Raw genomic sequence first — 70,137 nt, forward strand, 5'->3', positions numbered from 1 at the left:
ATCAAACTCAACAATGGCATGACTGAATTACGTATTACATGATCCAAGTCAACAAGCAGCAGGCTGGAGTCCCAGTGCTCAGGATCAGGAATTGCTTAACCGATCAAGCAATGAGGCTCACTGAAGCTTTTATGTAGACACTCTCTTTTTATCCAGAGTCATGTAGTGCAGTCACCAGCAGCACTTTCGAGTAGTTGATTTTAGCTGGATTCTGACGCAACATAAATCGTCTTCTTCTGCATACTGTTACCCAACACCGTGCCGTCATACGTAAACGTTGTACTTCCCAACAACAAAACAATATAAATCAAAACAGGTCTAACATATTCCTGATCAGGCTTTTATTGGACAACCTCAAAACCGTTTATCTTTTATAACTGCAATATATTATCAAATACGGAAGGGTTTTGGGTCTTCCTCACCACAATTGAATGCCACTTAGATTAGCTGATGAAAAGTTTCATCAGCACTTTGACAAACGATTCACCAATGTAGAGTCTCACAATGTGTACATGAATTGGATGCCAGATCCCTTCATTTTGTCATTCCAAATGCGATCAAATTTCTCGTTCTCTGCAACCGTGAACCAGTTCTTCCAGTCCCCAACCTCACCTGAAATAGTATGCAAAATTCAACAAAACCTTGAACATTAGTTTATTACCCTTTTTATGTCGGAACAGTATCGTAAGTTTCTAATGGGGAGGATTGCATTGACTTTACCGGTTGACTTTGTCTTTAGCGTTTTTTTCAAATCTGCAAAGAATATTATATGTGATACACAAAATATATTTCTGTTCTCCATATGTTATGCTCGAGATATCACAATTCAGTATGCTCGTGATCGTCGGTTTCACATTCACCAGAGTGTTAAATATCTAATGCCGAGTAAAACGAGAGTTGGGCAACACGGAAACCTTTTTGAGACTTGAGACAACTGTTTGACCCAAGCATATAACATCAGGCTTTCTCCACTTCATGTCGGGCTTTCCTCCCACATAATGGTGATGCATCACTACGTCACCGAAATACTGTTTAATGCAGCAGTGAACTCAACCCACTTAATATCCCCATATTCGACGCACAGTTGTACTCGCACAGTCAATTCAAGTATTACCTTTCCTGTAAAAGGACCCCCCAGATCCTTCCTTCCAGAGTGACAAATGCATGTGCTTTTCCTCTTTGTCAAACTGCTTCATTTTATCAAAGCTGCACGCCTCGGCTATACCTTCACAGAATGTATCTGTTACAGTAATATTCAGGAATGTGGCAATGTCTTTTATACACCTGACAGGATTCTGCAAGGTAGAAATAATAAGTAGGGAGTGATATGTGTATCCTGGGGACCAACCATTTTACACTTTGGGCAGGTTAGTGTGTTTAAGAGTGTGTGTTTGGGGGTGTATGCGTATGTGCATGTGTATGTATGTATGTAAAATGTGTGTATGATTGACATTTAATGATAACAACAGATTAGTAACAAATTCAAAAAAAATTTTTTTCTAAAAGTCCCCAGCCAATCCGAAGCTTGGATCTTTTTTATTTCCAAACACATTCTTTCTCACACGTCAAACACCATACATACTATCACAACTTGCACAACGCTACCAACGAGACTCGTATGGAAACTGATACAAACAAAGTGTATCTTAAAAAAAGGAAGGAATTCAAACTGGAGGGTTTGAGTTGAGTTGTTTTTGTGTTAATGTTCTGCCCAAACGTGGAAAGAGAGTTTTTCGTCTAGTGAGGAGTAGTGTATGATCCAGCAGATTATCCAAGTATTCTCACCACCTTCATGACCTCATAGTGCAGGGTGAGTACAGGTAGGTTCGGTTCTCTGGCTACTTCTTTCTGCCATGTCAGCAGGTAGTTGTGGTAGGATCCAAACGGCACTGAAAACAGACCGGTTAATGGGAAGTGACAGGAGGTGAGACATTTTATTTTAAATAATCTTTGGCATCCATTCTGATCGCAACTTACATTTCCCCAACAAAAACGCCTCTGTGAACTCCACGAAGTCCCCCTCGTAGCCAATGGAAGGTAATATGTTCTTCTTGTGGTTGTAAAAAGACACACATACATCTTTAGGATTGCGCATGATCTGGATACACTTGACCTTCTTCTCCACGACCTGTATAGGGAGCATGCGCACAGGAAGATGTGTGTTCAGTATTCTTGGCTTTTGTAGACTGTCGATTCCCTCTTTTTGTATAAACTCTATCATTCGGGTCTCTTTCGTCTGCTTCTTATACTGAATGGTTCCACTTTTGAGCATCTCGCTAACCTCCCACAACCAGTGGGTTCCTGTCAAAAGAGGAAAAAAGAAAAAGTGGAATGAAAAGGCTGGTTTAGAAGGAAGATGATGCTGAGGATGGCACTTTTCTGTTGTTAGTTCACATTATGAAAAGGTTAACTTTAATACTTTGAAAAAAGCCAACACAATGTTCGGTTTCTCATGACGGGAACGACAGGTACTACTATGCTGCCCTACATGAAAAGTTTGTAGTTGTTGCCACTGACAAGGCGTCAAATAACATAACAATTATATGTAAGCATCGTTACATTAATTGTTTGATCAAAGAACTTGGTATAAATGACGTAGAAATGACATGTCAAATAATGCCACATATACTGAACAGATAAAGAAACGTCGTGTTTTTGGATTATTAGGACATAATTGTGCATGTTCAAAATTGTAATTTTTCTTCATGAATATGTTTTTTAGACTTTAAAAAAAGCCAGTTTATGACATTCAACTGATAATACCGGTTGCGTTCGGTGTAACAGTTGTGAACCTTGGGAACTGTGAGATGCCCGTGGGAGCAAGTTGCAAGTGATGCACAGGAAAATTGAAATGCACGTGAAACATGTGCCAGGGTTCTGTATAAGAACCACCTGACACCTACTGAGAATTCAGTTGCTTTGTGACTATCCTCCCAACAACGTGAACAAGCCATCGGACGATTAAATGCCAGACAACGTACCCAAGTCATTGCCAATGCTTTTAACTGCAGTGTACGAACCATTGAAAGACTTCGGATTCGTTACAACACCACCAACAGCACTTATGACCGTCCACGCAGTGGTCGTCGCCGAGTCACAACACCAAGACAAGATCGCTTCATCCTGCGCAACATCTGCAGGACAGACAGCTCGTCAGACCATTGGCAACCATTAGCGACCCATCAGTGCTGACACTGTTCGAAATCAGCTCGCCTCCCAGAACCTGTCTTGTCGCCGTCCACACAGGGGTCCAGTGCTCACTCCTCATCATCGTCAGCAACGTCTTGCGTGGGCCACCCAACGACAACATTGGCGGCATCAGCAGTGGAGGACCCACGTGTTCTCAGATGAGAGTCGGTACTGCATTTCCACCGCAGATGGCAGAGTACGAGTGTGGCGAAGGAGAGGTGAACGTTTTACAGAACAGTGTGTGGTTGAAAGAGACCCGTGGGGAGGACCAAGCATTATGGTATGGGGTGCAATCGGCATCAATCAGAAACTTGGACCTGTTGTCTTCCGGAATATCGGCCCAGGCCATGGAGTCACAGCCGCCCGTTACATCGACAAAGAAATGCAGCAGAACTCAGTGCAGCTTTCCTCAGGGTCTGGGCGCAGATTCCAATGGCGTCTGTAAACCGTTTGTGCCACTCCATGTACAGAAGATGCCGGGCCGTTATCAACGCACAAGGTGGACACACCAGGTAATGACTTTCAGCCTCCATCTGTGAGGATCACGTGATCAGACCCTCGATATGACATTGCAATAACATGACTCACGCTCAAACAATCCTTTGTGCCAAAAGTGGTTGTTTTCTGACGATTATTTTTTGCATTATTGACGTTTGAATAAACAGTTCACAATTTTCTGTATTCTTGCAACGTGTCTTAATCTGTTCAGTATATAAGGCCAGTATGTTAACTGAGGAAGAAATCTTCCAAAACCAGTATTGTCAACGTTTGACAATCTCCTTAAAAATCCTTACAAATATATTGCTGGGTCGAGCAAATGTACCACCAAATCCCTATCTCAAAGACTAACCATAATCCTTAATGCAATCAAGAAAGGACTTTCTGTATATTCACAGAAAGTATTTGAGACAAGTGGAATTAATACCATGTGGATTCCCCAAAACATGAGCTTTTGCAATCTCAGAAAGGAATTAAGTTCCATTCTGTCAAAACATTTGATTTTTCAACTTTGTACACCACTATCCAAGATGACAAAATCAAGGAAAAACTCCATTCCTTGATCAATGTTATTAAACGTGGTGATCACAGATACAGTTACGTATCTATATTCAGAGGCTCAGGACAATTTGTTAAAAATGAAAGCAAATGCCATCTGAAGTTTACTGAGAAAACAATATGTGAAATGCTGGACTTCCTGATAGGGGGTAAGACATTAAGGCAAGCAGTAGGCATCCCCATGGGCACCAATTGTGCTCCACTTCTTGCAGATCTGTTTCTGTATGCATATGAATCTGAATTTCTGTTTGGATTGTCAAAAGTCAAAACTAGGCAATGTGGCCATGAAGTTCAACTTATGGTTCAGGTATATCAATGATCTGATAGCGTTCAATGACAATCAAATAGCCAATTCCCTTCAGTACCAACCTGAACTAGAAATAAAGGACACCAGTGAGACCGTCTCATCTGTTTCATATTTAGATCTATGCATAAAGATTCAGAAATCCAAAACACTCTCCACAAGACTGTATGAAAAGAGGGGGGACTTCAAATTTCCAATAGCCAACTATTCATTCATGTCGAGCAAAATTCCAGCAGCTCAATTCTTTGGTGTTTACATTCACAACTTTTGAGATACAGTCGAGCAAGTTGGTTCTGCCAAGATTTCAAAGAGCGCCAAACAACTCTTGCTCAGAAGTTGTTTGATCAAGGTTACAACATTCAAGGACTCAGTAAAGCTTTCAAAAAGTTTAATGGTAGACATGTTAAGGACATTTCCGAATGTGACGCATGAGTGACAAAAATGATGTCCGATGCAATTCCCTGTTTTGACTAGTAACATATGTTACCGTGTTTTTTCAGGGGAACAATTGACTTTCCCTTGCATGTGTTTGTGACTTGTGCCAGCAGTGGGGCAGGATACGCTCGACTTTTCGCGAACACCTGGTATCCTTACTGTTTGGTTGTGATTCATAAACACATGCTCATAATATAGTCGGAATCGTACTATCCACTCTGCTTTATGCAGAGATTTCTATTGGAAAGGGTTTTGTCACTTTATGTATTGTTACTTTTTCACATGTTGTCGGTGTTAATAATGACACATTATTGTCACACATGTCATGGCGTCATAAAGGGAATGGTCCGGCCTACAGTTTCATATTCCAGTGGGGAGTGTAAATACTGGAAAACTAATTTTGATTCAGGTTTTGTAAACTTTAACAAATGTTCGCTTACAGGCCGCATGTCCGGAAAAATATTGTTCCTCTCCTACACTCTAAATATTTTTTTTAATTTATTTGAAACAGTGACCGAGAAACTCGGACAAACTTACAAAACAATAAGACGTGCACCTCTGGTTATGCTATACATATATTTAATGTTGATATATATTAGTATTCGTACAGTGTTATGATAAAATTAGAAAGCTAGATGTCACAATACCACATTTGGCATATGCACATATGATGATGTCATCCTCTTCCATTGTGCATTCTTTTAGACGTTTGAATTCTTCGACTGGATTTTTCCCCTTGGATATTTGACGAGGCCACAAACTCCAATATATACCCTCGTACTGATAACACTTAAAGCCATGGCCCTTAGAGTTGTTGAGATCCACCAAAGCAATCTCGGGAGCAAACACACTTTCTGGCCCTTGGTCGGATCTGTGAACAAAGCACAAGTCTTGTTTATTTCTTTGTGTTCAATGACACTATCAATAAGTCACTGAGGTTATCCCGTATAGTCAGAAATCCATGATCGTTGGTTCGAATCTGAGAATGGCACTGGTTATATCTCCAGGTTTAACACCACCACACCCATGACCATGACTTTCACCAAAGTAGTTAACCTCTACGACCTGCATCACTTCCGGATGTCCTCCCACGCTGTGACTAAACTACTTTTCAAAGCAAAGTTTAACCAAACTCTTATGTAGACCTGTCTTATCTATACAGATCTTCTCTGTCTCATCTGTAGCAAGTCATCCCCAAAGGAATCATGGGAAGAATGGCATTCATGTACATGAGTATACATTATCCGGAGAAGTGGTTGGAATACGATGTGAAACTATGCTATATCATTTTACTGTGTCTAAAAGTAAGTGTTCCATTATTCATTTCCATTAGCATATATCTATAAAATATTCTTCTGCCTACTCTGCGGCACATTGAATACTAACCATGTTATACAGGGATGTGGGAAGTGACTGGATCATTGTTGGTGGGTGATACATTCATCTACATAAATCAAAGTCACAGCTGTGACGGTATCAGGATCAAAATCCTAACGATTGGAACAAATGTCATCTTAAGAAGAAAGATGCAACCATATACTGCATTCTGACAATTTCTACTCCGGATACACAGACATCTGACAACGGAAATAATATTCCCTTTTCCCGCACGCCTCATGTCACACGCGATTGATACAACAGACTGAGTGAGAACAGACACGTGGACATATATATATGTGAGTGAGTGAGTGAGTATGGTTTTACGCCGCTTTTAGCAATATTCCAGCAATATCACGGCGGGGAACACCAGAAATGGGCTTCACACATTGTACCCATGTCGGGAATCGAACCCGGGTCTTCGGCGTGACGAGCGAACGCTTTAACCACTAGGCTACCCGACCGCCCCTACATATATATGTGACGTAACATACAAGTTATAGAAGAAGAAGAAGAAGAAAATTATTTTATTTACGTGTCACACACTGTATAACAATGACAATAAAAATACACAAATAGTGTGTACAGTGTCCGGCCATTATGGCCTACGAGACACACAGGACGTCACATACATATGAGTAAAAATGAGAAATATCACAGTACATACATATACATTAAAATGAGTTATCACCAGTTATCACCAGTTATATGAACATTCTGATACTAAGAAATAAAATACATTGAACTAAGTTGGTAGAGACGAAAGACACAGTGATGAAGAAGCGCGGCTAGGGGTCGAACCACCCTATTGTTCCGCTTAAAGAGTGAATGAGTTAGTGAGTATGGTTTTACGCCGCTTTTAGGAATATTCCAGCAATATCACGGCGGGGGCCATCAGAAATGGGCTTCACACCTTGTACCCATGTCAGGAATCGAACCCAGGTCTTCGGCGTGGCGAGCGAATCCGCATAAAGAACACGGTCTGATCGGCAGCGGACATCTGTATAAAGTTTGGAGTTAATTGAGAAGCTAAATTCCATAAATCATAGCGTAAATCTGTATAGAGAGAACATTCAGCAAAAAGATATAGTCACAATTACAAACACATGTTCTGTCTTTAGCCTACCTTGGACTCTCTTTCTGCAAGGCCATAGTGTCGTCTCCTAAAGTCAGCTGCAAACACAAACTAATTTTTACTTTCAGAATCAGGCGTCTGTGGTGTGCATCGAACTGAATCTACCGTGACACATATACATATATCATATAACAATGTGACAGACTGTGTTGTTTTCCGCTTGTATCGCAACTGAATCTAGCGTGACACATACATATTTAACATTGTGACAGTCTGTGTTGTGGTCGTATCGTGTGTATCGTAATTGAATCTTTTCTTTTAAAATGACTGCCTGTATTTCATATGATGCTATAGTTTGGATACATGATCGTGTGGTTAATGAGTCTTAATGAATGCGATGACACATCAATTGTACAATACAAGCAGTGTAGGATGTAGAACGTCTATTCAACACATGACCTGACCTGGTTTCTACCGCTTGGTATACACTCACATGCTGTACTGCGGTGCCCTGTGACTTGTGGTGATCGGGTGTGCATGCATTCAACCTTACAAAGGGAAATAGTACTGTCAGCTCTGACTGACTGGCCGTGTTGGATGCGCAATGGTAACTCTCCCGTTTCACAAACACCTGCTCTCGCTACTGTACCTTTTCCATGAGAATATATGAGTCATATCGTCTTGGCTTGTTTCTATCAAGTTTCACTGCTTTTTAGTGTTGGAAACACAGTTAGTAATAGCATTTTGTGTTTTATGCTGCAGCCAGCAATATTACAGCTATATTACCACCGGCTGTAAAATATCAATCAGGACTAGCTAAACCTGGTGGGACGAGGGCGAGGGCTTTGGTAGGAGTGGGGTTGGGGGTTGGATAACCACCATTTGCGTTGATACAGACGAGGCCCTGGATAAATACTCAAAAGAAGGACATTGTGTTTCCATGAAAATGTCTGGCAACTTCGTTTTGCTCCATTCCTGTTTGCAGTCTACCCATGGCAGATAGACGGTGATCTTCAGCCAGTCATGAGCTACACTATCATTGTGTGCTGTTCACATTAAAAATCATGCTCCCGACAAACACGTAAAGATCCAAATTGTGCTCCGTGTATAAACACGCAGGTGCAAATTGTGACTCATGAACTTAAAGTCGAGCAGATTTCATTCATGAATACACTCTCTCAAAAAAGAAACGCAACCCCTATATTTTCAAGATGTTTATCTCAATATTCAAGTTATTAGAACACATTTATTATTGAAGACAACAATATGAAATTTGGCATGGTCGCAGTACAGTTATGCAAGTTTAAGTCAAGACTTCGACAGTTCTCTCACTAAGATTGACTGGACGCAAGGGGGCGTATTTCTCAGTACCTCGTATGAGCGCCACGAGCTGCGATCACAGCATTACACCTCCTAAAGTAGTCACGGAAATGACGGAAATTTTTTCGACCTCAGATCTTAAATGAATGAAGTTAATATACAAAATATAAAAATATTCAAACAACTAAATTAGTACTAATTGGGCCGTGGCACAAATACAACGTATCAAATGTGTTTATGCCTTTTTACACGTAAAAGTGTGTAAAAATGTGAATAAAACAGACTATTGTGAAACAGGGCATAACCAGGTGTAATTAGATTAAGGTGACCTATGACACCTTGACGACAGGTGAGAACAGGTGCATAATGCCTATAGTCTGTTTCTGCTATGTCAAAGGTGATCGATTGGGTTGATGTCTGGTGATCGGGAGGGCCATAGTAACACGTTGACATTAGAATTCTGGAGAAAATTCACTGTTGCATGAGCAGTGTGCGGCCGGGCGTTGTCGTGTTGATAGAGCTCCCTCTGTTGGTCGATAATCGGCAGAAGATGAGGCTGTAGGACATCATTGATATAGCGCTGGGCTGTCAAATTGCCACGAATGATCACTAAGTCTGATCTTTGGTTGTAAGACATGGCTCCCCACACCATGACGCTCCCTCCTCCAATTCTGTCGACCCGCCGAACACAGTTCGGGGCTAAACGGCGTTGTAAGAGAAAACGTGATTCGTCACTAAACCAGTCGCGCCTCCAGTTTCTGAGGGTCCATACCCGAACGTTGGTGCAGCACCTGAGTCGTTGGCGTCGATGTTCGTGGCGTAAAACAGGTCCAATAAATGGTTTTCTTGCACGTAGACCGGCCTCTCGTAGACGGTTCCTAATTGTTTGTGCGGACACTTTTCTCAAATCTGGCACCTGTGTTGCAGTGACGGTAGGTGTGGCTAGCCGATTACATAGGTGGGTGACCCGGATGAATCGATCCTGAGGTGGTGTGGTAACCCTTGGCCTACCACTTCTGGGGCGATCTTCAGTTGCATGAAACTTGGTGCATCGGCTCCAAAGTCGTGAAATCGTTGTTTTATGAACATTGAGGTGCCGGGCAACGTTTCCAAAGCTTTGTCCGGCCTCAATACGACCAATGGCGATATTTCTATCTGCAGCACTCAACCGTGGCATATTCGACCTTGTCTTACGGTGAAAAAGATAGAGTGAATCGCTAATTAACACGTGCTTTTATAAACCCATACTTCTACTGCTCTTTCCATGAATTGCACGTGCATGAGGCTTTTGGCATGGGCCACGTGAAAATTTTGCTCACTATGATAAAAGTAACAATAAAATGCCCTTGTGCACGAAAATTGGTGTGTTTGGGCGCTTACGTTAAAAAACAGTGTACATGGTATAAGTATATATCAGAAAAATTGTATTTACAATCAATATTTTTCTTCTTGGGGTTTTCTCACATTTTCAGACTGGGGTTGCGTTTCTTTTTGGAGAGAGTGTATGTAATAAAAGATGCATTATTTGTTTTCAGAATAATTGTTTTATGGGACGAAACCCATAAAATTACTAGAATTTGTACTTAACCATGAAAGTGTTATCCCAAATTTAACATTTGTTACATTTGACCACTGGCTTAGTGGCAGTGTGTATTCATGTAAATATTAATCGTCAATGCAAGATAATAACCAGCGAAACAGATTCCACTTAGCAAATAGCTGTGGAATTCGAAGTTATAAGAATGGACCACTGGAAATCAGTGATGACACCAGGTGTTCGCGAAAAGGGTAAGCATGTCCTGCCCTACCGGTAGCACCCACCATTCATACAATTTGCATAAACAAAGTTAGTATTTATTGCCTGACGCAGCACAGCAGTACTCCTGCCATGCGACGTCAGCCTGTAAACAAACCGCCTGTCTTTAGATGCTCGCTTGGGTCTCGCGCGCGTTTCGAGGGTTGCCAATTAATGTGACGAAGTGTTTACCTGTGTCCTGTCGATGTGTGACAAGTGTTTTTTTCCTCCTAACCTAACTGGCGCAGTGATTCGTGTTGAATCTTCTGCTGCTCAAGGGCTGCGGGTAGTTCTTTATTCGGCTGCACGAGTGCTGTGGGTAGTCCTTTATTCTGCTGCTCAAGGGCTGCAGGTAATCCTTTATTCGGCTGCACGAGTGCTGTGGCAAGTCCTTTATTCTGCTGCACAAGGTCTTTGTGTGATCCGTTATTCTGCTGCATGAGGGCTCTGGGTAGTCCGTTATTCTGCTTCATGAGGGCAGGAGATAGCCCTCTGTTGTACTGTTTCATGGCGACAAGTAGTTCTCTATTCTACTGTAGAGCTACATGTAGTCAGACAAACATGCACAATAAAAGTATCATTTCCGGGTGCATGCAAATTATAATGTTCTATTTGATCTCTTTATTGAAGATTACTCAGGACTCATTTAGTGCAACAAAACACTGAAACTGGAATTGTTAACCAGTCAAGCGAAGGGCATTTACAATGTTAGTGCATCGGGCAAAGCTTACCTCCAGACTGGTGTCCCTAAGGTGTCTGTTTTGGGAATGTGCTTTTCATTATTTTCACTTCTTCTCACAATGCGTCCTTCCCAGACGGGATAGCCTTGTGTTTAAGGCATTCTCTTGCTACGCCGAAGACCCAGGTTTGAATACCCACATGGCTTCCATGTGTAAAGCCCATTTCTGGTGTCCTTCACCGTGATATTGCTGGAATATTGCTAAAAGTGGCGTAAAACATACTCACTCATTTACTCCTTCGCAGACGACGCACTGTTATATCTGTCGTTTTAGCCTGTGAATGGTCTATTGACAAATTCAACTGTCTAATGCTGTATGGGCAACATCCAGAACTTAAAGAATCTGAACTTCATCAAACTTAACAATGGCATGACTGAATTACGTATTACATGATCCAAGTCAACAAGCAGCAGGCTGGAGTCCTAGTGCTCAGGATCAGGAATTGCTTAACCGATCAAGCAATGAGGCTCACTGAAGCTTTTATGTAGACACTCTCTTTTTATCCAGAGTCCTGTAGTGCAGTCACCAGCAGCACTTTCGAGTAGTTAATTTTGGCTGGATTCTGACGCTAAATAAATCTTCTTCTTCTGCATACTGTTACCCAACACCATGCCGTCATACGTGAACATTGTACTTCCCAACAACAAAACAATATAAATCAAAACAGGTCTAACATATTCCTGATCAGGCTTTTATTGGACAACCTCAAAACCGTTTATCTTTTATAACTGCAATATATTATCAAATACGGAAGGGTTTGGGGTCTTCCTCACCACAATGGAATGCCACTTAGATTAGCTGATGAAAAGTTTCATCAGCACTTTGACAAACGATTCACCAATGTACATTCTCACAATGTGTACATGAATTGGATGCCAGATCCCTTCATTTTGTCATTCCAAATGCGATCAAATTTCTCGTTCTCTGCAACCGTGAACCAGTTCTTCCAGTCCCCAACCTCACCTGAAATAGTATGCAAAATTCAACAAAACCTTGAACATTAGTTTATTACCCTTTTTATGTCGGAACAGTATCGTAAGTTTCTAATGGGGAGGATTGCATTGACTTTACCGGTTGACTTTGTCTTTAGCGTTTTTTTCAAAATCTGCAAAGAATATTATATGTGATACACAAAATATATTTCTGTTCTCCATATGTTATGCTCGAGATATCACAATTCAGTATGCCTGTGATCGTCGGTTTCACATTCACCAGAGTGTTAAATATCTAATGCCGAGTAAAACGAGAGTTGGGCAACACGGAAACCTTTTTGAGACTTGAGACAACTGTTTGACCCAAGCATATAACATCAGGCTTTCTCCACTTCATGTCGGGCTTTCCTCCCACATAATGCTGATGCATCACTACGTCACCGAAATACTGTTCAATGCAGCAGTGAACTCAACCCACTTAATATCCCCATATTCGACGCACAGTTGTACTCGCACAGTCAATTCAAGTATTACCTTTTCTGTAAAAGGACCCCCCAGATCCTTCCTTCCAGAGTGACAAATGCATGTGCTTTTCCTCTTTGTCAAACTGCTTCATTTTATCAAAGCTGCACGCCTCGGCTATGCCTTCACAGAATGTATCTGTTACAGTAATATTCAGGAAAGTGGCAATGTCTTTTATACACCTGACAGGATCCTGCAAGATAGAAATAATAAGTAGGGAGTGATATGTTTATACTGGGGACCAACCATTTTACACTTTGGGCAGGTTAGTGTGTTTAAGAGTGTGTGTTTGGGGGTGTATGCGTATGTGCGCGTGTATGTATGTGTGTAAAATGTGTGTATGATTGACATTTAATGATAACAACAGATAAGTAACAAATTCAAAAAAAATAAATTTCTAAAAGTCCCAAGCCAATCCGAAGCTTGGATCTTTTTTATTTCCAAACACATTCTTTCTCACACGTCACACACCATACATACTATCACAACTTGCACAACGCTACCAACGAGACTGATACAAACAAAGTGTATCTTAAAAAAAGGAAGGAATTCAAACTGGAGGGTTTGAGTTGTGTTGTTTTTGTGTTAATGTTCTGCCCAAACGTGGAAAGAGAGTTTTTCGTCTAGTGAGGAGTAGTGTATGATCCAGCAGATTATCCAAGTATTCTCACCACCTTCATGACCTCATAGTGCAGGGTGAGTACAGGTAGGTTCGGTTCTCTGGCTACTTCTTTCTGCCATGTCAGCAGGTAGTTGTGGTAGGATCCAAACGGCACTGAAAACATTACGGTTAATGGGAAGTGACAGGAGGTGAGACATTTTATTTTAAATAATCTTTGGCATCCATTCTGATCGCAACTTACATTTCCCCAACAAAAACGCCTCTGTGAACTCCACGAAGTCCCCCTCGTAGCCAATGGAAGGTAATATGTTCTTCTTGTGGTTGTAAAAAGACACACATACATCTTTAGGATTGCGCATGATCTGGATACACTTGACCTTCTTCTCCACGACCTGTGTAGGGAGCATGCGCACAGGAAGATGTGTGTTCAGTATTCTAGGCTTTTGTAGACTGTCGATTCCCTCTTTTTGTATAAACTCTATCATTCGGGTCTCTTTCGTCTGCTTCTTATACTGAATGGTTCCACTTTTGAGCATCTCGCTAACCTCCCACAGCCAGTGGGTTCCTGTCAAAAGAGGAAAAAAGAAAAAAGTGGAATGAAAAGGCTGGTTTAGAAGGAAGATGATGCTGAGGATGGCACTTTTCTGTTGTTAGTTCACATTATGAAAAGGTTCACTTTAATACTTTGAAAGATGCCAACATAATGTTCGGTTTCTCATGACGGGAACGACAGGTAATACTATGCTGCCCTACATGAAAAGTTTGTAGTTGTTCCCACTGACAAGGCATCAAATAACATAACAATTATATGTAAGCATCGTCACATTAATTGTTTGATCAAAGAACTTGGTATAAATGACGTAGAAATGACATGTCAAATAATGCCACATATACTGAACAGATAAAGAAACGTCGTGTTTTTGGATTATTAGGACATAATTGTGCATGTTCAAAATTGTAATTTTTCTTCATGAATATGTTTTTTAGACTTAAAATAAAAGCCAGTTTATGACATTCAACTGATAATACCGGTTGCGTTCGGTGTAACAGTTGTGAACCTTGGGAACTGTGAGATGCCCGTGGGAGCAAGTTGCAAGTGATGCACAGGAAAATTGAAATGCACGTGAAACATGTGCCAGGGTTCTGTATAAGAACCACCTGACACCTACTGAGAATTCAGTTGCTTTGTGACTATCCTCCCAACAACGTGCATAAGCCATCGGATGATTAAATGCCAGACAACGTACCCAAGTCATTGCCAATGCTTTTAACTGCAGTGTACGAACCATTGAAAGACTTCGGATTCGTTACAACACCACCAACAGCACTAATGACCGTCCATGCATATGAATCTGAATTTCTGTTTGGATTGTCAAAAGTCAAAACTAGGTAATGTGGCCATGAAGTTAAACTTATGGTTCAGGTATATCAATGATCTGATAGCGTTCCATGACAATCAAATAGCCAATTCCCTTCAGTACCAACCTGAACTAGAAATAAAGGACACCAGTGAGACCGTCTCATCTGTTTCATATTTAGATCTATGCATAAAGATTCAGAAATCCAAAACACTCTCCAAAAGACTGTATGAAAAGAGGGGGGACTTCAAATTTCCAATAGCCAACTTTCCATTCATGTCGAGCAATAGTCCAGCAGCTCAATTCTTTGGTGTTTACATTCACAACTTTTGAGATACAGTCGAGCATGTTGGTTCTGCCAAGATTTCAAAGAGCGTCATACAACTCTTGCTCAGAAGTTGTTTGATCAAGGTTACAACATTCAAGGACTCAGTAAAGCTTTCAAAAGGTTTAATGGTAGACATGTGGAGGACATTTCCAAATGTGACGCATGAGTGACAAAAATGATGTCCGATGCAATTCCCTGTTTTGACTAGTACCATATGTTACCGTGTTTTTTCAGGGGAACAATTGACTTTCCCTTGCATGTGTTTGTGACTTGTGCCAGCGGTGGGGCAGGATACGCTCACCTTTTCGCGAACACCTGGTATCCTTACTGTTTGGTTGTGATTCATAAACACATGCTCATGATATAGTTGGAATCGTACAATCCACTCTGCTTTATGCAGAGATTTCTATTGGAAAGGGTTTTGTCACATTATATATTGTTACTTTTTCACATGTTGTCGGTGTTGACAATGACACATTATTGTCAAACATGCCATGGCGTCATAAAGGGAATGGTCCGGCCTACAGTTTCACATGCCAGTGGGGAGTGTAAATACTGGAAAACTAATTTTGATTCAGATTTTGTAAACTTTAACAAATGTTCGCTTGATTGGCCGCATGTTTGGAAAAATATTGTTCCCCTCCTTCACTCTAAATAAAAAAATGTATGTATTTGAAACAGTGACCGAGAAACTCGGACAAACTTACAAAACAATAAGACGTGCACCTCGGGTTATGTTATACATATCTTTAATTTTGATATATATTATAGGTGACTCACTCCATAAACTATATTCATGTGTGCGTGGTAGTTTACGTAAGCTACATGGTATTGACGTTAGTTATGTCATAATCGTACAGTGTTATGATATAATTAGATAGCTAGATGTCACAATACCACATTTGGCATATGCACATATGATGATGTCATCCTCTTCCATTGTGCATTCTTTTAGACGTTTGAATTCTTCAACTGGACTTTTCCCCTTGGATATTTGACGAGGCCACAAACTCCAATATATACCCTCGTACTGATAACACTTAAAGCCATGGCCCTTAGAGTTGTTGAGATCCACCAAAGCAATCTCAGGCGCAAACACACTTCCTGGCCCTTGGTCGGATCTGTGAACAAAGCAAAGTCTTTGTGTTCAATGACACTATCAATAAGTCATTGAGGTTATCCCGTATAGTCAGTAATCCATGATCGTTGGTTCGAATCTGAGAATGGCACTGGTAATACCTCCAGGTTTAACACCACCACACCCATGACCATGACTTTCACCAAAGTAGTTAACCTCTAAGACCTGCATCACTTCCGGATGTCCTCCCACGCTGTGACTAAACTACTTTTCAAAGCAAAGTTTAACCAAACTTTTATGTAGACCTGTCTTATCTATACATATTTTCTCTGTCTCATCTGTAGCAGGTCATCCCCAAAGGAATCATGGGAAGAATGGCATTCATGTACATGAGTATACATTATCCGGAGAAGTGGTTGGAATACGATGTGAAACTATGCTATATCATTTTACTGTGTCTAAAAGTAAGTGTTCCATTATTCATTTCCATTAGCATATATCTATAAATTATTCTTCGGCCTTCTCTCCGGCGCATTGTTGGTGGTGGAATGGGGTTTAACGTCGCGTCCAAGATTATTGCACTTATATAGCGACGTGCATGTACGTGTGTGTGTTTGCGTGGCTGTTGTACTAGTCCGGACCGATGCCGATTTATAGTGCTAGCCAACTGAGATACCATGCCGCAGTTTAACATGAATACCCAACTCAGACACGGTATACTGACTCCGAGCCGACCAGTCCTTGTTTTAGCCCCTTAATGCCGAGCGCCAGACAGGGTAACAACAAGTATCATATTTTAACGTCTTTTTGGTATGACGCGGCCGGGAATCGAACCCCGGACCTTCCGCTCTATTTTATTTACGTGTCACACACTGTACAACGATGACAATAAAAATACATTATGGCCTCCGAGACACGCAGGACGTCACATACATATGAGTAAAAATGAGAAATATCACAGTACATACATATACATAAAAATAAGTTATCACCAGTTATCACCAGTTATAAGAACATTCTGATACTAAGAAATAAAATACATTGAACTAAGTTGGTAGAGACGAAAGACACAGTTGTCTTCGCTGATACACGTGATGAAGAAGCGCGGCTAGGGGTAGAACCACCCTATTGTTCCGCATAAAGAACACGGTCTGATCGGCAGCGGACATCTGTATGAAGTTTGGAGTTGATTGAGAAGCTAAATTCCATAAATCATAGCCTAAATCTGTATAGAGAGAACATTCAGCAAAAAGTTATAGTCACAATTACAAACACATGTTCTGTCTTCAGCCTACCTTGGACTCTCTTTCTGCAAGGCCATACTGTCGTCTCCTAAAGTCAGCTGCAAACACAAACTAATTTTTACATTCAGAATCGGGCGTCTGTGGTTAGTACTCGATGAATATCCCAAAACGATTGCCTTGAAACGTTCATACATACATACATACACACACACACACACACACACACACACACACACACACACACACACACACACACACACACACACACACACACACACACACACACACACACACACATACATACATAATGTACAGCATGGGTTGGGTAACCACCATTTGTGTTGATACAGACGAGGCAGCTGATGGGCGTGCCTTACGTGGAAGCAAAATTTGGCGTATCGCTGGACGTCGGGGCCGTATGTTGTTCTCCTTTAGCCGGTTGCGTACGGTTCTGCCACTAATTGGTCTCAACCCTGGAATTGTCCGAGCTGTTAATGTGGCAGTTTGGTTTTTAATTATGTAGATGCACCATTCAAAAATGGTTATCCAGTTGGCATGACGCCACACGTTGATGACCGGTCCATGGCAAGTCGTGAGTGTTGCCCTGCTCTGGATAAAGTCTCAAATGAGGTGGCATTGTGTCACCATGAACATGTCTGGCAGCTACGTTTTGCGCTATTCGCAATTGCGCAGATTGACGGTGATCTTCAGCCAGTCGTGAGCTACACAATCACTGTGCTGATCACGTTAAAAATCATGCTGCCCACAAACACGCAAAGAACCAAATTGTGCTCCGTGTATAAACATGCAAGTGCAAATTGTGAATCATGAATTTAAAGTCGAGCAGATGTCTTCATGAATATGTAATAAAAGATGCATTATTTGTTTTCAGAATAATTCTTTTATGGAACTCAACCCATTAAAGTACGAGAATATGTACTTTACCAAGAAAGTGTTATCCCAAATTTATCATCCAAAACTGGCTCCCACAGGAGATATCGCTTGGATTAGACCAAGCGATATCTAAACTGTAGATATCGCTGCAATAAATTACATCACAATGCTTTGCAGACCATTGTGACGTCACTGGTTACCATGGCATCACAATCAAATGACATCACTAATGGCTCTGCTATTGAAGCTGTTAGCAGTACTGTACACTGAAGTCACTGCTAATTACTGTCTACAAATTGAAAAAGTTGGAAGAATGATGTTGGATGATAAATAAAACCCCACCCTCGTGTCTTTTGATATGAAATATATAAACACTCGTTGATAAAAGTGGCAAAAATTCTCGGTAAGCCTCGGAATCTTTCCACTTTTATCAACTCATGTTGATATATTTGATATCAAAACACACTCGGGTGAGATTCTCTATATAACATTTGTTACATTTGACCACTGGTTTAGTGGCAGAGTGTATTCATGTAAATATTAATTGTCAATGCAAGATAATAACCAGCGAAACAGATTCCACTTGGCAAATAGCTGTGGAATTCGAAGTTATATGAATGGACCACTGAAAATCAGTGATGACACCAGGTGTTCGCGAAAAGGGTAGCCCTACCGGTAGCACCCACCATTCATACAATTTGCATACATAAGTAGGAATTTATTGCCTGGCGCGGCACAGCAGTACTCCTGCTATGCGACGTCAGCCTGTAAACAAACCGGACAGTGATCAACGAAACAGAAAATCCAGTGACACGTGAAACCATTACAGGTATTGCTGAAACTTATAACAAGGGTATGCTACTTTTGAAATACGTCTGATGTACAAGTGCAGAGATTTTGCTGCTTATAAGGAAAGCAAAACGTTAAGAAATATGTTCTTTTTGCAACACAGTGGGGTGCAGTTTAAGAGTCTCGTAGATCCAAAACACAAACTTTAACACGTTCCTTGTTCCATAGTTTTGACATGTTTAGGTCTTAACATAGTTTAGGGTTGTGTTAAATAGCAAAACATGTGTAAATGTGTATACCCCTTGAAATTCTGCCGATCGTAGTAATCAGATATACTTTCATTGAAAGCAACTGTATGAGAGAATACGGCAACAATACATTTATGAAAACATAGATTTTGTAAACCTCGGAGGTATACGAACCTGTAACTACTTGTTTTGTAGTCCTTCCCGCTACGATCTGTGTTACGGAGACTGTTGGCGTCACAAGTGTCAATTTACCTTATCACGAATTTGGTAGTTGTACATGATTATGTTAATATTGTACCAAGTGTACAAAGGAAACGTACAAAGCGAAAGCGATTAGATACAGTGACACACGTGTGTACTTGGGGAAGGGCTGTTCGCGAATGACGGCCTAACAAAGGGCGGGATGATGCTTGCGCGGGATTATTCCCCGGGCACGGTGCCGAGTGGTGACCCCGGGGTGATTGAGTTACGAGGGGTGATTGGGTTACAGACGTAATAAGCCCATGGTTTGGATACGCGCGATAAAGTCATTTAGTAGTTAGTACTAAATGTAAATATATTTAATGTTGATATATATTATAGGTGACTCACTCCGTAAACTATATTCATGTGTGCGTGTAAGTTTACGTAAGCTGCATGGTATTGACGTTAGTTATGTCATATTCGTACAGTGTTATGATATAATTAGATAGCTAGATGTCACAATACCACATTTGGCATATGCACATATGATGATGTCATCCTCTTCCATTGTGCATTCTTTTAGACGTTTGAATTCTTCAACTGGATTTTTCCCCTTGGATATTTGATGAGGCCACAAACTCCAATATATACCCTCGTACTGATAACACTTAAAGCCATGGCCCTTAGAGTTGTTGAGATCCACCAAAGCAATCTCAGGCGCAAACACACTTTCTGGCCCTTGGTCGGATCTGTGAACAAAGCAAAGTCTTTGTGTTCAATGACACTATCAATAAGTCACTGAGGTTATCCCGTATAGTCAGAAATCCATGATCGTTGGTTCGAATCTGAGAATGGCACTGGTAATACCTCCAGGTTTAACACCACCACACCCATGGCCATCACTTTTATCAAAGTAGTAAACCTCTAAGACCTGCATCACTTCCGGATGTCCTCCCACGCTGTGACTAAACTACTTTTCAAAGCAAAGTTTAACCAAACTTTTATGTAGACCTGTCTTATCTATACATATTTTCTCTGTCTCATCTGTAGCAAGTCATCCCCAAAGGAATCATGGGAAGAATGGGTCTCATGTACATGAGTATACATTATCCGGAGAAGTGGTTGGAATACGATGTGAAACTATGCTATATCATTTTACTGTGTCTAAAAGTAAGTGTTCCATTCTTCATTTCCATTAGCATATATCTATAAATTATTCTTCGGCCTTCTCTCCGGCACATTGTTGGTGGTGGAATGGGGTTTAACGTCGCGTCCAAGATTATTGTATTTATATAGCGACGTGCATGTACGTGTGTGTGTTTGCGTGGCTGCTTGTACTAGTCCGGACCGATGCCGATTTAAAGTGCTAGCCAACTGAGATACCATGCCGCAGTTTAACATGAATACCCAACTCAGACACGGTATACTGACTCCGAGCCGACCAGTCCTTGTTTTAGCCCCTTAATGCCGAGCGCCAGACAGGGTAACAACAAGTATCATATTTTAACGTCATTTGGTATGACGCGGCCGGGGATCGAACCCCGGACCTTCCGCTCTATTTTATTTACGTGTCACACACTGTACAACGATGACAATAAAAATACATTATGGCCTCCGAGACACGCAGGACGTCACATACATAAGAGTAAAAATGAGAAATATCACAGTACATACATATACATAAAAATAAGTTATCACCAGTTATCACCAGTTATCAGAACATTCTGATACTAAGAAATAAAATACATTGAACTAAGTTGGTAGAGACGAAAGACGCAGTTGTCTTCGCTGATACACGTGATGAAGAAGCGCGGCTAGGGGTCTAACCACCCTATTGTTCCGCATAAAGAACACGTTCTGATCGGCAGCGGACATCTGTATAAAGTTTGGAGTTGATTGAGAAGCTAAATTCCATAAATCATAGCCTAAATCTGTATAGAGAGAACATTCAGCAAAAAGTTATAGTCACAATTACAAACACATGTTCTGTCTTCAGCCTACCTTGGACTCTCTTTCTGCAAGGCCATACTGTCGTCTCCTAAAGTCAGCTGCAAACTCAAACTAATTTTTACTTTCAGAATCAGGCGTCTGTGGTGTGCATCGAACTGAATCTACCGTGACACATATACATATTATATAACAATGTGACAGACTGTGTTGTTTTCCGCTTGTATCGCAACTGAATCTAGCGTGACACATACATATTTAACATTGTGACAGTCTGTGTTGTGGTCGTATCGTGTGTATCGTAATTGAATCTTTTCTTTTAAAATGACTGCCTGTATTTCATATGATGCTATAGTTTGGATACATGATCGCGTTGTTAATGAGTCTTAATGAATACGATGACACATAAATTGTGCAATACAAGCAGTGTGGGATACGTGAATGTAGCACGTCTATTCAACACATGACCTGATCTGGTTTCTACCGCTTGGTATACACTCACATGCTGTACTGCGGTGCCCTGTGACTTGTGGTGATCAGGTGTGCATGCAGTCAACCTTACAAAGGGAAATTGTACTGTCAGCTCTGACTGACTGGCCGTGTTGGATGCGCAATGGTAACTCTCCCGTTTCACAAACACCTGCTCTCGCTACTGTACCTTTTCCATGAGAATATATGAGTCATATCGTCTTGGCTTGTTTCTATCAAGTTTAACTGCTTTTTAGTGTTGGAAACACAGTTAGTAATAGCATTTTGTGTTTTATGCTGCAGCCAGCAATATTACAGCTATATTACCACCGGCTGTAAAATAGCAATCAGGACTAGCTAAACCTGGTGGAACGAGGGCGAGGGCTTTGGTAGGAGTGGGGTTGGGGGGTTGGATAACCACCATTTGCGTTGATACAGACGAGGCCCTGGATGAATACTCAAAAGAAGGACATTGTGTTTCCATGAAAATGTCTGGCAACTTCGTTTTGCGCCATTCCTGTTTGCAGTCTACCAATGGCAGATAGACGGTGATCTTCAGCCAGTCATGAGCTACACTATCATTGTGTGCTGTTGACATTAAAAATCATGCTCCCGACAAACACGTAAAGATCCAAATTGTGCTCCGTGTATAAACACGCAGGTGCAAATTGTGACTCATGAACTAAAAGTCGAGCAGATTTCATTCATGAATACACTCTCTCAAAAAAGAAACGCAACCCCTATATTTTCAAGATGTTTATCTCAATATTCAAGTTATTAGAACACATTTATTATTGAAGACAACAATATGAAATTTGGCATGGTGGCAGTACAGTTATACAAGTTTAAGTCAAGACTTCGACAGTTCTCTCACTAAGATTGACTGGACGCAAGGGGGCGTATTTCTCAGTACCTCGTATGAGCGCCACGAGCTGCGATCACAGCATTACACCTCCTAAAGTAGTCACGGAAATGACGGAAATTTTTTCGACCTCAGATCTTAAATGAATGAAGTTAATATACAAAATATGTAATATTCAAACAACTAAATAAGTACTAATTGGGCCGTGGCACAAATACAACGTATCAAATGTGTTTATGCCTTTTTACACACTTTTACGTGTAAAAATGTGAATAAAACAGACTATTGTGAAACAGGGCATAACCAGGTGTAAGTAGATGGAGGTGACCTATGACACCTTGACGACAGGTGAGAACAGGTGCATAATGCCTATAGTCTGTTTCTACTATGTCAATTTGGACTTAGTTTTATTTATGAATGTTGAAAGTGCCGACAAATTACCTCCTGTAAAGTACATTTTGTATTGTTCACTGAGATCACACTAGCAAATCCAGACTAGTACTTTTCGAGTTGTTTTGTTATTTCGTATTTACAGCTACGTAACACTTTGTGTCGATTTTTAAATTGAAAAAAAAAGTTTCCGTGAGTACTTTAGGAACAGAACGGATTAGACGCCGGATTCTTTCCTGAAGGATTGCTCTCCACTCCTGCAGTGCAACGGCTAGTGCATCCAACGTCTGCGGCGGTGGTGTACGTGCACGTACTCGTCGTCGGTCCAGATAATCCCAAAGATGTTCGATTGGATTGATGTCTGGTGATCGGGAGGGCCATAGTAACACGTTGACATTAGAATTTTGGAGAAAATTCACTGTTACATGAGCAGTGTGCGGCCGGGCGTTGTCGTGTTGATAGAGCTCCCTCTGTTGGTCGATAATCGGCAGAAGATGAGGCTGTAAGACGTCATTGATATAGCGCTGGGCTGTCAAATTGCCACGAATGATCACCAAGTCTGATCTTTGGTTGTAAGACATGGCTCCCCACATCATGACGCTCCCTCCTCCAATTCTGTCGACCCGCCGAACACAGTTCGGGGCTAAACGGCGTTGTAAGAGAAAACGTGATTCGTCACTAAACCAGACGCGCCTCCAGTTTCTGAGGGTCCATATCCGAACGCTGGTGCAGCACTTGAGTCGTTGGCGTCGATGTTCGTGGCGTAAAACAGGTCCAATAAATGGTCTTTTTGCACGTAGACCGGCCTCTCGTAGACGGTTCCTAATTGTTTGTGCGGACACTCTTCTCAAATCTGGCACCTGTGTTGCAGTGACGGTAGGTGTGGCTAGCCGATTACATAGGTGGGTGACCCGGATGAATCGATCCTGAGGTGGTGTGGTAACCCTTGGCCTACCACTTCTGGGGCGATCTTCAATTGCATGAAACTGGGTGCATCGGCTCCAAAGTCGTGAAATCGTTGTTTTATGAACATTGAGGTGCCGGGCAACGTTTCCAAAGCTTTGTCCGACCTCAATACGACCAATGGCGATATTTCTATCTGCAGCACTCAACCGTGGCAAATTCGACCTTGTCTTTCGGTGAAAAAGATAGAGTGAATCGCTAATTAACACGTGCTTTTATAAACCCATACTTCTACTGCTCTTTAAATGAATTGCACGTGCATGAGGCTTTTGGCATGGGCCACGTGAGAATTTTGCTCACTATGATAAAAGTAACAATAAAATGCCCTTGTGCACGAAAATTGGTGTGTTTGGGCGCTTACGTTAATAAACAGTGACATAGTATAAGTGTATATCAGAAAAATTGTATTTGCAATCAATATTTTTCTTCTTGGGGTTTTCTCACATTTTCAGACTGGGGTTGCGTTTCTTTTTGGAGAGAGTGTATGTAATAAAAGATGCATTATTTGTTTTCAGAATAATTGTTTTATGGGAGGAAACCCATAAAATTACTAGAATTTGTACTTAACCATGAAAGTGTTATCCCAAATTTAACATTTGTTACATTTGACCACTGGCTTAGTGGCAGTGTGTATTCATGTAAATATTAATCGTCAATGCAAGATAATAACCAGCGAAACAGATTCCACTTAGCAAATAGCTGTGGAATTCGAAGTTATATGAATGGACCACTGGAAATCAGTGATGACACCAGGTGTTCGCGAAAAGGGTAAGCATGTCCTGCCCTACCGGTAGCACCCGCCATTCATACAATTTGCATAAACAAAGTTAGTATTTATTGCCTGACGCAGCACAGCAGTACTCCTGCCATGCGACGTCAGCCTGTAAACAAACCAGACAGTGATCAATGAAACAGAAAATCCACCGCCAATGCAGGTTTGCTTGGCATGTATTAATGCAGAGTTAGCCCCCCTTGAAAGGCTCGCCTGTCTTTAGATGCTCGCTTGGGTTTCGCGCGCGTTTCGAGGGTTGCCAATAAATGTGACGAAGTGTTTTCCTGTGTCCTGTCGATGTGTGACAAGTGTTTATTTCCTCCTAACCTAACTGGCAAAGTGACTCGTGAAACCATTACAGATATTGTTGAATCTTCTGCTGCTCAAGGGCTGCGGGTAGTTCTTTATTCGGCTGCACGAGTGCTGTGGGTAGTCCTTTATTCTGCTGCTCAAGGGCTGCAGGTAATCTTTTATTCGGCTGCACGAGTGCTGTGGCAAGTCCTTTATTCTGCTGCACAAGGTCTTTGTGTGATCCGTTATTCTGCTGCATGAGGGCTCTGGGTAGTCCGTTATTCTGCTTCATGAGGGCAGGAGATAGCCCTCTGTTGTACTGTTTCATGGCGACAAGTAGTTCTCTATTCTACTGTAGAGCTACAGGTAGTCAGACAAACATGCACAATAAAAGTTTCATTTCCGGGTGCTTGCAAATTATAATGTTCTTTTTGATCTCTTTGTTGAAGATTACTCAGGACTCATTTAGTTCAACATAACACTGAAACAGGAATTGTTAACCAGTCAAGCGAAGGGCATTTACAATGTTAGTGCATCGGGCAAAGCTCATTTCCAGACTATTGTCCCTCGGGTCTCTGTTTTGGGAATGTGCTTTTCACTATTTTTACTTCTCCCCACAATGCGTCCTTCCCAGACGGGATAGCCTTGTGGTTAAGGCATTCTCTTGCTACGCCGAAGACCCAGGTTTGAATACCCACATGGCTTCAATGTGTAAAGCCCATTTCCGGTGTCCCTCGCCGTGATATTGCTGGAATATTGCTAAAAGTGGCGTAAAACCATACTCACTCATTTACTCCTTCGCAGACGACATACTGTTATATCTGTCGTTTTAGCCTTGGAATGGTCTGTTGACAAATTCATCTGTCTAATGCTGTATGGGCAACATCCAGAACTTAAAGAATCTGAACTTCATCAAACTCAACAATGGCATGACTGAATTACGTATTAAATGATCCTAGTCAACAAGCAGCAGGCTGGAGTCCCAGTGCTCAGGAGCAGGAATTGCTTAACCCATCAAGCAATGAGGCTCACTGAAGCTTTTATGTAGACACTGTCTTTTTATCCAGAGTCATGTAGTGCAGTCACCAGCAGCACTTTCGAGTAGTTGATTTTGGCTGGATTCTGACGCTAAATAAATCTTCTTCTTCTGCATACTGTTACCCAACACCATGCCGTCACTCGTGATATTGTACTTCCCAACAACAAAACAATATAAATCAAAACAGGTCTAACATATTCCTGATCAGGCTTTTATTGGACCACCTCAAAACCGTTTATCTTTTATAACTGCAATATATTATCAAATACGGAAGGGTTTGGGGTCTTCCTCACCACAATGGAATGCCACTTAGATTAGCTGATGAAAAGTTTCTTCAGCACTTTGACAAACGATTCACCAATGTACAGTCTCACAATGTGTACATGAATTGGATGCCAGATTCCTTCACTTTGTCATTCCAAATGCGATCAAATTTCTCGTTCTCTGCAACCGTGAACCAGTTCTTCCAGTCCCCAACCTCACCTGAAATAGTATGCAAAATTCAACAAAACCTTGAACATTAGTTTATTACCCTTTTTATGTCGGAACAGTATCGTAAGTTTCTAATGGGGAGGATTGCATTGACTTTACCGGTTGACTTTGTCTTTAGCGTTTTTTTCAAATCTGCAAAGAATATTATATGTGATACACAAAATATATTTCTGTTCTCCATATGTTATGCTCGAGATATCACAATTCAGTATGCCCGTGATCGTCGGTTTCACATTCATGTTAAATATCTAATGCCGAGTAAAACGAGAGTTGTGCAACACGGAAACCTTTTTGAGACTTGAGACAACTGTTTGACCCAAGCATATAACATCAGGCTTTCTCCACTTCATGTCGGGCTTTCCTCCCACATAATGCTGATGCATCACTACGTCACTGAAATACTGTTCAATGCAGCAGTGAACTCAACCCACTTAATATCCCCATATTCGACGCACAGTTGTACTCGCACAGTCAATTCAAGTATTACCTTTTCTGTAAAAGGACCCCCCAGATCCTTCCTTCCAGAGTGACAAATGCATGTGCTTTTCCTCTTTGTCAAACTGCTTCATTTTATCAAAGCTGCACGCCTCGGCTATACCTTCACAGAATGTATCTGTTACAGTAATATTCAGGAATGTGGCAATGTCTTTTATACACCTGACAGGATTCTGCAAGGTAGAAATAATAAGTAGGGAGTGATATGTTTATACTGGGGACCAACCATTTTACACTTTGGGCAGGTTAGTGTGTTTAAGAGTGTGTGTTTGGGGGTGTATGCGTATGTGCGTGTGTATGTATGTGTGTAAAATGTGTGTATGATTGACATTTAATGATAACAACATATTAGTAACAAATTCAAAAAAAAAAAATTTCTAAAAGTCCCCAGCCAATCCGAAGCTGGGATCTTTTTTATTTCCAAACACATTCTTTCTCACACGTCACACACCATACATACTATCACAACTTGCACAACGCTACCAACGAGACTCGTATGGAAACTGATACAAACAAAGTGTATCTTAAAAAAGGAAGGAATTCAAACTGGAGGGTTTGAGTTGAGTTGTTTTTGTGTTAATGTTCTGCCCAAACGTGGAAAGAGAGTTTTTCGTCTAGTGAGGAGTAGTGTATGATCATGATCCAGCAGATTATCCAACTATTCTCACCACCTTCATGACCTCATAGTGCAGGGTGAGTACAGGTAGGTTCGGTTCTCTGGCTACTTCTTTCTGCCATGTCAGCAGGTAGTTGTGGTAGGATCCAAACGGCACTGAAAACATACCGGTTAATGGGAAGTGACAGGAGGTGAGACATTTTATTTTAAATAATCTTTGGCATCCATTCCAAGCGCAACTTACATTTCCCCGACAAAAACGCCTCTGTGAACTCCACGAAGTCCCCGTCGTAGCCAATGGAAGGTAATATGTTCTTCTTGTGGTTGTAAAAAGACACACATACATCTTTAGGATTGCGCATGATCTGGATACACTTGACCTTCTTCTCCACGACCTGTGTAGGGAGCATGCGCAGAGGAAGATGTGTGTTCAGTATTCTGGGCTTTTGTAGACTGTCGATTCCCTCTTTTTGTATAAACTCTATCATTCGGGTCTCTTTCGTCTCCTTCTTATACTGAATGGTTCCACTTTTGAGCATCTCGCTAACCTCCCACAGCCAGTGGGTTCCTGTCAAAAGAGGAAAAAAGAAAAAGTGGAATGAAAAGGCTGGTTTAGAAGGAAGATGATGCTGAGGATGGCACTTTTCTGTTGTTAGTTCACATTATGAAAAGGTTAACTTTAATACTTTGAAAAATGCCAACATAATGTTCGGTTTCTCATGACGGGAACGACAGGTAATCCTATGCTGCCCTACATGAAAAGTTTGTAGTTGTTCCCACTGACAAGGCGTCAAATAACATAACAATTATATGTAAGCATCGTTACATTAATTGTTTGATCAAAGAACTTGGTATAAATGACGTAGAAATGACATGTCAAATAATGCCACATATACTGAACAGATAAAGAAACGTCGTGTTTTTGGATTATTAGGCCATAATTGTGCATGATCAAAATTGTAATTTTTCTTCATGAATATGTTTTTTAGACTTTAAAAAAAGCCAGTTTATGACATTCAACTGATAATGCCGGTTGCGTTCAGTGTAACAGTTGTGAACCTTGGGAACTGTGAGATGCCCGTGGGAGCAAGTTGCAAGTGATACACAGGAAAATTAAAATGCACGTGAAACATGTGCCAGGGTTCTGTATAAGAACCACCTGACACCTACTGAGAATTCAGTTGCTTTGTGACTATCCTCCCAACAACGTGAACAAGCCATCGGATGATTAAATGCCAGACAACGTACCAAAGTCATTGCCAATGCTTTTAACTGCAGTGTACGAACCATTGAAAGACTTCGGATTCGTTACAACACCACCAACAGCACTAATGACCGTCCACGCATATGAATCTGAATTTCTGTTTGGATTGTCAAAAGTCAAAACTAGGTAATGTGGCCATGAAGTTAAACTTATGGTTCAGGTATATCAATGATCTGATAGCGTTCAATGACAATCAAATAGCCAATTCCCTTCAGTACCAACCTGAACTAGAAATAAAGGACACCGATGAGACCGTCTCATCTGTTTCATATTTAGATCTATGCATAAAGATTCAGAAATCCAAAACACTCTCCAAAAGACTGTATGAAAAGAGGGGGGACTTCAAATTTCCAATAGCCAACTTTCCATTCATGTCGAGCAATATTCCAGCAGCTCAATTCTTTGGTGTTTACATTTCACAACTTTTGAGATACAGTCGAGCATGTTGGTTCTGCCAAGATTTCAAAGAGCGCCATACAACTCTTGCTCAGAAGTTGTTTGATCAAGGTTACAACATTCAAGGACTCAGTAAAGCTTTCAAAAAGTTTAATGGTAGACATGTGGAGGACATTTCCAAATGTGACGCATGAGTGACAAAAATGATGTCCGATGCAATTCCCTGTTTTGACTAGTACCATATGTTCCCGTGTTTTTTCAGGGGAACAATTGACTTTCCCTTGCATGTGTTTGTGACTTGTGCCAGCGGTGGGGCAGGATACGCTCACCTTTTCGCGAACACCTGGTATCCTTACTGTTTGGTTGTGATTCATAAACACATGCTCATGATATAGTTGGAATCGTACAATCCACTTTGCTTTATGCAGAGATTTCTATTGGAAAGGGTTTTGTCACATTATATATTGTTACTTTTGCACATGTTGTCGGTGTTAATAATGACACATTATTGTCAAACATGCCATGGCGTCATAAAGGGAATGGTCCGGCCTACAGTTTCACATGCCAGTGGGGAGTGTAAATACTGGAAAACTAATTTTTATTCAGGTTTTGTAAACTTTAACAAATGTTCGCTTGATTGGCCGCCTGTCTGGAAAAATATTGTTCCTCTCCTTCACTCTAAATAAAAAAATGTATGTATTTGAAACAGTGACCGAGATACTCGGACAAACTTACAAAACAATAAGACGTGCAACTCGGGTTATGTTATACATATATTTAATGTTGATATATATTATAGGTGACTCACTCCGTAAACTATATTCATGTGTGCGTGTTAGTTTACGTAAGCTACATGGTATTGACGTTAGTTATGTCATATTCGTACAGTGTTATGATATAATTAGATAGCTAGATGTCACAATACCACATTTGGCATATGCACATATGATGATGTCATCCTCTTCCATTGTGCATTCTTTTAGACGTTTGAATTCTTCAACTGGACTTTTCCCCTTGGATATTTGATGAGGCCACAAACTCCAATATATACCCTCGTACTGATAACACTTAAAGCCATGGCCCTTAGAGTTGTTGAGATCCACCAAAGCAATCTCAGGCGCAAACACACTTTCTGGCCCTGGGTCGGATCTGTGAACAAAGCAAAGTCTTTGTGTTCAATGACACTATCAATAAGTCACTGAGGTTATCCCGTATAGTCAGAAATCCATGATCGTTGGTTCGAATCTGAGAATGGCACTGGTAATACCTCCAGGTTTAACACCACCACACCCATGGCCATCACTTTTATCAAAGTAGTAAACCTCTAAGACCTGCATCACTTCCGGATGTCCTCCCACGCTGTGACTAAACTACTTTTCAAAGCAAAGTTTAACCAAACTTTTATGTAGACCTGTCTTATCTATACATATTTTCTCTGTCTCATCTGTAGAAGGTCATCCCCAAAGGAATCATGGGAAGAATGGCATTCATGTACATGAGTATACATTATCCGGAGAAGTGGTTGGAATACGATGTGAAACTATGCTATATCATTTTACTGTGTCTAAAAGTAAGTGTTCCATTATTCATTTCCATTAGCATATATCTATAAATTATTCTTCGGCCCTCTCTCCGGCACATTGTTGGTGGTGGAATGGGGTTTAACGTCGCGTCCAAGATTATTGCACTTATATAGCGACGTGCATGTACGTGTGTGTGTTTGCGTGGCTGCTTGTACTAGTCCGGACCGATGCCGATTTATAGTGCTAGCCAACTGAGATACCATGCCGCAGTTTAACATGAATACCCAACTCAGACACGGTATACTGACTCCGAGCCGACCAGTCCTTGTTTTAGCCCCTTAATGCCGAGCGCCAGACAGGGTAACAACAGGTATCATATTTTAACGTCTTTTGGTATGACGCGGCCGGGAATCGAACCCCGGACCTTCCGCTCTATTTTATTTACGTGTCACACACTGTACAACGATGACAATAAAAATACATTATGGCCTCCGAGACACGCAGGACGTCACATACATATGAGTAAAAATGAGAAATATCACAGTACATACATATACATAAAAATAAGTTATCACCAGTTATCACCAGTTATAAGAACATTCTGATACTAAGAAATAAAATACATTGAACTAAGTTGGTAGAGACGAAAGACACAGTTGTCTTCGCTGATACACGTGATGAAGAAGCGCGGCTAGGGGTAGAACCACCCTATTGTTCCGCATAAAGAACACGGTCTGATCGGCAGCGGACATCTGTATAAAGTTTGGAGTTGATTGAGAAGCTAAATTCCATAAATCATGGCCTAAATCTGTATAGAGAGAACATTCAGCAAAAAGTTAAAGTCATAATTACAAACATGTTCTGTCCTTAGCCTACCTTGGACTCTCTTTCTGCAAGGCCATACTGTCGTCTCCTAAAGTCAGCTGCAAACACAAACTAATTTTTACATTCAGAATCGGGCGTCTGTGGTTAGTACCGTGTATGAATATCCCAAAACGATTGCCTTTAAACGTTCATACATACATACATTAACATTTTGAAAGACTGTGTTGTGGTCGTATTGTGTGTATCGTAATTGAATATTTTCATTTAAAATGACTGCCTGTATTTATATAATGCTATAGTTTGGATACATGATCGCGTTGTTAATGAGTCTTAATGAATGCGATGACACATAAATTGTACAATACAAGCAGTGTGGGATACGTGAATGCAGAACGTCTATTCAACACATGACCTGACCTGGTTTCTACCGCTATTTTGGATGGAGACGAGATATTTCATTCAGCTACAGCTGCAAGACCAGACCAGACCGGGACCGAGACCGTGACTATTTATAGCAACCAGGTGGTCGTTGAGGGGAGGGAATCTAAAGATGATTAGTCATTTGCATATCTGGACAAAGTTACGATCAATTAAATCTGCGAGGTCCGACTAGTATTATCTGACAACAATAACCCTAAATTTAAACTAAATATAATCTGTCACGTCAACCCTTAGGTACAGAAATTTACATTAAGATTATTTTTTACATTAAGAGTTGTAACAAGGGTTAACCTGCAACTTTTAATGTAATTTATTTTACATTTAGAGTATTTGTTACATCAAGGGTTCTACCACATGCTGTACTGCGGTGCCCTGTGACTTGTGGTGATCTGTGTGCATGCAGTCAACCTTACAAAGGGAAATAGTACTGTCAGCTCTGACTGACTGGCCGTGTTGGATGCGCAATGGTAACTCTCCCGTTTCATTAACACCTGCGCTCGCTACTGTACCTTTACCATGAGTATAAAGTCATATGGTCTTGTCTTGTTTCTATCAAGTTTAACTGCTTTTTAGTGTTTGAAACACAGATATTAATAGCATTTTGTGTTTTATGCTGCAGCCAGCAATAGTACAGCTATATTACCACCGGCTGTAAAATATCAATCAGGACTAGCCAAACCAGTGGTTGATAGCATGATAGCCCCTGATGGGACGAGGGCGAGGGCTTTGGTAGGAGTGGGGTTTAGGGGGGTTGGGTAACCACCATTTGTGTTGATACAGACGAGGCAGCTGATGGGCGTGCCTTACGTGGAAGCAAAATTTGGCGTATCGCTGGACGTCGGGGCCGTATGTTGTTCTCCTTTAGCCGGTTGCGTACGGTTCTGCCACTAATTGGTCTCAACCCTGGAATTGTCCGAGCTGTTAATGTGGCAGTTTGGTTTTTAATTATGTAGATGCACCATTCAAATATGGTTATCCAGTTGGCATGACGCCACACGTTGATGACCGGTCCTTGGCAAGTCGTGAGTGTTGCCCTGCTCTGGATAAAGTCTCAAATGAGGTGGCATTGTGTCACCATGAACATGTCTGGCAGCTTCGTTTTGCGCTATTCGCAATTGCGCAGATTGACGGTGATCTTCAGCCAGTCGTGAGCTACACAATCACTGTGCTGATCACGTTAAAAATCATGCTGCCCACAAACACGCAAAGAACCAAATTGTGCTCCGTGTATAAACATGCAAGTGCAAATTGTGAATCATGAATTTAAAGTCTAGCAGATGTCTTCATGAATATGTAATAAAAGATGCATTATTTGTTTTCAGAAAAATTCTTTCATGGAACTCAACCCATTAAAGTACGAGAATATGTACTTTACCAAGAAAGTGTTATCCCAAATTTATCATCCAAAACTGGCTCCCACAGGAGATATCGCTTGGATTAGACCAAGCGATATCTAAACTGTAGATATCGCTGCAATAAATTACATCACAATGCTTTGCAGACCATTGTGACGTCACTGGTTACCATGGCATCACAATCAAATGACATCACTAATGGCTCTGCTATTGAAGCTGTTAGCAGTACTGTACACTGAAGTCACTGCTAATTACTGTCTACAAATTGAAAAAGTTGGAAGAATGATGTTGGATGATAAATAAAATCTCACCCTCGTGTCTTTTGATATCAAAACACACTCGGGTGAGATTCTCTATATAACATTTGTTACATTTGACCACTGGTTTAGTGGCAGAGTGTATTCATGTAAATATTAATTGTCAATGCAAGATAATAACCAGCGAAACAGATTCCACTTGGCAAATAGCACGGAATTCGAAGTTATATGAATGGACCACTGGAAATCAGTGATGACACCAGGTGTTCGCGAAAAGGGTAAGCATGTCCTGCCCTACCGGTAGCACCCACCATTCATACAATTTGCATAAATAAGTAAGTATTTATTGCCTGACGCAGCACGGCACTACTCCTACTATGCGACGTCAGCCTGTAAACAAACCAGACAGTGACCAACGAAACAGAAAATCCAGTGACACGTGAAACCATTACAGATAATGTTGAAACTTATAACAAGGGTATGTTACTTTTGAAATACGTCTGCTGTACATGTGCAGAGATTTTGCTGCTTATAAGGAAAGCAAAACGTTAAGAATTATGTTCTTTTTGCAACACAGTGGGGCGCAGTTTAAGAGTCTCGTAGATCCCAAACACAAATTTTAACACGTTCCTTGTTCAATAGTTTTGATATATTTAGGTCTTAACATAGTTTAGGGTTGTGTTAAATAGCAAAACATGTGTAAATGTGTATACCCCTTGAAATTCTTTGTGGGTAATTGAAACGAGGTGCTTTCTGTTCTCAGCGTTTAAAGGGCATACAGAAGTGAGTGTGTGGATAAAAGCTATTTAGCAGTATAAATGGATTAATTTGATGGTGGTTGGGTAGTGGAAACTAAAAGTGCCGATCGTAGTAATCAGATATACTTTCATTGGTGGGGCGGTCGGGTAGACTAGTGGTTAAAGCGTTCGCTCGTCACGCCGAAGACCCGGGTTCGATTCCCGACATGGGTACAATGTGTGAAGCCCATTTTTGGTGTCCCCCGCCGTGATATTGCTGGAAGATTGCTAAAAGCGGCGTAAAACCAACCCACTCACTCACTCACTTTCATTGGTAGCAGCTGTATGAGAGAAATACCACCAGTCATACGGCAACAATACATTTATGAAAACATAGATTATTAAACCTCGGCGGTATACGAACCTGTAACTTCTTGTTTTGTAGTCCTTACCGCTACGACCTGTGTTACGGAGACTGTTGGCGTCACAAGTGTCAATTTACCTACTCACGAATTTGGTAGTTGTACATGATTATGTTAATATTGTACCAAGTTTGCTGGAAGTCCTGGCGGTATATGTGTTATGCGAGTGCCTGTGAATCTGATTTTCACATCTAATTTCAATATATGTGACCAACCATGAGATAAGGGACCTTTTGGGTGAAACATCACAACCTGACTTCTCATTATATTTTAAAACAACAGTATCTTAGGACACCCAAAATCAATTCATAACTTTCAATTAATCTTTATTACAGTAGATACATGACATCAAACATCGACTGTTTATGTAATGATAGCAGTGTTTAGATATAATGATTAATTGAAAGTAGACATGTATGCTGAAAGTTATTGAAATAATGTTTTTGTCACATCACGAACTAACGAGAGGAAAATAAGATAGTTTTGTACAGTTCAGACATTTGGCGATTTATACGTATGTAAGTTGACGTTAGACGTCTTTCTTTATGACGTCACAGCACAGTTATATCCTAGCACCAGTAGGTGTCCTACACAGCACAGTTATATCCTAGCACCAGTAGGTGTCCTACACAGCACAGTTATATCCTAGCACCAGTAGGTGTCCTACACAGCACAGTTTTATCCTAGCACCAGTAGGTGTCCTACACAGCACAGTTATATCCGAGCACCAGTAGGTGTCCTACACAGCACAGTTATATCCTAGCACCAGTAGGTGTCCTACACAGCACAGTTATATCCTAGCACCAGTAGGTGTCCTACACAGCACAGTTATATCCTAGCACCAGTAGGTGTCCTACACAGCACAGTTATATCCTAGCACCAGTAGGTGTCCTACACAGCACAGTTATATCCTAGCACCAGTAGGTGTCCTTCACAGCACAGTTATATCCTAGCACCAGTAGGTGTCCTACACAGCACAGTTTTATCCTAGCACCAGTAGGTGTCCTACACAGCACAGTTATATCCGAGCACCAGTAGGTGTCCTTCACAGCACAGTTATATCCTAGCACCAGTAGGTGTCCTACACAGCACAGTTTTATCCTAGCACCAGTAGGTGTCCTACACAGCACAGTTATATCCTAGCACCAGTAGGATCCTAGCACCAGTAGGTGTCCTACACAGCACAGTTATATCCGAGCACCAGTAGGTGTCCTACACAGCACAGTTATATCCTAGCACCAGTAGGTGTCCTGCTGGGTCACATATATTATTCATCCCAGCGTTCATCTCTTATTCATCGATAGTTGGTTTCAGACCTCAATGGGTTAAGAGAGAACACACAAAATGTGTATTCCGTTTAGGATTTTAAAGCCTTCCTAATCATGTTTAGATCCAAACATATTTTTACAGTGTAGCCTTAAAATCTCCTCGCCAGTTTCAAATTTCATTAGCCATAGACCATTTATGTAAGAAATTTCTTTACTGTTTTCCTACTCACGTTTTCGCTCCTGTTTCTCTTCCTGGCTCGATTTCTCGATTTGAATATGGACGAGGTAACACTCTCCTGGTAAGGAATAGAGAGCTGCGCTGTTTGAGCATTTTGGACGTGTCACGGACTCGTCATCAGAGTTAAATGGTTAAAACAGACGTGAAAACATTCTAATTTATACATGTAAGTGTAATCTATAAAGGGATAGATAAAAAACATTTGCATACTATCTTCGATTTGCGATTGATGAGGTCATTAGTTATTATTTTACCAAGCAACGAGATTACAAAGCAATGACGCCATATTAAGAAACGTCTTGGTGCTTCTGCCGTAAGCAATACACCACCTGTCGTACAATTGAAATAATTCACATGCTCTGTGTTATACAACGCCGTTTGTTTGATGATGTGTGACTGTTATGTGTCTATGACAGTCTATGATTACTCTCTGCATTGCTTGGTATCAGCTATGGGTTGACTTGAAACATTTTGTTGAACAATTTCAGTCTCGAAACATCGCGTTTCCAATGTTTGGGTTACGTAACGGCGTGTCAACTTCACATTGAAAGAAAACCCAACAATATTAAAGTGATAGGCGAACAATATTTACTATCTGGATGAAGAGCATGGACCAGAAATAGAAAAATACTGCGATTTAACCCCACGTCTAATGAGACACTCCTACTGATTAACAACATATCATTACAGTGTGAAACTCATGCCATGAATACTTACCGCATTTAGGATACGCGCACACCACCACGTCATCTTCGTTCAGTTGAGCAGCTTTTATGTTTTTGTAGTTTTCAAGTGGATTCCCTGCTATATTTTGTAATGGTGGCCCAAATGGCAGATACAGGCCATCATGCAGCCAACACATAAAGCCGTGACCTTTCGAGTCTGTCAAGTCGTGAAGGTCACTAAGATCTGAAGGAATCCTGAAACAAAGCCTAGCCTTAGAAACTTTCGCCTTGATAATTGACAATCCTTTTTATATTTCTTAAATCAGATTGTATGTGCTCATTGTATTGAACATAATCACTACAAATGCCACAACAGTTGCACAAACGTCGTTACGAAACAGGAGTCTTGATATAATTGATAAGTATTCTTTATACTGACATAGCTATGGCTATTAAGTGTATTAAATTGCTGGGTTATAAAATTTAATAGTAGCGACGTTAAACGATATGCATCCGCTCAATTCAATCAAGATATAACTTACACTTGACACTTTCCATCATATTCATGTGCCGTCATTCTGGTTCACGTCAATCAGTGAAGTAGTCCCTTGCCAATCTGATGACATATCACACCTTAGTTGTACTGTAACCGACTCACGCCTTGGTGGTGTGTCAAATGCCGCATTGCGGATGTATATGAGAGTACCGAAGCTGCAAAATACAGAACGATCTCGCCGATAAGATAACGTGACCACAGTAAAAAATTGTGCTTGAGATACAATGATAACCCCCTGTGCGTTTTCCTACTTTACTATCCGAGGTCATAGTGAACGCTGCTTCGATCCCTGTCAAGGTATAAACCCACTTTGATTGTGTAGAATGAAGTAGTGTCATACATTCGGTGTCAATACACCAACTACAACACCATATCCTCGGCAAAATAATGGATGTGACATTCATGTTGAGCATATTTCTTCTGCCTTACTTAACAAACTTGCATGTAAGTAAGTCTTCATCAGTACTTAGCATATTCACCTTGTGACGGATCTACTTTCAGCCTTTCTCAATGGCACTTATTCGCCACCACTCGCCCCTTTCCGTAACCTGCAAGAAGACTCGTCACCCTATCGATGAATGTTATGTGCGAAAATACGACAAACCAATCAGATTGCGCGTATATTGCGTAGATTGCGTTCAAGTTCTTCGTCAAAGAATCCCTCAGAAATAACGTTTGATTTTACATATGTCTTGCATCTAAAACTATACCAAAGACACAGTTAAATGTGTTCAATCATAATGCATAATTCCGCACGTCCTGGTGTGATTTAAATTGCATCCGAAATGTATATAATATATGGGGAAAATGTGTGAACCATTACGCAACGAGTTGACAATTGTTTTAGGTATGCCCGTTTGCGCTAAGACGGAACCCGGTCGCAAATATGGCCACGTGTCGCTATTCGGCTTGTCCCGGAATAACACGAATGAATGGCACTGTGATGTCTTGCGCCACTCATGAACACACTTACTGATTCATTTCAGTAAAGACTATATCACGAAGCAAAGGTCACAATGTAGGATCACTTGATAGTAAAGCTTAATGGCTTGTAGGTCGCTTTGACACGTCCTATATTGTGACTTTGAAACAGATAATTTATTGATAACTAAAAAAGAATAACATTACGGGCTAGATCTGAGTAGCTTAAATCAGGGTAACTTGATCTATCGTTTTCGACCAGGGAAGCTTGATATATCGTTTTGATCAGGATAGCTTGAAATGTCTTTTGTTGTTTGTTTATTTGTTGTTTAACGCCGCACTGTTCCAGCTTTATGAGGGCGGTCTGTAAAATATTGAGCCTGGACTAGACAGTCCAGTGATTGACATCATGAGCATCGATCAACGCAATTTGGATCGATGACAAGCATCGACTAAGTCAGCGAGCTTGACTACACGACCCCGTTAGTCACCTCTTACGACAAGCACAGGAGCCTTTTACGGCAGGCGTGGGTTGTTGAAGACCTATTCTATCCCCGATCTTCACGTGTAGAATTGTCTTTTGGACCAGTGTAGATTGATATATCGTTTAGATCAGAGTAACTTGCTATATAGTTTCTTATAGTGGTTGTTGTTGTGGTGGTGGTGGTGTTATAGTTTAATTTGTTTGTTTGTTTATTTGTTGTTTAACGCCACACTCAGCAATATTCTAGCCATCTGGCGGCGGTCTGTAAATAATCGAGTCTGGCCCGGACAAACCAGTGATTGACAACATGAGCATCGATCCACGCAATTGGGATACGATGACTTGCATCAACCAAGTCAGCGAGCCTGACCACCCGATTCCGTTAGTGATGGGGTGGTCAGGCTCGCTGGCTTGGATGATGGATTGCTGAGTACGGCGCTAAGCAACAAACAAACAAGCAAACTTATTATTAAGCACCAAACATGCCAGATGTTGCTACCAAGCATGAGAGCATGAATCTTGAAGAAATTGGCCTGATAATTATTTAAACATCTTATTATTAAACATCTTGCGAATGCCTATAACATGCATGCTTTGGTTGTACTTCATATAATTGTCCCTAACTGTTATGTTATGTTGAGACTGTTATATTTATCTTGCTGTTTTAATTTGCAGGGTTTGTATTATTGTGTTATTTGTTCTCATTGCCGATGAGATGTTAAATCTGAACTCAATCATTTAGTTATTTATGGTACATATTCAGTGATTGATAAATGTTTTGCTTTCTCGTGAATCAAACTGAATGTACCTAAAATTTGAATTATTTCGTGACCTTATGCAGATGTCACCAAAAATTTCTAATGCCCGGTGGCCCAATCGCCTGACCCGTTGAAATTCGCTGTACAGAGTTGCGTCCCCTAGTATCGTGGTATCGGATCCCATATTAGCCCTCATTATGTTTTTAGGTATGTCAGCACCATACCTGTGCTCATTGGTGTTACCAAAGTGGTAAACGTCTGAGGCTTGTATCACTTCGGGATTTCATCCCACAAGCTGACGCGCCGTGATATTGGTGGAACACTGTTTAAAATGGCGTTTAATTAAAACACTCGCTCAAAATCAAAACACTGACCGCACCCTGGACGTAATAACTTTGTCAAAGTAAATATTTCTAAAGATATCGGGGGCACCGTCTATTGTCTAAGGCGCCGCAATACAATGTGCAGAGTTGGGCATGCCAGAAACATATTGTTGTGGGTTCGAATCTCGGTTCGTCCCGATTATGATTATTGGTTTGTCAGCACCATACCCCAGGCCGTGGGTGTCACCAAAGTGGTAAACTGCATCACTTCGGGCTTTCCGCTGACAACCATGATACAACTAGAATACGGCATTAAACCCAAATCACTCACTCACTCAGGATATCGTCAACTTAACGTATTCACAGTGTGCGACTTGAACTTTCAGTATCATTTCATCATACATCTATATGCAGGGTTGACGAAATAAAGTGCAGCGACAGTGGCGAAGGGGCTGTCGAATTCAAGAATGGTGCCCTGAATCTTCAAGCCCGGAGGTCCCGTGAAGATCCCGGGTATGCTTGTCGTAAGAGGCGACTAACGGGATCGGGTGGTCAGGCTCGCTGACTTGGTTGATGCATGTCATCGATCCTAATTGCGTGGATCGATGCTCATGTTGTCAATCACTGGACTGTCTGGTCCAGACTCGATTACTTACAGACCGCTGCCATATCGCTGGAATATTGCTGAGTGCGGCGTTAAACAACAAACCAACCAACAAACAAACCCAGAGCTGAGACATGTCTTCTCAGGTGGATTGCCATGCTGGAACAGTCCCTTCAAACACTCATGGTGGTGGGGAAGTGGGTAAAACGTACCCTCGTTACCCCGAAGTCCGAGTTCGATTTCCAACATGGGTGCAATATGTGAAGTTCCTTTCTTCCCTGCAGTGATATATATAGCGACATAAAACCATATTTACTCACTCACTGAAACATTCACGTGCGTATCTTCAGTACACATGCGGAGTAAACACTGCTTGCTCTGTACAGAAACACAACAAAGAGTAGTTCGGATACTTTATTAAGTTGTTCACCGTAAATTATATGCAGGAGTCAATACTGTCCTGCAGTGAATACGAATATGTATTTACACGTCTGTGAACATAAGGTTTCATAAATTCTACAAATTTGTCTTATGAATGTACATTCTTCAAAGTATTACGAACAGATCCGAATCACTTAATTAATATTCATTGAGAAATATGTACAAAACAGAAAACACAAAACACACACAGGAAGTAAATAAAGTAAAACTTATCAATTAACATCAATCGTTTGATATATTATCAACTTCTTTACCTCAACTTTGATTATGTTAATTGATTTTGGGAACGCTTGTTATTCAAAGCATATTTTCTTTCTCCTCGCATCTGCTAGTCGTTCTGCAATGTCAGTGTGTTCTTCACATCTCAAGGCTGATTCAAATGCATCAAGCATCGCATCATCGGTACCGCCGGATCGTCTCCCCTTCAACATCTGCAGCATTGAATATCCTGGACTGGCCTTGTGTCCTTCCCAGATCCTGCATACTTCTACATGTGGAATTCCCAGCTCTATTGCAACAAGCTGCCAGTCAGACTCGGTCAAGCTTCGCCAAAGAGCCTTCAAGCTTTTATCGGACAGTGTCGGGTGCTCTGAAAAGACAAGCAACATTATATTAACGTTAAGGCAAACATGAACGGACTGAATTGCATAAAACAAAGATGCTATCTGAACAAATCAGCAAGGCAAGATAGTGAGTGCTGGCCAAGAGTATTAAGACTGTATAATTTATTCACGTCGCAATATAGATATGATATATCCACTCGCTGTTTGTTTTATACGAAACCAAATTTGACTGAAAATAGTTTCAACAACCTTTGCCTTAATACACTGATAAAGTTACCCACCTCTATTCTGATTACTTCTCGAGCCCTGGTCGACGTCAACTTCGCCTAGAGGAAATGAGTGAATAACTCGCTTGTTCGTATCCTCAAATACTATTACACCAATACATTGATTACATGGTCGTTTTGCGAACATCAGTGGTGCGCAATTTGTAGATGCATTTTTATTGGATCGGAGCTGATAGCATTTTCTGGGGTATCTCTCTTGATATGTCAAGCTTCCAGAAGGTTTTATCTTAATAACTGCCTTGTCCTCAAGTGGAATACTTGGGGAACAATTCGTTTCGATTCTTCTGTACCCCTGTTCAATGCGCATCAGTTCAATATTCTTTGTTTTCCTTGTTTCTGTGATGTCGAACAGAAACATAACTCCAAGAGCGAATCTCCTCCAATGGGCCAAGATAGAACACATGTACGCCTTTGCTCTTATTTGCAATGGTGTATGAGCGGTCCTGCAAAATACACATAAGTCCCCATTGTGAGAACAGTTTGTAACAAGCTGAATGTATATGTTATTCCGCATTTGCATTATGCAAACAATATATGTAATTGGCACAATTTTAAATATGACCCAAGGTATACTTTATTGCTGTATATTTGTTGTTTATCGCCACATTCAGCAATATCCAAGCTACATGACGACACTCTGTAATAACAACTGGACCCGACAATCCAGTGATTGACATCATGAGCATCGATCCACGCATTTGGGATACGATTACATGCCTCAAACAAGTCAGCGAGCCTGACCACCCGATCCCGTTTGTCGCCTCTTACGACAAGCATAGTCGCTTAATAATAAGAATCCATTATGCTTGTAGTGAAATCTAGTGAATGGTATTATAAGCAAAGATCCACGCCATCGGGACATGACACTGACTCAACCATGTCAACAAGCCTGACCTTCCAATCCATTAGGTCTCCTCTTACGACCAGTATGGGTTCCTAGGGACCTATTCGAACCCGGAAGGAGGATTATTATGATACAGTTATGATTAAACAGACATAGCTGTGCTATAGCTTTATTACGTACACGAACTCAGCCGTTGAAATCATAAACTGTACCGGCATTAGTTTGTTCTGAAACAGAATAATGCAGAAGATATTACAACATTTGCAAAATCTTTTCTAACCCACGTGTTCGTGTTTCCTAATCTGCCATCAGCTCTCGGTGAACATGTGAACAAAAACAAACAGTACAACAAATCAGCGAAGTCTCAAATGCCCTAATTTTCGTTGGCGAAGTCGAAATTACCGAAACATATTATGGCTTGTCGGCCTATAATACACCTAAAGTTCAACCGTCTGTCTTAGTCGTAAATTGTATGGGGCTTTACTCTGGTTCAGTTGGGTGGACCCTATTTAATTAAATTAATTAAAATCATTCTATGGTCTTTATTTCTTTTAGATTGTGGGTGGACGAATGGTGTATATATGTCTTGGCCATCTCATGAACTTCCTTCCGAACTCGAACAACTTCTTTTCACCTCTTCGCAACAAGACGTTGAACGCACATTTCTGAAAGAAAGATAGATGAGAATTACAAGTTGACGATAATTCGCATACATGTATAATGTCAATGAGGGCGTTTTTATTCTATGAATGTATCAAGTTTATTTTCATGTGACATATGCGAGTATCAAATGCACTTTGGAACCTTTATCAGTAGAAGTCTGTCAGTTGCCAACTGAACTGTGCGTGCTTAACGCACGTTTTTGCGTGTTGTGCGAACAATATGGGACACTATATCAATCACGTTTCCTATGTAACTATGCTATTCTTGTAGTTATATTGAAAATGTTACAAAGCAGTGCTCTTAGCAAACACTTACAAATGTTATATGGGAAGTTGACTAGTATTTTATACACACATGCATTTCAAATAACGTCCTTATAACTAAAGGGTTATTTTTTCTTCAGGGATGACAATGTTCTGTGGGTAAATCAATGGAATGGGATTGTTTGTTTTACCATTTTCAACGATATATGGTCATCGATATAGCTAAAGCATAATTTAAACTACTTAGCCATTTTGCCATGTTTACATTTTGCCAATCCGAACAGAAATTCAGATTCATATGAATAAAACAACATATCAACAATGAAGGGAGCACAAGCGGTCCCCAAGCTTACTTCTTGCCTTAATGCCCATCCCATGATTTCACATACTGTTTTCTCAGTATACTTAAGATGACAGTTGTTTTCATTTTTTATTAGTTGTCCTGAACCTTTGCAGACAGAGATGTATCGATATGTATGGTTACCACGCTTCCTTACAAATGCCACATGGACTAAGATTAAGCTTGTTTGATATAGCGGTGTTCAACATAGAATTGAACTTGCGTCTTTTCTAAGACTGCAATATTCAAGCAAGTGCGGTTCAGAATCAGCTTAGTGGATTATAAATGCTTTTCAGCATGATCATTCCAAGAAGGCCATATTGTTTATTTTAAAACAACATTCTAAACCCAACAATAGTTTAATAATGCTCGCGACCAAATAGCAAATTTTAAACAAAAAGACAACAAAACGAATGCAGCTTACTTGACCATGAAGTAAAAGGTAAAACTTACTTGTCGCACATTCTTCACATATGATGCACCGTTAGGTAACGTCGATGCTAAAGTTTTCTATTTGACCCATAGATGGGACATGATTGGAGTTGTGGTAGGGCGTGTCCAACGTCCAGTGGGCCTACACACAACACCTAGGGGCTCATGCTGCTCCCCGATCCCCTACAGTTTAGCCTGACACCGCAAGGTAACAGTCACCGTGGTTCCCACGAGGAGGGACTGCAGAAGTCTTGGATGTGCAGAGGCTCTGTACTGACAAGAAAGACTGACACTTTCTGCTTTCATTTTCACTCTCTTGAAGCTAGTCAGCGGCAAACGGCTGGCTGATCTAAGTAGAAGGACTGTCTACTTGTATGTCTACCTGTGCCATTTGCACTTGACGCATTACACATCCCTGAGGTTTAAACCACCAACCACTTGTTCATAGTAGAGAGGCCTACTTGTATACACACAATCTGGAAATAATGCCCCGCCAACGGACATTTGGCTTTATGTAATAAGTAACTGCGCAATAACCCTATGACCTCCATACTTGTCAGGTGATCATTACGTCAGTGGAAATACCAAGTACGGTTAAAATAGAACACATGAATCACACCGTCGAACTGATTTGATATCAGAGGAATAGCATATTGATTTGATTGTTTAAAGCAGGTGAAACTTTCTTTACTTTTCTACTTACTTTAGTTGTTATCTCTCTCTCTGAATTTCATGCATATTGATGTAAGAGAATAATATTAGTAAATCTGATAACGGTTCCGCCTAATAGTAGAAACCATTGCCTCTGTTCAAATACGAATTTGACTGATGAAAAAAGACATTTCTGCACCGCCCCAGCTGTCACCAATTCTGATTGTTTAATGAGAGTCACGTGATACGTATAGGCCGACGTGTACTGATAAGAAGCTCATTGCAGGCTGTTGTGAAATACCAAGTCTATGTTTAGCCAGGTAAATCCCATGCTTTAAATAGATCATAATCATGTTTTGTTGAATGTTATCTTACCGTTTGGACGAGTTTATTGTGGAGGGGTGATCAATCACTTTAAATGAAACAGGACCTGTCACCCCCTCCCATAAAGTCTTCGTTTAACTATGATGTCTTCAACTGATATCTGTGAGACATTGATTAAAATGAACTCGCCCTGTTATGTATGAGAAAAACAACCTTCTCGTTCCGCAATTAAGGTTCACCCTTGTCATCAAGATACACGGATGTTATGAAACTTTGAGCTGTTATTCACACAATCATTAGTTGATTCTACATCGTGAACGCAGATTTATTTTTGATTCCCCCAAGGTAATTGAAATCTATCACGCAAGGTTTAAAATATCACTTGGTGAACAGATGTGTGTGTTTAGTCATAACTAGTATTGAATTAGTAATCTTTTGCAAGGTCATACATTTCTCATGAATGTACTGCTTTAGGAGATAAACCTACTGCGTTTTGAAATTTGATGTTTGTACACTGTTGTACACTGTGGACTGGCTGTCTTTTCTCGGAATTTTGTGAGAGCGGTCATTTCTTGGAAATCGAACATGCCATCATTTCTATTGTAGGGGTGACGGGTAATAGAAAAAGGTTTTAAAATGCTAAACGAATATATTTCTACAGCAAACTTTATGAATTAACATTCTATTAAACATTTAACATGTGTAAGTGTTATTAGTTAGTTAGCAATTACCCCCAGTAAACAATAATAAAATAAAAAAAATGCCTCTCCACCCCGAACTTGGATGTGGCAGAACTTGACCTACATCACGGTTACTCACACCTCACAGCTGTCAATGGCTGACAATCGGTGTTAACATTCACCGTAGTGAGTTAAAGAAAGAAGCAGAATGACAACCTCGATCTATGATGTGGTTCAACATTAACAGGTAGATTATCTGGGATTGATTGAGCCTTCTGGTACATCCATATGATTACCTATGTGACTGAGTATGACTGAACAGCCGCTTTTTAGGCTGCAGACGAGCCAAACGAGGAATCTGCATGGTGTGACATATTAATTTCAAGATTTCATGGATCCAAAGCCAAATAGTGACAGAACTTAGACATCTGTGTCCCAGAAATAGTGGATCGTGTATGATTTTCTTAATTGTGCGTGTTCTGAAATGAATTTCATCAAGTTTGATAAGCTGTCACTTCAGTTGGGACATTGTTTTCGTGGACTTTCGAATGGGAGTGTTTTCTGATGGACTTTCAAATCCTTTCCTGACAAATGGTTGACGGAGATGGCAACGAATATTGATCAGTGTTGTGTTACGTTGACACTAAGACTAGGGTTCGTTTGAGTACGATTTATTGACCGGAGTTACATGCGACAGCCAGCATGGCGTCCACTCGAGTCCATAAACCAATCATGACGTCACCTCATGACGTAATATGCAAACATAGGGGAGTTAACTCTAACTAACCTAGACTGGGTTTTTACCCTGAACAGCAATAACGCTACATCCCCCTTTCCTTTGAGAACCTTCATTAATTAAAGTTCAGAGTCATCTTTAAAGTCAATCTGGCACAACGCGAATTAGAATTAAACATTTACCATGTTACTGTGGCACACTTGAATTTCACTGAAAACTTTCCCATGAATTTTGGGACTTGAAACATTCAAACTTTAAATTCTCCTTTGAACTTGTACTCAACAGTACATGAAGAAATGTTAACACATTAATGTCACAAATCAAGTCTATTTGGAGGCACCACACGTCTTCCATATCTTGTGGTAGAAGTCACACTGGTAGATGATGTTGTAGTTGTTGATGATGGTGAAACAGGTACATCTACTGGAAGAAGTGCCGCCGGCGAATCTGGACATGCTGATACTGGCATTGGTGCCAGTTGTTGCCGGTTTCTACAGTAACTGCCTGAAGGAGTCTCAACAATGTAAGACCTTGGAAAGTCTGTTTGTCTTGCAACAACAGCTTGACCTAAGGACTTAGACCAGACTGTCTGTCCTGGTTCAAGCTTACATAAGTCTCTAGCCTTATGTCGATGATCGAAGTTTCTCTTCTGGGCTGATTTGCTTTGCTGATCTTTGTCCCTAAGTAGACAAGGGTCTGGTAGTTTAGGATTCAACAATTCTGGTAGCACTGGAACTGTTGTTCTAAGGCGTCGTCCCATCAGAAGTTCAGCTGGGCTGTACCCATTCTGCAGTGGTGTAGTACGATACGATAAGAGAGCCAGGTAAGGATCTTTCTCCTTCTTGAGCAATAATTTGACAGTTTTAACTGCTCTCTCAGCTTCCCCGTTGCTTTGAGGAAATATAGGGCTACTTGTGACATGGTCGAAACCAAACTCTCTTGAAAAGTCTTGGAATGTGGAGCTGGAGAATTGTGGTCCATTGTCTGACATCACTGTCTCAGGGATACCGTGTCTGGAGAAGATGGACTTTAAGTGGTTGACAACATCCACGCTTGTGGTTTGTGATAGCTTCGCTATTTCAATGTATCTGGAAAAGTAGTCTATGACTAGCAGATAGTTGGTACTCTGTAACATGAACAGATCCATTCCTACTTTTTGCCATGGACGGTCAGGTAGAATGGAAGGGATAAGAGGCTCAGCAGGATTCACTCTGTGAAGCATCTCCAGTCCCATTGACATGGGAATAACTAGTCTATTCCCTCTGAGCAAAAGTCCATTCTCTTCGCTTAGTTCATCCCTGAAAGCGTAGTATGGCTTTATGGCTCCATTCAGTCTTGGTCTGTCAGGCCATCCTTCTTGGCAAAGTCTTTTATGTTCTCTGCATACTTCGTCATGTTCGATTTCAGTGCGAAGTTCATCCAGACGTTTTTCTGACGCTGGCATATTTTGTATGACACTGTCGACATACATATCTGTCTCTTGTCCCAGTTCCTGTTCTGACTGCAACACTTCAGACGTGATAGGGGCACTACAAGATTCTTTCCTGGAACATAGTTGACGGAGTAGTGGTATCTCATTAATCTCATGCGAAATCTCTGAACTGTGGGAGGGAGCAAGTCAAGTTCTTTGGATCCAAGCAAAGACACTAATGGCTTATGGTCAGTCTCTATGGTGAACTGTAGTCAAATCAGATATGTTGAGAATTTCTCACATGCCCATGTCGGCGCTAAGGCTTCCTTCTCGACCTGTGCATACCTCTGTTCCGTTGTGGTCATTGATCTAGATGCATAAGCAACTGGTCTCCAGTCTTTTCCATGTAGTTGAAGGAGGACTGCCCCCAGCCCGTAAGAAGATGCATCCGCTGAAACTGTAGTAGCTTTGGATGTATCGTAGTGAGCTAACACCTGTGTAGAGCTTATCTCTTTCTTTATATCTCTGAATGCGTCCTGTTGGGGTTTATCCCAACACCATGCCGAGTCTACTCTGAGAAGATCTCTGATTGGCCTGGATTTCTCTGCTAAATTTGGTGAGAATTTGCTCAGGAAATTGACCAGTCCGAAGAAGCGTAGGACTTCCGAGATAGAGGTAGGTTCTGGCATGTTCTGTATGGCTTGGACCTTTTCTGGGTTGGCTTTGATTCCCGATTCATCAATGATGAAACCTAGGAACTTGATGCATGCTTGTGCAAATACACATTTGTCAAAGTTTAATGTCACTCCTGCTTCCTGTACCTTTTCCAGTACTTCTTTGAGTCGAGCATCATGCTCCTCAATTGTATTGCCAGCAACTAATATGTCATCCATCTGACATGGCACACCTTGAATTCCATCTAGGATTTGGGTCATTTGTCTTTGAAATACCTCTGGAGCCGATGATATTCCAAATGGAAGCCTGTTGAAACAATAGCGCCCGAAGGGTGTAATGAAGGTGGTTAGGTGAGAAGATTCTTTAGCTAGAGGTATCTGGTAGAATCCTGAGTTTGCGTCAAGCTTTCTAAAATACTTTGCTCCTGCAAGTTGTCCCAGTGTCTGCTCGATTGACAGCAAGGGGTGATTCTCTGGGCGAACATTCAGTTTTGTAAGGTCTACACAAATCCTAACCTTATTTCCAGGCTTAGGTATGAAAACCATTCCTGCGCACCACTCTGTAGGCTCTGTAACTGGTGATATAACACCAAGACGTTCCATTCTGGCAAGCTCCTCTTGGAACTGCTTCCTGAGAGGCAGTGCAATTTTCATTGGAGTAGACAAAGCAAATGGTTTTGCATCTGGTTTCAACTGGATCTTATACGTACGCTGAGTATTTCCGAATCCACTGAAAAGTTTTGGATACTGTTCCTTGTAAACAATCTGTGTCTTCAAGGAGACTGCATCAAGTCTAGCATCCTTAGTGATGATTTCCATGGCTTCTATTGCAGGTCTTCCAAGCAGGGGTACATGTACTTGCCAACTCCTGAGAGCTTTCTATCAGGCGATTCACACTCAATGTCAGAATTACTTGCAATTTCTGCAAAGTTTTTCTCTGGAATCAAAGTCACATTAACGCCTGTGTCAATCTTGAATTTCACATAATGATTTTCAACCTTCACCTTGATCATCCATGGTTTGCTGGTCTCATCACGGACTGATTCTAAAGTTGCCTTAGTAACTGGATCCACGATGACTGAACCTAAGAATGTTTCCTCTTCAGGTTCATTATCACTAACTACCTCATGCACGTTTTGCACACTTTTGTCCAATGTCCTTTCTTTTTGCATAAGTTGCAATTTGAATCTCTAGCAGGGCATCTTGACTTGAAGTGCATGTTGCTCCACAGCGTGGACATTTTGGTCATTGTGGTCTTTGGTTTCCTTTCTGGAAACGTGATGAATAGGTTGGTCTCTGGTTGGAGAACTTGCCCTTTCGGATAACTAAATTAACTTTCCCACCTGCGTTAAGATTTTGAAAGTTGTTTCTCATGGCCTCCTGTTGTTTGTATACAGTTTCTGACTTGCAAGTCTGTGTGATCGCTAAATCCAGGGTTAATGTGGAATCTAACTGCAACTTGGTTGAAAGTTTAGTATCACGTAGTCGAACAACTATCCTGTCTCTGATCATCTCTTCTTTCAAATTCTGGTAATTGCAATGTTCAGCAAGTCCATAAAGTGCAGTGATAAAAGAATCAACTGATTCCCCCTCGTCTTGTTTGCGACTGTTAAATTTGTCTCTTTCAAATATAACATTCCGTTTCACAATGAAGAATCGATCAAACTTGCCCAAAACTGCAACAAAATGATGTAAGTATTTCCTCTGCTTCAGATCCCATCGTATACACAAGGGTATTAATTTGGAGTTTTTCAGCATCTGCGCTTAGTTTTGAAGAAATTCTGAATCTTTCAAAGCGTTTTCTCCACTGTTCCCACTTTCCATGGTTACAAAAGTCAAACTGCTCAGGTGGTTGAATTTGGAATAATGCCATGTTTGTTTCGTAAGAAAATAAACTTCAAAGTTCTGTGTTTACTGGTTTGAGTCTTCAGTTAAGCATTGCACCGCTGTTCACCTACCTGTTACCACTTACTGTTTCTGTACTTCGGAATTACTCACTGTCTTATCCCGCGGTTTCAAGGCACACGTTCTCGTTTCCGTTTAGAATTCACAGGAGAAATCCCACCTATTTTGACGCCCGCTCGTCGCACTCACAGAGTTCTGTGTCGAGAACGTAGTTAGACACTTCTGACACTTCTGACACCATGTTGTGTTACGTTGACACTAAGACTAGGGTTTATTTGAGTACGATTTATTGACCGGAGTTACATGCGACAGCCAGCATGGCGTCCACTCGAGTCCCCACACCAATCATGACGTCACCTCATGACGTAATACGCAAACATAGGGGAGTTAACTCTAACTCACCTAGACTGGGTTTTTACCCTGAACAGCAATAACGCTACAATCAGAAAAAGGTTTGTAAACAACATGTTGTCATGAATAAAGTTTTTTCAAACAATCTTGTATAATGTTTTAGATGTATTTTACTTTCATTGTCGGTTGTTTCAATGAAGAAATAGCTTAAATTGTTCCGATTCTGGTCACCATAGAACATTTCTCTAACAATTTCATAAAAATTTCATTTGTATGCAAAAGATATGCCTTCGTTAAATCTTTTAATGTTATCATCGAAGCAGTCAGGGTTGCAGCCTAGAACGCCCAAAACATCCGATATCAATCTAGATCTACCGTATTTCCTCTATTTGACACTACGCCATCTATTAATTTCGCGAGAGGCCTTAACTCGGCGTGTATTAGAGACCTGGCTGGTATTAGAGACCCTGCATGTATTAGAGGAAATATAGATATGTTTTACAGTTCATATGGGGATGATCGATCGGCAGCCATTTTCTATGATTCGATATGTAGGCTATCTATGTATTCAAACGCACGTTTTTTTGTGAAAAGGCTTAATATATTTGAAAGGGGATTCCGTAGCAAAAAGGAAACCTCTTTTTAACCAATCAGAATCAAGCATTCATCAATGTCATGGTAGAATGTTGGATCATTACCTATTATGACAGACACTTGTTTTACTGAGCCTGATTCGAATATACACATGTCACCTGGAATACCCGATTGTGGTGAGTACATTCACTCCTCTCATTTGGCAGCTCCCGACATAACTTGATAATCGTTGCATTAGCCAAAGTATTGAATATGAATATTTTAAATTCAAGTTCTATGCAGAAGTCATGGTGAAATGTCCAGTTATTTGCCTTCCTCATTCGGCGGTAGGGACACCCACATAAATACAACGGGATTTCATACCTGTTAGTCACACCACTGGTGGGGAAACCTACATCAGTTCAACATAAATCCCTACCTGTGATTCACACTATTGGTGGGGAAGCTAACATAAATATGATATAATATAATATCTTCCCAGCATCAACCACACTGTGTGTTTCCGTGAAGAGTTATGGATGGCGGCCTGTAAATAATAAACCAGACCACGCCTCGGAAACGATGACCCGCAATTCACCGAGCCTGACAACCCAGTCAATCGGCCGGAATGCCATGGGGTTCAACTACACGGGTAATGTGTCCCATATGTGTTGCCAGTCATTTGAGTCCCGGAATGTGCATGGAAAGTGCAAACATACATGGTGATTGTGCAAACACGGAGAATGAGCAGTATCCTCATCCAAAATTGGTCCCCACAGGAGATATCTCTTGGATGAAATCAAGCGATATCTACATTATGCATCTTGATTTTAGAATGATATTGGGTGATCAAATATTAAATATATCAACACTCGTTGAAGCCATACTTGTTAGCAATGCGCAACGTGAACGTGCCATCGGCATGTTGCAGACGGGAACGTCCGTAGCTGAAGTCGCAAGGACGATGGGTTGTAGTCGACGGACTGTTTATGATTTACAGACACGTCTACTGCAAACGGGTACCACCGCTGATCGCCCTCAGCCAGGTCGACCACGTGTGACGTCACATGCAGAGGATCGTCAGATTGTCTTACGTCACCTCCGTAACCGATTTTGGACGGCTACATCAACCAGAAATAAACTGTTTTGGTGTAGACTGAGTGCGCAAACTGTTCGAAACCGTCTGAGAACTGCTCACCTTCAAGCACGACGGCCATACTATGGGCCGATTCTGACTCAATTACACAGACGTCAACGTCAATTGTGGGCACAGTGACACATACGATGGACTTGGAATTGGGGAATTGGAATCAAGTCGTCTTCAGTGATGAATCCCGATTTAATCTTCGATTTGCTGATGGTAGAGCGAGGGCGAACGTTACGCCCAGTGTTGTGTACAGGAAGTTGACAGATTTCGAGGCGGAAGTGTCATGGTGTGGGGTGCTTTCTGTGGTAATGCACGTTCCAGGCTTCTTGTGATCCGTGGCAACCTCAACGCTGCTGCTTACCGCGACCAGGTACTGGCACCAGAACTTCTGCCTTTTATGGCAGCACATGGACCCGGTTTGACAATGCCAGACCCAACACAGCAATTTTGACAAGGAATTTCCTTCAGAATGCGGGAGTCAACGTCATAGACTGGCCGTCAAGGTTTCCCGACCTCAATCCCATCGAACACGCCCGGGATGCTCTTGACAGAAGTCTGCGCACTCTCCAGAACCAACTACAGAATTTGCAAGATCTTGGCACCATTTTGCAGCAATGGCGTCTTCTTCCCAATCATGTGTTCACAAGCATCACAAGGTCTATGCGGAGGCGTTGTGTGGCAGTTGTCAACGCACAAGGTCGGCATACACGCTACTGAACTTGTGTGCCATCAGATTCTCGTGCTTGGGACTTATGATTTAAACTGTTGATGTTATTACCGAATACCGTAGGTGCTTGGAACAAATTTTGGTTACCATTGTTAATTAAAATCCTTCTTCGACATTAATGACTAAAAATTACCTTCTCTGATACATTTGCCCGTTGTATATCATATATGGGCTTACTTTTAAAATTGTGAAGTTTTTAATTTGACTCAGTATATAAGCAACAGCACGACATCGTGGTTTGAACTAAGGTGAAATGGGGTTTAACGTCGCGTCCAAGATTATTGTACTTATATAGCGACGTCAATGCACGTGTGTGTGTGTGCGTGTGTGTGTTTTTGTGTGTGTGCTTGTACTAGTCCGGACTAATGTCGATTTATAGTGCTAGCTCACTTAGATACCATGCCGCAGTTTAAAATGAATACCCCACTAAGACACAGCATACTGACTCAGAGTCGACCAGTCCTTTTTTTAGCCCCTTAATGCCGAGCGCCATCTTTTAACGTTTTTTTGACGCGGCCGGGGATAGAACCCCGGACCTTCCGCTCTCCGGGCGGACGCTCTACCACTAGACCACGGAGGCAGTCTACCAAAAATGAACAGAAGGGTGCAACATCAATAGTGAGTGAGTGAGTGAGTGAGTGAGTATGGTTTTACGCCGCTTTTAGCAATATTCCAGCAATATCACGGCGGGGGACACCAGAAATCGGCTTCACACATTGTACCCATGTCGGGAATCGAACCCGGGTCTTCGACGTGACGAGCGAACGCTTTAACCACTAGGCTACCCGACCGCCCCGCGCAACATCAATAAAGACAACGGGAATGTTATACATTTGCTAGAAGTATAATAATAAAAGGGACAAAACTCTTTCCAGAAGTCCGTTGCCCGATTGTTTTTTTATGAATCACTACACATGTGTGATGACATAAGGTTTTCGCGAAAATGTGACCATATCTTGCCACACCGGTGGCACGGGTCGCAAACACATGTAACAGCAAGTCAACTGTTCACCTGAGAAAAACAATCGAAAATTGCATCGAACATAAGATTTGTCATGGAGGCGTCAAATGCGTAAATATCCTCCACCGCAACAAACATTCTGAAAGCTTTACTAAGACCTTGAATCAACCTCTGATCAAATAACTTCGAGCAAGAGTTCCCAGACACTCTTTAAAATCACAAATATGGTATGAGCATATTGAATGTTGAATTGCTTTAGAGGGGTAATACTTCCATAAAACCTGAACGTCGTTGTATCCCACTGCACAAAGTAGCATCAAAGGCAGTACACTTAATAAATAATTGCGCAAAAAGAAACAAAATTTTGTCATTCTTGAGCAAGTGTTTGTTTTCTTATTAACTTACATTAAATAACTTTAAACATGAGAGCAATGTCCATTCAAAGTATAAGACGTATAATTTACCTTAAATATTCCTCTGAGAGAGCTATTTAAGTTGTAATAACTCACTCACTCACTCCTTTTCTGGTGAATCAATAATGTTACTATGAATCCAAAAGAAGGAGGCAAATCTCAATGTGCTATTTCAACAGTATTTCAATGGATTTTAATGTTCGCTCTTGTAATTGTGAATGTGGCTATGCCCGCATTACGTTCAGATTGCAAAAAAAACATTATATGTAAGCATCACTACATTAACTGGGAACTTGGCATATGTGACGCAAATAATGCCACATATACTCAACAGCAAAAGTTCCGGTGACACCAATATTTTAGTGTATTTTTCAAACAAGTAACGTTTGGTTTTAAATAATGTAGTACATGTATGGAATGAAGTCACAAAAACGCAACTGCAACAGAAAAGAATGCATTCCATGCAAAAGTTGACTTTTATGCAAGCCCCATGCATTTCACTACCCAAGAATGGGTATTAAAATATGTGCGTTAACGGGATTCCATATGCATTGTTTAGCATCGTGCTGACAACAAAATCGACAAGACAACTGGATTCGAACAACACACCTACAAAATCGATTCCAGCCAGCAACAGTGACTGCAAGAAGCATCCCTGGCCTTGGACGAATATCTTCACAAACCGTACGTCGCCGCCTCAGATGTGCAGGGATTGTCGCCAGAAGACCCGCCAGACGTCCCATTTTGACAGTAAACCACCGTCAAGCACGTCTACAGTGGTGCAGACAGCGTCTACGCTGGGCGGCCATGCAGTGGGGACAAGTTCTATTCACTGACGAGTTTCGTTTTCACCTCCGCCACAGCGATGGACGGATTCGAGTGTACCGACGTCGAGGTGAACGTTACGTCAATCGTTGTGTCATGGAAGAAGATCAGTTCGGGTACGGCAGCGTGATGGTATGGGGTGGGATTACAGCAAGACAGAGGACCCGTTTGATAGTGGTAGAGGGAAATCTCAATGGACAGCGCTACTGCGACGAGATCATCGTCCCTGTTGTTCTACCGTTTTTGCGTTGTCATGGCCCAGGCATTACCTTTCAACATGACAACGCCCGGCCTCATATTGCTCGACTTGTTCAGGAATCTCTTCAACAAAACAACGTGAATGTCATCCCCTGGTCGGCTCGCTCCCCTGATCTCTCACCAGTCGTGCACATGTGGGATGAGATGGATCGGCGCCTTCGACGTCAACCCCGTGTTCTACTCCAGGAACTTCAAAACATGCTCCAGCAGATATGGACAGATCCCACAGGACTTTGTGCGACGCCTGGTCCATTCAATGAGACGAAGTGTTTGCTTGCATCGCAACCAGAGGTGGACACACACGCTATTGATTTGTAACTTGACATTTTGGCATGTTCATGTTTTTTGAATGAAATCACGCATTTTCTGAAGTCAGTAAAGTAAACCATTTTACAGGAGTCTTTTATCTGTTGCAAACCGAAATTGTTTCAGATTTGGCAAAAAAACAATAACTTTGCATGAAATCTTATTCAATATCTTAGGAACTTGTTGTTCGGTATAATAAAGGGCAAGTATGTTAACTTAGGGAAAACTCAGTCAGAAATATCAATTAGTACTATCACTAGTGCTCAATGTCCCATGTTTTACAGAACTTGGAAAAGTCCTTGGATACAAACTATGGACCGTTTCGTTGTCCGAGATGATTTTGCTTGGAGTTCCGTTTCTGGCAAAATGCTGCTTCAGCGGAGGTCGTTGTGATGAGTTTATCAACCTCCCAGATATTGCTGAAATAGTCAACTGTCAGGAGATATTCGTTTTGGTCCCATGTGAAGAAATCCACACCTACAATTTCCCCAGGGGAAATCAGCTGTTATTGGCATCAGAGTCTCTTTCTGATGACTATTTGTATAGCTTTGACATGCTTCACATGTTTCAGTGATCTACTTTATCTGGTCTGTCATCCCAGGCCAGAAGATACACTCCTGAACTCTCCTGAACATACTTTCTTTGCCAAGGTGAGAGGAGTGTAGATGGGCTAGGGCTGCTGGACTGGAACTCTTGGGAACTACTATCTGTTCCCCCTTGAAGATTAGTGCGTCATGGAAAGGTAATTCGTCTTGATATGAGAAACATGGCTTAACTTGACTCATTGTAGTGTCCATCCTTTTCACCTTACGAAACTCAGTCAGTCTCTCTGAGTTGACTCTCAGATGGCTTACAGCATTTATTGAGGAGAACATGTCTACATGTGTGTGTTGAGACACAGAATTGACATAGGCCCTAGACATCATGTCTGAGATATACATCTCTTTTCCTCGCAGATACTCCACTTCTATGTCGTATTACAGGAGTCGGAGCATCATTGACAGTAGTCGTTTTGGAGCTTTGTGTAATGGTTTTCTCATTATTGCTTCAAGAGGTTTGTGGTCTGAGAAGACATGAGTGGTATGCCCGAATGTAGACTGGTGGAATTTCTCTAGTGAGAAAACTATGGCTACACACTCAGTGTCTGTCAGGGCTCTACTTGCATAGGCCACTGGTTTGCCTTCCTGTAGCAAAGCAGCTCCATGGCCAGTGCTTGAGGCATCACATTCAATCTGCAGGTTCAATTTTGGGTCATCGTATCTAAGAAATGGTGCTTCTGTCACCAACGTTTTGATTGATGTCATTGCCTGTTCCTGTTCTTCTCCCCATTCCCACTTCACCTCCTTGTGGCTTAGTCGACGTAGTGGCGGAGAGCATAGAGAGAAATCTTGAGAGATAGTTAACAGACCCTTGTAGTCTGCAGACTGCCTCAACATCAGTTGGAGTTTCCATTTACAGAAGTGCTTCATCCTTCTTTTTATCTGGCTTTAGACCTTATGCTGTGATTCTCATAGCCCTGAAATTCAACATGGTCAACTTTGAAACAACATTTGTCCTTGTTGAGTTTAATGTTGAGTTTACTGCATCTTTCTAGCAACTGTTGAAGATTGCCGTCATGGTCATCGTCAGACTGTCCATGAATGAGGATATCATCTGCCACATTGATGACACCATTCAGACCTTCAAGATTCTTGTTCAGCATTCTCTGGAATATTCGAGAGCTAACTTTTGTACCGAATGGTAATCTCAACCATCGATACCTGCCGAAAGGGTGTTATCACTGTAGTCATATGACTGCTCTCTTTGTCGAGAACACAATGCTAGTATCCACTGGTTAGATCCACCTCACTTAAGACTCTTGCTTTAGAAAGTTCTGGGAGAGCATCTTCTATTGTCGGGAGATGATATCTCTCTCTTTGCAGAGCCTCGTTTTGAGATTTTGGGTCAATACAGACGTGTAAAGTCCCTTCTTGAATGGGTGATCACGTGCACAGAATTTGCATGTTTGTGAGTGAGTGAGTGAGTATTGTTTTACGCCGCTTTTAGCAATATTCCAGCAATATCACGGCGGGGAACACCAGAAATGGGCTTCACACAATGTACCCATGTCGGGAATCGAACCCGGGTCTTTGGCGTGACGAGCGAACGCTTTAACCACTAGGCTACCCGACCGCCCCTGCATGTTTGTGATTTTGTTGCTTGAGCTTGTGAGAATTTCCTACTAGAATTGTCACTGTGCTTTGATTGTTGTGATTGACTGTGATTGTTTCTCTTATATTTTCTTGTGAAGTTTCTGTTTGATCGTCTATGTGTGATTTGGTTTACATCTGCCGTTTGATCACTTGAAATTTGCTTTAGTTGTGATGCTGTGTTTTCATAGCTTCTACAAATTTCAATCCACTTAGCAAGTGTGAGTTTTCTCTCTTGTAAAAGTCTCATGATCCTTAAAACTACCCTTTCTCTGATTAACGAATCTCTCAAACATTCACAAAAGTTACATGTTTTGGCGAGCATCTGCAACATAAGAGTCTACGTTTTTATCTGGCTGTTGAATTCGAGTGTTGAATTTGTATCTCTCAAACGTTTCATTACATTCTCCGAGAATGTGCAAGTCAAGTTTATCAATAATGTTTTTAGCAGAATCTGTGTCAGATGGGTCACAACCATTGAAATTTGTAACCCTTTATCCCATAGTGGAAATAAACAAAGACTTGAAGTAATCTGCACCACAAATCTGTTCATTCAATCTTGAAATGACACAACAGTGTCCCCACATTTGCTTCCATAACGTCCAATTTGTGACTGCATCGTCTGCTAATTTAAGCGAATCGGGTGCCGTAATGTGGTTAGAGTTTAAGAACTGATTATTTGCTTGGTTAGGTGCAGGTGCGCCCTCTGTGGCCTTTTCATAAGAAGAATTTTCACCACGATTTCCGATCACGTTGATCTACAACTGAACAGATTAGAAAGTTCGGGAGTTTTCACTCAGAAAAGTACTTCAGAGAGTTAGAAAGTTAGATAAATGTAATTATTTATCTCAGAATACTTATTTCAAGCTCTTCCCTACGCTGCCACCATGTTTCCAGTTGTAGTTTTGTGGGTTCCAAGAACAAACACCGTTTTCATTTAAACACGAAGTTTATTAACTGCCGGAGAACTTCTTGTTCTTGCATAACATAACAGAAACCGGAATACTGTTACAAATACGACGTATTGCTCTAAACAAATCAGGATTATTGAAGAGATATGATTAGGAAACAAGATAATATAATAACAACTGATACCTACCATCAAATCCAGCAGCACTACAGGCTACAGTCATTGGCAGTCTTTTGTTCAGTGGGTGGGAGGGAGTACCATCAGTCTCCAGTAGAGTTTACAAACTCATTTCGCTTTTCACTAGTGGAATTGTTCCACTTTAAGGCAGCGATTATCTTAACCACTTCTAAGTGCATAGATAAATCCAATATCATATACCATCGTATCACGCAGGGCTTGAAGGCTAGATGGTCCCAGTGTTCCCTTTTCTAACAGGATCTTTTCCTTTTCAAGGATTAGACGACCTTTCCTCATGATATGACTTCTACCTAATCCAAATCAAAGGACTGTCTTCATATTACTGAATGCATTCGAGACAATGTGGACAATAATACCATGTGGATTCTCAAAAGATCAAATTCAATATCAGAAAAGAACGAAATTCAAATCATTTGAGTTGTTCAACTTTGTAAACTATTATCCAACACAGCAAACTTAAAGAAACCTTCATTTCTTGAAAGCAAAAGTCATCTTAAGTTTACCAAGAAAGCAATATTTGAAATGCTGGACTTCGTAATTGATGACATATGAGTGAAATACGTGGGAAGGAAATTTAAGCAGGAAGTAGGCATCACCGTTGACACCAATTATGCTCGCCTTCCTGTTCATCTGTTTCTTTATGAATATGAATCGGACTTGCTCGAATTACCAAAATCAAATGACTGGAACTAAGCCACTAAGTAAAAACAAAGCTTCAGTGATATCGTTCAGTAAATGTCAAATAGCAAATTCCCTTCCACTTAAATCCAAGAGAGCAGTGAATAAAGCGACAAAACCCTTTCAATATCCAATATGAATCTCTGCATAAAACAAGTAATAAAGCAGAGTCAATTGTACGATTCCAAGCCTCTTCAATTGTTTCATGTTTAGAAATAAACATAAAGGACCACGTCTTGTGGACAGAACATCTACCCGGAGATTGGTGGTGGGTGATCAGTGGCCGTGTCCAACCAAACGACGTTGAAAAAGGTTCTTGTAATTATCCTGCCTGGAACTCGGTATTAAGGGGAACGTCAGTATACTGTGTAAACTGCGGCATAGTGGCCTAGCACGTCGCTGAATAAGTGCAATTTTCTTTAATGCGACGTTAAACACCGCGTCAGCCTATTTCACCTCACTTCACCTTTGCATGAAGATTCAGAGTGACAATAAAGTATCCACAAGACCAAAAGGGATGACTTCAACTTTAAGGTTTTTACACATTCCGTCTTTTTTCGAGCAAGAACCCCACACTCCGACTCTTCATACACCAATGAAGCAGGACGGGTAGCCTAATTGATGTACATGTATGTTCGCCGAAGACTCTGGTTCTATTCCCCACAAGCTGACAAGGTGTGTAACTCATTCTTGATTCCTTCTGTCGTTGTAGTATGGTGTTAAAACGGTCTTAGAAACATTCTAGCTAACTGATAGACCAATGACCTGACACAAAGTAAGTAAGTATTTCAACCATAACGTGTAGTGGCGTGCATTATCTGTAAGGCTACAAAGCAGCGTCACTGGTGTATTGTAAGACAATGTCCGTGACTGTCCATTTTGTTTAGAGAAATGAAAGTGCCGTATCATTTGATATGCATGTTAATGACCTATTTAAATATGCAAGGAAGCAAATCATATAAATCACAGTTCAAGGCAAGGTTAATTATGCATTCGAATACGAAAATTCTATCCCCGAACCGTTCATCTTCTCATTCCATTTCTCATCAAATCTCTCGCTGTCTGCCACAGTGAACCAGTTTTTCCAGTCCCCAACCTCTCCTGAAACACACAACACTGCGAATAGTTTATGTTAATATGTTTTTTATGTATATTATGTTAATCATAACATAAGACCCACTAGGACGGCGAAGTAGTGAATATTGCATCAGTCAGCACATTTATACATCTAAACGCCACGAATGACGACAAGTCCCGTCCCTTGGTTGCCACAAATTCCTCCCTAAACAATCACTCTATCTCCACCATATGGATGGACTTCCTTAATGTAGCCTTCTGCCAATCGTTCCCCTCTGTGATGATTAATCTGTGCAAAAATCTGCCAGCGTTGTACTGTACTTGCCCAGTGACGTCTTCAACGTTAATGTTCGTAAGTCAAGTCCATTCCACGAAATAGGCGGTAGACTCGAATACCTTGTTATATGGCAGTTTAATACATTGTTAAACAATGATTGTAACTGTGTTAGATTGTTTGTCTTGAGATTCAGCAGAAGTTCATGGCCTTGTATTTGGACAATGATGAGTTGTCAGGAAAGCAGTACTATTTAAAGTAAGCAATGTTGAGGAAGGTTTTATATTTAGATGCTCGAATTATCCATAAACTGGAATTGCATAGATGGATGTTAAACGTTAAGGAACAATTGGAAGATTCTGAGATGTTCTGTAGTCTGTCAGTGTGTGGAAAGTGCTGGAGCTGGCTAGACTTTATAAGTGGAGTGGGCATGCCCTTGTCTCATCTCACATGTCATAAAGACCAGCTTACTGTGAAAATCCCTTTCCACCCTGGTGTTCAGCCAAGATGATGTGATTATTATTCTTGTCATTGTCATTTCCACTGCTCACATTTTATACGGCCATTGAATATTATACTACCACTCTATTGTGTAATGCCATTGTAATTGCTGTGCAGTAATTTGTATTGATTTGTAAACCTAGTTAATTTTGCAATACAATTGTTGATTGTATACCATTTGTTGGATGTTTGTTGGTTTCACACAAAGTTCTTTTTCGGACCGATTTCTTGGTTAACATATTATTTCAAGTTGAGAATCGACATGAACAACATGCCACACGGAAACGTTGTAAGGAGAGTGCGTCGACTGATAGTCACAGTGTTGCTGCAATTTCGTCGTTGCAACAAACCTGTTGCTCAAATGCAAAATGTGCAAGTACCGGTTGTCCTGTACCATCGTCACGCGTAGTCTGTAAGATCTTGCCCAGCCCCGTGTTCTGCCAGTCACTGGGGTGGTCGGGTAGCCTAGTAGTTAAAGCGTTCGCTCGTCACACCGAAGACCCGGGTTCGAATCCCGACATGGGTACAATGTGTGAAGCCCATTTCTGGTGTCCCCCGCCGTGATATTGCTTGAATATTGCTTAAAGCGGCGTAAAACCAAACTCACTCACTCACTCTAGATCTGCCAGTCACTCTAAAACGTTCAAACAGACTGACGACTGTTCCACGTGTACAGTTGAAGTTTCAGGCAAATTTGGGTGTGGTCGGCACCCGTTTGTCTTATTCCTACTGCTCCCTCTCTGTTGTGCTTTTTTATTACCTGTGATGTTTGACAACGATCCATTCCTCTGTATACCTTTTCTGCACGTTCCTGTTACAGGTACCCGAAAAGTGGAAGTAAGTTTGAAGTGTTTCGACAACTGATTTCATCCTAGTATCGTTTTAATAAGGTTTGTAACTATTTTGGGTTAAATTCTACTTTCAAGTGTATGTGTTCTTTTGCCCGGCAGTTGATTCATGTCTCTAAATATTCCAAAGAGTTCTTGGCAGTGGCGGGCATCGAGACGCGATAACACATGATCAGTCAGGTCGCACATTGCAAACACCTGGACCTCATCCACAATTAATCAACTGTATTGAGGACCATAATGTCCTGCATTCATATCTAGACTCAATACTGGGTTCCAAACAGGATAATATATTTTGCGTCGGACTTACCTTTCCTGTGGAATGTACCTCCTGAATTTTCCTTCCAGATATCCATTAAAACACCGTCTTTGATGCCCAAGCTTTCTTTCATTTTTAGCTTATCAAAAGAGCACGCCTCCACTACAGCCTCACAGAATGTGTCTTTGATGTTAAGGCCCAGAAACGTACGAAGGTCTTTCACACACTTCAGGGGATCCTGGTGGTAAAACATGCATTCATCACTTACAGGTGAAAATTTAGACATACGAAATATATTGATTAAAATGTTTCTATTATGTCTGCTATGGCATAATTCAAACAACTGAGTCAACAAAATTGTTATCTTTAAATATATCAATTTTGAATTGATAAACTATATACTGCATATATTTGAAATATTACTATTCACACTTAGCGAAATACTACTACTTCAAGAAGGGATATAGAAATTAAGGCCGGAAATATCTGCCTTCATAATCATATTTTGGGTGGCCTTGACTTAAAGCAAAAATCATTTGTTCGCCAGAATACTAGAAACATAATTTTGACCAGTTTTTTACACAAAAAGTCAAAGGAGTTGATGTCCTTAGACGTGCTATGAGCATCCCTCCTAAATGGTGGACTCTCTTCAGACAAAATAGAGATTAATATCTTTGAGCCGTGAATGATATATTCTATTCTGATTTAAAAATCAACCGATGTAGCAGAAAATATCAATTACAGACACTAACCACTTTCATGTCCTCATAGAACATAGTGTGAAACGGCAGGTCTGGGTACTTTGATACGTCAGCCTTCCAGGTTAACAAATAGTCATAGTAGGACCCATATGGAACTGAAACATTTACAATTAAATTTGATTGAAGATGACCAGTAACACTCGGAAGGATAAACTGCAAACACTTTTTTGTTTCTTGTTTAACCCCACACACAGCAGTATCCCAGCTATATATATATATATATATATATATATATATATATATATATATATGACAGCAGTATGTAAATAACTGAGCTTGGACCAGACAATCCAGTGATTGACACCGTGAGCACCAGTAACCGAGCCTGACCACACTATCCAGTTAGTTGCCTCCTCCAGGCAAACGTGGGGGGTGACGACAGATTCTAAATCGGATCCTCACGGGTGCAGACGATGTATGATAACTGCTCGGTTATCAGTGAACAATTCATTGACCAAAGATGAACCAGTCAGCATACATTTGCGTTGTTTTCAACTGCATCTATTAAAGTCAACTTGGGCCAAATACTTTTACGTCTTTCTTTAAGCCAATGATATAAGCCTTTTTGACACATTTTATCCCTACTTCCAAGTTTTCCTTATTTCGTAACCTGTGCAAATATATTGACCCAAAGATGTTTCTGTTAATATATGTACATGGTTAGTCAATCTTCATTGTCAGTTTAACAAAGCGACATCCAATGTTTGTCCTTGTTATAATGCGTTTTTTTTTTGCTCATGTCAATAGGAGCAACTGCCTTTAAACGTATGGCTAGCTACAAGACAGCTGAAACAGTCACCTGAAAGGACAATCAGAAGGGCTGATACCTTTTATCCACTCACCTTTTTCTGTAAGGAAAACGTCTGTAAATTCTGGAAAGTCTATTTCTAAGGTATCAGGAGGTGCAATCTTTGTTGTGTGGTTAAAATATGACACACAAACATCTTTTGGATTGCGCAGAATCTGGATACATTTGATTTTCTTTTCCACGACCTGTGTGGGCAGCATGCGCGGAGGGAGGTGTGTATGAAGGATCCTTGGAGGAGATAGTGCGTCTATTCCTTTCTTGCTGATCAGTTCGATAAATCTTGATGCCAGGAGCGGACTTGCATATTGAATGGACCCATGAGTTAGCATGTGGAGGACCTGGGAAAGCCAGTGATTCCCTGAAACATGTACTGATTATGCAGGTAGGAGGGTGCATGAGCGGCATTGGGGAATGACGGACAAACGGAAGAGACATGGCAAAGGTTAGAAAATGAGGAATAATCACGTACCAGATTTTGGATACGCACAAAGGATGATATCATCTTCATACATCCGGGCTGATTTTATGCTCTTCATCTGTTCAGTAGGATTGTCACATGTTATTCTAAGTCGAGGCAGCATCGGGATGCACAGGTCGTCATACACGAAAGTCGCCTTGGCTATTTTTTTCAGTACAGCCATAACTTTACGTTTTCTGAAAAAATGTCATAAATGTACAGCTAGATATATAAAGTCACATTTCCTCAAGTTTGCCTCCGGATCAAACAAACTAAACTGCCGGGGAACAGAAAGTACACACATGTATGACGGTGGCTAAAAATGAACCTAATGAGAAATGGTGATATAATCGATACGTCTATCACAGTGGTGTATTTGACCTTAAATTTGCATTTTTTTCGGCGTATTGATCACGTTCAGTTTTTGTACTAATCCAATTTTCAAGTATGTACTTTCCTTGCCCGTCAGATTTGTACACTGAATAAAGTCGTGTATACACTAATGGTAATTCGTTGTTTATACATTTCGTTATACATTAAGATCTTGCCCTGCGAAAAAGGCAGAATACTATTATCAGTGACTGATATGACATCATGAGACAGAAACTCAAAATACTTTCGTTAAATGCAAATGCATGTTTTAACTGCACTGTTCGATTTGTTGAATTAGATTAAGGAACTAGCTCCCCTGGCAATCCCTTATAGTCTTCCCGAATAAAACATTTAACAATGCGTACCAACCGTGAACTGTTACATAGGAACCCTCGGTCAGAATAAATTCCAAGATTCCATTTCTGGTCGAACGAGGCGACTACATTGGCCCTAGTTAACCTGTGCTTGCCGTAAGAGTCTGCTTATTTCTAATAATCCGTGGGTCTATTCCTTTGACTTGCCTGATTGTGTCGCCTACCCGATGATGTGAATCATTGCTCATGATTTCAGTCACTGCTTTGCCTGGTCGAGACTCGATTATTTTAGAGACTGTTAAACAACATTCATTCACTCTTACCTAGGAGTCTCCTGGTCATCCTGATCTGCGATCATTTTTGAAGTTGTATGTGCTGGTGCAGAGAACCGACGTCATGCTCTTATATTAGTCACGTGAACTGCTCCAGTCTGTGGACGGGATATATTGAATTGTGGACACAAAAGAAGATAAATAATACAAATTACAACAGAAACAGAAATTATTTTCAGTAAAAACTGCTAAACTGGATGTGTAAATTGATCCCAGCTATTGTCGGGATGTTTTCAGGCTTACCTTGAATCCAAGTGTTTATAGTATACTATTGTCAGCAGATATTACATTGTTGATACACGTACACCTATTGATCTTTGCTTCAATCTATTAATAAACCTGTGGAAATGTTTTAAATAATGTTTCTCATGTGGGTATAGCATATTAGTTATGCTCGACAAAACTGATTGAAACTGAGCTGTCAAAATAGTAATTCATGTATGCACTCACGTGCACATTACACCCTGTCTGTGAAACCAGTTATTTGGCCAATGGAAAAGTGTGGATATCTGACCCCTAATTAATATTCCAGGGTATTCAAAAATAGAGTCGATGAATATTTTTGTATGCTGTTATTATGATGATTCTTTTGATATACAGGCCTAACTGTTGGATATTCATTTAATATGACAATTGATGCAGGTAACTTCATGTTGGAGGTATTCGACTTAATATATTTACTGAAATTGATTAACAAAAAATAGTTATGCCGTTATGACAGTGACCTCGGAAAAAAACTTGAAGGTTGAATATAAAAAATAAAAAATTCAACGTTACAGGTCCTGCCTAGGCCTACCTTTAATATGAGATATTTCATTTTCATCTTTGATAACAGAAAATTATATAACCATAACATGTCAACGCCAGTCAGCCTCGATTATCTGACGAAACATATTTCATTGGGGACAATTAAAGCTGACAGGGACCTTTGCCGGTGGAGTTGACGGCTAGAAGTTCAGAAGTAATGTGACCACATGACAGGAATGACTTGCTGACGCATACATGGGCTGTTTATCTCGATGATTTATTAGAAAAAAATCGAGTGCTCAGTTAAGGAACATTGATGCAACAATATCAAAATATAACATAATTGCTGTTACACGTTTGGTTATTGTAAATATCCGGAATCATTTATGGAGAGCAATATGGAAAATTCAATAGAGAGAGTCCACAATGGGTTCTGCTTTCTGAAATATTTCATTTGATTATGAAATCCCTTTGTCGCTCTTATTTACTTTGTTTTGATGTATTACGAATACTGATTTAATTTGTCATTTCTGTCACTACAGTAGATGGGGTATGATGATGAACTAGCTTCGTACCATTTTGTTTTATCTATCATGTAGCAGGGTACTGGCTCATTGTCAAGGAAATTTCTAAGACGTTTTGTTCAGGGCTTTCTACATATACCCGAACCTGCGTCCACGTCGGGTGTTGCATTGTGTTTTGATTTTGGTTCTTTGAAAGAGAAAAATATGAGGGTTCTTAGACATTGACCTTTCGAAATTATCCTTTTTAACAGCGTACTATATGTTGTTGTTAATGGTAAATATGTTCATGTACATGTAGCCTGCAACTTTAAAATTCAATGTTGTGAACAAAAAGGTTATGTCTCAGTCATATATACAGCGGTCGCCGGACGATGTGGGGGCATCGGTGAGTTTCCCTGTGATGGTTGTGCAGTAATTTGTATTGATTTGTAAACCTAGTTAATTGTGTAATACAATTATTGAGATTGTTTACCATTTGGAGGTTGTTTGTAGGTTTCACACTAAATGTCTTTACATACAGATTTCTTGGTAAACATAATGTCGAAATTTGGGAACCGACACGTAATATATCTTTTGCGTAGTATATATATTTTGTAGTATATATTTATATTTTTACTGTAATTGTTAAAATTCAACATGGTCTTCCCTAGGAATGGTACATATTCTGACAGACATTTTCGCCGCTCTTAATGTATACACCCGCCATGTTGTAACCTCGGTGTTACACGCCACCATTTTATAACCTGGGAGTTACACATCCGCCATGTTATAACCTTGGTGTTACACGCCACCATTTTATAACCTGGGAGTTACACATCCGCCATGTTATAATCTGGGAGTTACACATCCGCCATATTATAATCTGGGAGTTACACATCCGCCATATTATAATCTGGAGTTACACATCCGCCATGTTATAATCTTGGAGTTACATACGACCATGTTATAACCTGCGAGTTACATACCCGCCATGTTATAATCTGGGAGTTACATACCCGCCATGTTATAATCTGGGAGTTACATACTACCATGTTATAACGTGCGAGTTACACATCCGCCATGTTATAACACCACCATCTTATAATCTGGGAGTTACACACCGGCCATGTTATAATCTGGGCGTTACATACACCGCCATGCTGTAACCTGGGAGTTGCATACCCGCCATGTTATAATCTGGGAGTTACACACCACCATGTTATAACCTAGGCGTTACATACACCGCCATGCTGTAACCTGGGAGTTGCATACCCGCCATGTTATAATCTGGGAGTTACACACCACCATGTTATAACCTAGGCGTTACATACACCGCCATGCTGTAACCTTGGAGTTACATACCCGCCATGTTATAATCCGGAGTTACACACCACCATGTTATAACCTGGGAGTTAAACACCTGTCATGTTATAACCAGGGAGTTACACACCCGCCATGTTATAACATGAGATTTGCACACGTGACATGTTATAACCTGGAGGGCCAGAAGTGTTTGTTGGAAACAGGATACTTTTTCAAAATTGGTATTTATTTCTGTATAATTAGTAGCTAAGTTACACACCGGCCTTGTTATAATCTGGGAGTTACACACCCGCCATGTTATAATCTGGAATTACACACACAGCCATGTTATAATCTGGGAGTTACACACCTGCCATGTCATAATCTGGGTGTTACACACCCGCCATGTTATAATCTAGGAGTTACAAACCACCATGTTATAACCTGCGAGTTACACACCCGCCATGTTATAATCTGGGAGTTACACATCCGCCATGTTATAACCTTGGCGTTACAAACACCGCCATGTTATAACTTGAGAGTTACAAACCCGCCATGTTATAACCTGGCAGTTAAATACCCGTCATGTTATAACCTGGGAGTTACATACCCGCCATGTTATAATCTGGAGTTACACACCACCATCTTATAATCTGGGAGTTACACACAACCATGTTATAACCTGTGAGTTACACATCCGCCATGTTATAACCTTGGAGTTACACACACCGCCATGTTATAACATGGGATTTGAACACGTGTCATGTTATAACCTGGAGGGCCAGAAGTGTTTGTTGGAAACAGGATACTATTTCAAAATTGGTATTTATTTCTATATAATTAGTAGCTAAGGAAATCAGCAGACCATATCAGGTGTCACATAGACACCCTAGGGAGTGCAGAGTCTTTTGCAAGACAGAAACGTCAGTAACGTGTGTATGATCCACGGACATCGACCACAGCTTCAACCC

At 40.9% G+C, this 70,137-nt stretch overlaps 4 protein-coding genes across 8 annotated transcripts; all 4 read right to left on the reverse strand.

Moving 5' to 3' along the window:
• Positions 1-354: 354 nt before the first annotated feature.
• LOC125382903 (sulfotransferase 1B1-like) lies at positions 355-35,281 on the reverse strand. The gene is made up of 7 exons (XM_048401109.1): positions 35,047-35,281; positions 7,488-7,534; positions 5,632-5,855; positions 1,978-2,301; positions 1,786-1,889; positions 1,115-1,295; positions 355-612 (listed from the first exon to the last, which is right to left on the reverse strand). The coding sequence occupies exons 2-7, from the start codon at positions 7,511-7,513 to the stop codon at positions 500-502; spliced, it is 972 nt and encodes a 323-aa protein (XP_048257066.1). The 5' UTR covers positions 7,514-7,534; positions 35,047-35,281; the 3' UTR covers positions 355-499.
• On the reverse strand, positions 11,962-21,537 carry LOC124133423 (sulfotransferase 1B1-like). Of its 3 annotated transcripts, XM_048401110.1 has the most exons (7): positions 19,481-19,863; positions 17,427-17,473; positions 15,951-16,174; positions 13,609-13,932; positions 13,417-13,520; positions 12,758-12,938; positions 11,963-12,254 (listed from the first exon to the last, which is right to left on the reverse strand). In XM_048401110.1, the coding sequence occupies exons 2-7, from the start codon at positions 17,450-17,452 to the stop codon at positions 12,142-12,144; spliced, it is 972 nt and encodes a 323-aa protein (XP_048257067.1). In that variant the 5' UTR covers positions 17,453-17,473; positions 19,481-19,863; the 3' UTR covers positions 11,963-12,141. The 3 variants fall into 3 exon arrangements, with proteins under 3 accessions (XP_048257068.1, XP_048257067.1, XP_048257069.1); XM_048401111.1 differs by lacking the exons at positions 15,951-16,174; positions 17,427-17,473; positions 19,481-19,863 and adding exons at positions 20,015-20,238; positions 21,491-21,537 and having other exon boundaries at positions 11,962-12,254; XM_048401112.1 differs by lacking the exon at positions 19,481-19,863 and having other exon boundaries at positions 17,427-17,488.
• LOC124133421 (sulfotransferase 1B1-like) lies at positions 26,419-37,953 on the reverse strand. 3 transcript variants are annotated; one of them, XM_048401107.1, is made up of 9 exons: positions 37,758-37,953; positions 37,268-37,470; positions 36,543-36,608; positions 31,884-31,930; positions 30,410-30,651; positions 28,069-28,392; positions 27,880-27,980; positions 27,201-27,381; positions 26,419-26,704 (listed from the first exon to the last, which is right to left on the reverse strand). In XM_048401107.1, exons 2-9 carry the CDS (start codon positions 37,298-37,300, stop codon positions 26,592-26,594), a joined length of 1,107 nt encoding a protein of 368 aa, XP_048257064.1. In that variant the 5' UTR covers positions 37,301-37,470; positions 37,758-37,953; the 3' UTR covers positions 26,419-26,591. The 3 variants fall into 3 exon arrangements, with proteins under 3 accessions (XP_048257064.1, XP_048257065.1, XP_048257063.1); XM_048401108.1 differs by having other exon boundaries at positions 27,877-27,980; positions 30,410-30,633; positions 37,758-37,952; XM_048401106.1 differs by having other exon boundaries at positions 27,877-27,980; positions 37,758-37,952.
• A 3,307-nt stretch (positions 37,954-41,260) lies between these two features.
• LOC125382904 lies at positions 41,261-45,207 on the reverse strand. Its single transcript, XM_048401113.1, has 4 exons — positions 44,716-45,207; positions 43,177-43,661; positions 42,147-42,595; positions 41,261-41,891 (listed from the first exon to the last, which is right to left on the reverse strand). The coding sequence occupies exons 2-4, from the start codon at positions 43,212-43,214 to the stop codon at positions 41,596-41,598; spliced, it is 783 nt and encodes a 260-aa protein (XP_048257070.1). The 5' UTR covers positions 43,215-43,661; positions 44,716-45,207; the 3' UTR covers positions 41,261-41,595.
• Positions 45,208-70,137: the final 24,930 nt, after the last annotated feature.

Source organism: Haliotis rufescens, unplaced genomic scaffold (genome assembly GCF_023055435.1).
Source record: "Haliotis rufescens isolate VD_foot unplaced genomic scaffold, xgHalRufe1.0.p SCAF_21, whole genome shotgun sequence".
NCBI classification, from domain to species: Eukaryota; Metazoa; Mollusca; class Gastropoda; order Lepetellida; family Haliotidae; genus Haliotis; species Haliotis rufescens.

Coding starts and splice junctions, on each gene's coding strand:
- LOC124133423 (XM_048401111.1), bottom strand. CDS start 21,516: ATGGCCTTGCAGAAAGAGAGTCCAAG. Junction 20,239..21,490: donor TTGCAGAAAGAGAGTCCAAG/GTAGGCTGAAGA, acceptor CTTTGTTCACAG/ATCCGACCAAGGGCCAGAAA. Junction 13,933..20,014: donor ATGTGCATATGCCAAATGTG/GTATTGTGACAT, acceptor CTCTTTTGACAG/GAACCCACTGGCTGTGGGAG.
- LOC125382904 (XM_048401113.1), bottom strand. CDS start 43,214: ATGCCGGTACAGTTTATGATTTCAACGGCTGAGTTCGT. Junction 42,596..43,176: donor ATTTCAACGGCTGAGTTCGT/GTACGTAATAAA, acceptor TGTATTTTGCAG/GACCGCTCATACACCATTGC. Junction 41,892..42,146: donor GAGAAGTAATCAGAATAGAG/GTGGGTAACTTT, acceptor TTGTCTTTTCAG/AGCACCCGACACTGTCCGAT.
- LOC124133421 (XM_048401106.1), bottom strand. CDS start 37,300: ATGACGTGGTGGTGTGCGCGTATCCTAAATGCG. Junction 28,393..30,409: donor ATGTGCATATGCCAAATGTG/GTATTGTGACAT, acceptor CTCTTTTGACAG/GAACCCACTGGCTGTGGGAG. Junction 27,981..28,068: donor GGCGTTTTTGTCGGGGAAAT/GTAAGTTGCGCT, acceptor GTATGTTTTCAG/TGCCGTTTGGATCCTACCAC.
- LOC125382903 (XM_048401109.1), bottom strand. CDS start 7,513: ATGGCCTTGCAGAAAGAGAGTCCAAG. Junction 2,302..5,631: donor ATGTGCATATGCCAAATGTG/GTATTGTGACAT, acceptor CTCTTTTGACAG/GAACCCACTGGTTGTGGGAG. Junction 1,296..1,785: donor ACTATGAGGTCATGAAGGTG/GTGAGAATACTT, acceptor TCTACCTTGCAG/AATCCTGTCAGGTGTATAAA.